We start from the raw sequence: 72,089 nt of genomic DNA on the forward strand, positions 1-72,089 counted from the left end.
GCTTTCAAATACCTCAAAGACATGTTATGGTCCAAGGTGAAGGGATGGATTGAGAAAACAATCTCTACTGCAGGCAAAAACATTCTAATTAAATCAATAGCACATGTCGTTCTGTTTTTCTCGATGTCATGTTTTAAGTTGCCAAGAGGTCTATGTGAAAAATGAACAAGCTTATCCGGTAGTTCTTCCAGGGCGGCGAAAACCACACTAGATTTCTTGGAGATATATGACTCAACTAAAGAAGTGTGGCGGCTTGGGGTTTAGGGACCTCGAGCTCTTCAACCTAGCTCTATTGGCTCGACAATCATGGCGCCTTCTCACCATGCCCAAATCATTTTGTGCAAGGTTGCTCAAGGTTGCCCAGTATCCAAACAATGGCATTCTCAATGCCAAACTAGGATCTCACCCGTCTCAAGTAGATAGGTCTGTCCTAGGCGTATTGGCGATGGCGCAACCATGTGGGTTTGGACTGAAAAATGGATCCCCATAGACGCATCGATGAGGCCAGTTGCTTGTGTGGCCAGTGATCCTCCTACCTTTGTCAGTGACCTAATCAAGAGCACTCCGGTTGTGTGGAGAGATGATAAGTTGCAGCAATATTGTCTTCCCTCTGACACTCAGGCAATAAAGAACATTCCCCTTTGTACAACTCCAATGGCAGATTTCTAGGCTTGGCAATTTGTAAAGAATGAGAGTTTTCTTTTAGATCCACATACCGCATGTTGCTCAGCATAAGAAATATCAGGGAGGACCTATTAGATCAGAGGGGAGATGCTTCTAATGGCGTGGTAGAGGAGAAGTGTTGGACATCTTTATGCAACACCGAAGTTCCTAGTAAGATCAAAACCTTGCTTTGGAGGTTGGCAAAACACTCACTACCGCCGGAGGATGTGTGCCGGTGTCAAAACCGGCGGATCTCGGGTAGGGGGTCCCGAACTGTGCGTCTAAGGCGGATGGTAACAGGAGGCAGGGGACACGATGTTTACCCAGGTTCGGGCCCTCTTGATGAAGGTAATACCCTACGTTATGCTTGATTGTTCTTGATGATATGAGTATTACAAGAGTTCATCTACCACGAGATCGTAGAGGCTAAACCCTAGAAGCTAGCCTATGGTATGACTATCTGTTGTCCTACGGACTAAACCCTCCGGTTTATATAGACACCGGAGGGGGCTAGGGTTACACAAAGTCGGTTACAAGGGAGGAGATCTACATATCTGTATTGCCAAGCTTGCCTTCCACGCCAAGGAGAGTCCCATCCGGACACGGGACGAAGTCTTCAGTCTTGTATCTTCATAGTCCAACAGTCCGGCCAAAGGATATAGTCCGGCCATCCGGAGACCCCCTAATCCAGGACTCCCTCAGTAGCCCCTGAACCAGGCTTCAATGACGATGAGTCCGGCGCGCAGATTTGTCTTCGGCATTGCAAGGCGGGTTCCTCCTCTGAGTACTCCATAGAAGATTTTGAACACAAGGATAATGTCCGGCTCTACAAAAAAAGTTCCACATACCACCGCAGAGAGAATAATATTTCCACAAATCTAATCTGCTGACACATTTTGACGGCATGACATCATGTCATGGCCCGATCACTATTCGAACCGTTTTTCTCAACCAGCACTGCACATATCGCGAGGCGGTTTTCTTGTCACGTCTAGTCAAAGCAGAGATCGTGTCCCCCTTATTACGGGATTCTCATCAATACGGACGTGGGTAACCCAACCGCACCATCAATTACGGCGTTTGGGGAATAAGCGATTTCACCAGGCAAGTGGGGAGGCGCATCGCCTCTTCCGCCCTTATAAAGGGACTAGGATTCATTCTCTTCACCCACGCCTTCTTCCTCCTTGCTTACCCATTCTCGCACACTCGAGCTCCAGCGCCCAAGTTCGCATCTTTCTTCTCAAACCACTCCAAGCATGTCCGGAGCGGGAGGCAAGTGGATGGTCTCCTCCGTCACGGAGGAGAACATCACAAAGTTACGGGAAGCCGGATATCTGGCGGCGGATATCACGCACCGGCTGCCAGATGCAGGGCAGCTCATCCCTACGCCCGAACCCCATGAGAGGGTAGTTTTTCTTACCCACTTCGTGCGTGGACTGGGATTTCCCCTCCACCCGTTTGTCTGCGGGCTCATGTTCTACTACGGGCTGGATTTTCATGATCTAGCCCCCAATTTCATCCTCAACATCTCGGTGTTTATCTTCGTGTGCGAGGCCTTCCTCCGCATCAAGCCCCACTTCGGCCTGTGGCTGAACACCTTCAATGTTAAACCGAAGGTGGTGGTCGGCCAGCAAGCAGAGTGCGGAGGCGCCATGGTGGGCAAAATGCCTAACGTCACCTGGCTCGAAGGCTCCTATGTGGAGACCATAAAGGGGTGGCAATTGGGGTGGTTCTACATCACCGAGCCACGCGACACCAACTGGGTGGCGGCCCCCAAATTTCGATCCGGAATCCCCACGCGGCTCACTTCCTGGAAAGAGAAGGGCCTGTCCTGGGGTTCCTTGGTAGAGCTGACCGGACTCCAGACCTGCATCAGGAACATGATGAGCAAGAAAATCAAGCTCATCAATGTGGTCCAGGTCATGCTCTTCCGCCGGATTCTCTCATGTCAACGACAGGCATTCAATTTGTGGGAGTTCGACCCGGCCAAGCACCAGACGCTGCGAGAGCTCTACGACACGAAGCACAAGGACGTCTGGAGGGTGCTGTTCAAGGGTGCCGAGGTACCTCCTTCCCTCACCGAGGACCGCGGACTCAGCGCAAAGCGCCATGCCAATCCGGTAAGTTTTTGTATCACACAGGGTATTTATTTGCCCAGTTAAATGATGTGCGGGATCTAAGCTCCCATGCCATTAACAGGACTGGATAAAGACAGCAGAGCAGCTCGATTGCCCAGCCCCCCTGCCTGAAGATCCCACAGATGCTCTCCTAACGGAGATGCTGGCTCCGGCACCCTACGAGGTGTCGGCGAAGAGGACCAAGAAGAAGGCCACGGGGACCTGAAAGGGTCTCCGACGCAAGGTTGTATCGGACTCATCGTCCGATGACTCCGACGCGCACTCCTCCCACGAAAATGAGGAGGAGGAGGAGGAAAGTTCTCCCCCCCCCTAGCCGGGGGAGACAAGAAAAGGAAGGCCGACCCAACCGGGGAGGCCGAAGGGTCCAAGAAGGGAAGGACCCTCCCTCCGGACTACTCCACGACGACCGCCTACAGCGGCGACGAATGGCTACCCAGGGTCAAGCCCCTGGCGAAGTCGTAAGTATCTGGACACCATAGTAATTCATGGTATGTTTTATTGCACTGCTTCTCCTCATGCCGAACATGATTATGCAGTCCGTCCCGAGCCCATCTCGGCGTATCTTCGTCGAGCGGTTCATTGGACTCGTCGGATATGAACAGCGGTTCTCTTCCAACCGCCTCCACCCCTCGCCCTACGAACAACGTCGAGGTGTTGTCTCGAAAGGCACCGAGCCGAGGGGAGGTGGTCCTGGGGGCGCCTTGAGGCGACCTCTCGGACCCTGGGCGCAAAGGGAGCAAAACTCCCATGGGCTCCGAGTTCGGCCCCCAGCTGAACACTGCACCGGAACCTTCGATGGTTCCGGACTCCGGCAGGCGATCCCCCGTTAAGGGGGCAAGCCACCCGTGCCGGTGTCCTCTGTCCATCCAGAGGCACAGGACAACTTGCTGGAAGCGCTTCGCGGCGCTTCCATCGACGAAGAGCACCGCACTATCATGAGTGCGGTGATTGAGAAAGTTCAGTCCGCCAAAAACGGACTGACCGAAGCTTGCGCCAGCCTCCTAACAGGCTTTGAGGTAAGCAATCAAAATATAAGAAAATATTACCGCATAGATAGTAGCCCTTGATGCTCTGTTCGGCGTTCGAGAAGAAAGGTCGAATATAGGATCAAATGATGACTCAGGAGTCTAATCAGAATATGTCTATGTGTATGTGCAGGCTTCACTGCTGGCCGCTGCCGCATGTACTGCGGAGGTCTCTGCACTGAAGCAGGACCTGGAGCGGTCCGAGAACGATCTCGGCCTTACCAAGAGGCAGCTCAAGCAGAGCAAAGGTAAGCAATACCTTGTCTACGCTTTAAAAAGAAGTTCGGTTGTAAAGTAATAGGATCATCATGAATTTGCCAGGGGCCACGACCAAGGTGGCGACCCTGAAGAAGGCGCTGTCCGAGGCCGAAAACAAAGCGGCCAAGGAGCGTCTTGAGAGGGAAAAGCAAGAAGCCCGAGTAGGCAAGGTGCAGCAAGAGCTCGAGGCTCTCGCCAAGAAACACGAGTCCTTGGAGCTTGACTCTAAGACGCGAGAGTCCGAGCTTGCGAAGGCGCTCGAAAGCACCTGGAGCGCCAAGGCTGAAGCCCACAAGGCCCTCCAGGAGAATGATGCGGTGAAGAAGATAGCAGCGGGTAAGGCATTCATTATGCAAAGCAAGCATGTGAGGGAAACTTTCCTTTTACTTACCCGAGTTCGGAGCTCTCCAGGAGCGTTTGCAGATCTTCCCCGTAGTGTACTGGATGCCACAGAGTTTTACCGAGCTGAGGAGGGGAGCTCGACAGAAAAGTTGTTCTGGTCTCAGTATACTGGGACCGAACACCCAATGCCCTTGAGCGACTAGCTGAAGCAATTGGTCGAGCTTCACAAGGCGGCTAAACAGGCCATGAAGGGTCTTATAGTCCGGATGTGGCCTGGCGAGCCCCTGCCTGGCAGCTACTTCGATCTGGTGAGGCGGCTTGTGGATGCCTGCCCACGGCTTGAAGTCATAAAGCGGTCCGTCTGCATCGAGGGTGCGCGCAGGGCATTTGCCCGGGCAAAGGTACACTGGGCGAAGCTGGACGCCGTGAAGCTGGTGAAGGAGGGGCCGCCGGAGGGCAAGGAGCATCGCAACCCCAAAATGTATTATGAAAGTGTCCTGAAGGGTTCCCGCCTTGTGGCGGATGAATGTGCTAGGGATGTAATTTTTGAGTGAACATGCTTATGTGATCATCTTTATTTGAAACGAGTTCATTTGCGCTATGCAACGCTTTTTGAATTTAAAATATTACCTTCTGTGCGGCCGTTCATAAAATCTGAGAGTTGGCCAGTCGTCGGCTTCTGCCCCCATGTAACTAGTACTAGGGTGTTCGGGATAAACCTGAACACTCTTTATCCCAATTTTGGGTCCTTCGAGGGAGGTGTTCAGCACAATGAACCAGGCAATCGGACTATAAGGCTTTATCACTCTCACTTAGCCATAGAAGTCTACAATTTTAAATTTTGGCGAAGCTCCTAGTATTCGGAAGGCCAAATTTGGGGCGCTATATACGCCTAAGTCAGGCAAGGCCGACTCCTCGCCCGAAGCGGAAAAAGTCTTTAAGGACTTGAGACCTCTCGAACAGCGACCAGCTCTCGCCTTATCATGACAGTCAGTTTCCGGCTTTCTCTATTGAGGTGCTCGTCCGGAAGAACCGGGACACAATCGCAGTAGTTCTCCCAACGCTACCTTAGCCGATATAGCGGAACGTAAGGTACCAAAGCATGGGAGCCGGACAAACCCAACTATTAACCCAAGACATGATTCGGAGCTGATGCATATAATGCTATAAGTCCGGGGTGCCGCACTGTCGAAAGTGTTCGGACTTCTCAAGCCGTATTATGGGGTAACGAAAGCCCCTGGCGTATTGACCGTACCCAAATGTACGGGTGCAAGTTGTCGTAGATGAACATATAAGAAAAAAAGGATGAATAATGCTATAATAGACTAATGTTATGCATTGTTATTTAAATAATAAGTCGAAGCATACTGATACAGGTAGTGCAATAAGCAGAAAATAGGACTATTTGACATGTCCTATCCAGGGGCAAGCTGTGTATGGACAGTAGAAAGCGGGTATATTGATTATTATTAGAGACCACCTGGGGGTTTCCGTGTACGTCTTAGTTTCTTGCCTCCTTGGTTGTTGCTTCCCGTAGTGCGACCGGCGATCGTACTACCGGAAAGGGCTTCCAGAGAGTTAGGTCCTGAAAGAGAAAAAATGATAAAGGTATACAGCCCCTAGGGCGGTTAAGCCGCATTGCAGGACGTGCCTTGGTCGTGCCTCCGCCTATGCCCATGGAATTTTCAGTGCGTAATTATGTACGCGCGGCACGAATTTCGTCGCTTGAATGGGACTAGGACGGGGGCCGAGTTGCTAGGTGAGCTCTGAACGTGCCAGGCGATCCTGTTGCAGGTTACTCCGGACTCGCTTGACGGTGTCCGGGGCTGTACCGTCGAATTGACGGTTTGCCTTAAAAGGCTGCTTTGTGCTTCTACTGCAAGGGCCGCAGTGTGCTCTTCTGTGCGGAGCGAGCATTCTGTATTTCCATTAACTGTTATGACCCCCTAGGTCCTCGCATCTTGAGCTTGAGGTATGCATAATGCGGTACCGCATTGAATTTGGCAAATGCGGTTCGCCCGAGCAGTGCGTGATAGCCACTGCGAAACGGGACGATATCGAAGATTAACTCCTTGCTTCGAAAGTTGTCCGGAGATCCGAAGACCACTTCCAGTATGATTGAGCCCGTGCAACGGGCCTCTACACCTGGGATGACGCCCTTAAAGGTGGTTTTGGTGGGTTTGATCCTCGAGGGATCTATACCCATTTTGCGCAATGTATCCTGATAGAGCAGGTTCAGGCTGCTGCCGCCGTCCATAAGGACTCGAGTGAGGCGAAATTCGTCGATGATGGGGTCTAGGACCAATGCGGAGGATCCGCCATGGCGGATACTAGTGGGGTGGTCCCTGCGATCGAAAGTGATCGGACAAGAGGACCATGGGTTGAACTTTGGGGCGACGGGCTCTATCGCATAGACGTCCCTTAGTGCACGCTTCCGTTCCCTCTTAGGAATGTGGGTTGCGTATATCATGTTCACCGTCTTCGCTTGTGGGGGGAACCTCTTCTATCCTCCAGTATTCGGCAGCTGGGGCTCCTCCTCGTCATCACTATGCAGCCCCTTGTCCTTGTTTTCGGCATTCAACTTGCCGGTCTGCTTGAACACCCAGCATTCTCTGTTGGTGTGATTGGCTGGCTTATCGGGGGTGCCGTGGATTGACACGAGCGATCGAGTATGCGGTCCAAACTGGACGGGCCCGGAGTACTTCTTTTGAATGGTTTTTTTCATTGACCGGATTTAGAGCCTCTGAATCCAGCATTGACTGCCGTATCATCGGTGTTATCGCCGTTGTTGCGGCGCTTTTGTCTGTTACGACATGGTCTGTCATTGGCATCTTTGGTATCCGAAGTGCCCAGATTCCTTGATGTGTTGTTGCTACGAGCCAGCCAGCTATCTTCCCCCGCACAAAAGCGGGTCATGAGTGTCGTGAGGGCTACCATAGATTTCGGCTTCTCCTGGCCGAGGTGCCGGGCGAGCCACTCGTCACGGATGTTATGCTTGAATGTCGCTAAGGCCTCTGCATCCGGACAGTCGACAATTTGGTTTTTCTTAGTTAGGAACCGTGTCCAGAATTGCCTGGCCGATTCCCCTGGCTGCTGAGTTATATGAATCAAGTCATCAGCATCCGGTGGTTCCACATAAGTGCCCTGGAAGTTGTCAAGGAATGCGTCTTCCAAATCCTCCCAACTGCCGACGGATTCTGCTGGCAAGCTATTCAGCCAATGCCGAGCTGGTCCTTTGAGTTTTAGTGAGAGGTACTTGATGGCATGTAGATCATCGCCGCGAGCCATGTGGATGTGAAGGAGGAAATCCTCAATCCATACAGCGGGATCTGTTGTACCATCATACGATTTGATATTTACGGGTTTGAAACCCTCCGGGAATTCGTGATCCATAACTTCACCAGTGAAGCATAGGGGGTGTGCGGCGCCTCTGTGCCGGGCTATGTCACGACGCAGTTCATATGAGTCTTGTCTGATGTATTCGGCCCGGCCGGATTTAGCTTTAGTGTATCCGGCGCGACGGTCATCGTCCCGTGTTGGCGCGCGCCCCCATGACCCGTATATCGACCTTGCATGTTTTGCCCTGCTGTCCAATACGTCTCGCAGGTCCCGTGTGTTGCCCCGGGCCTTGGTATTTTTGTTTGAGTGGCGGCGGGGTGCAGGCTGAACTTCAGGCTGAAACGCCTCTCTAGCAAGGCCACGAGGTGGCCGGTCAGCTGCATCGTACACTGGTGATGTGGGTTTCAATGCTTCCTCCTCGAGGTGAGGTAGCAACCTGCGCTTTGGGTAACTCTTGGAGGGGCGCTCGAGTTCGTATTCCTCGGCCGCAAGGACTTCGGTCCATCTGTCTACTAGTAAGTCTTGATCAGCTTGAAGCTGTTGTTGATTTTTCTTTAGGCTATTTGCTGTGGCCATAAGGCGGCGCGTGAAGCACTCCTGCTCGACGGGATCCTCAGGCACAATGAATTCTTCGTCGCCGAGGCTCACCTCGTCTTCGGAGAGAGTCATGTAATTGTCCTCCTCCGATTCTCCATCTGCTGCCTGCTCTTGAGGGCCAGCTTGTTCACCCTCCCGCTCTACATCGTGCTGGAGGGGATTGTGGTTGTCTTCGGCACTATCCGGAGTGTTATTGTCTCTTGTGCCGGTATCACTACTTTTGTTGTGGCGGGACTTAGAGCGGCGCCGCTGACGTCGGCGCTTGGGTTGCTTCTTGGAGGGGTCATCCTCCGCTGTCTCATCACCATTGCCTTCTTTGGGGGTGTCCACCATGTATATATCATATGATGAGGTGGCGGCCCAGCGCCCTGTGGGTGGTGGGTCTTGTTCATCTCCTACATCATCGTCCATACCGTCGATGTCTTCGGAGTCAAAGTCGAGCATGTCGGTTAAATCGTCGACAGTGGCTACTAAGTGGGTGGTGGGTGGGCAGCGAATTTCTTCATCGTCCGCATCCCATTCTAGCCGGACATAGTTTGGCCAAGGTTCTCCTGACAAGGAGAGAGACCTTAATGAATTTAGCACATCGCCGAAAGGCGAGTGCTGAAAGATATCCGCGAAGATGAACTCCATGATCGGCGCCCAATCGGATTCGATAGGCACGGATATAGGCGGCTTGGAGTTCGTGCTGGAGACGAATCCAGTGGTTTGGCAACACGGCTCTCGTAAGGGGTGAAATCATTATCCGGCTCCATCGCCACTGAGAGTGCGGCCTCCATGGCGGGGTCCATCCCTCCGTCCTCGGATGGCTCAATTTGCTCCGGATTGAAGGCCAGAGTAGTTGCAGATGCGATCTCCCGAACACTGTCCGACGGCAGAGTTACGTCATGCTCGTCGTGATTGTGCGGCGCACCTGACATGGGCTCGAATCCATCAAATATCAAGTCTTCGCGGATGTCGGCAGTGTAGTTTAGGTTTCCGAACCTGACTTGATGGCCAGGGGCGTAGCTCTCGATCTGCTCCAGATGGCCAAGCGAATTGGCCCGCGGTGCGAAGCCACCGAATATGAAGATCTGTTCGGGGAGGAAAACCTCACCCTGGACCGCATCGTTACCGATGATCGAAGGGGCCATCGAGCCTTACGGTGACGGCACAGTGGAACTCTCAATGAAAGCACCAATGTCGGTGTCAAAACCGGCGGATCTCAGGTAGGGGGTCCCGAACTGTGCGTCTAAGGCGGATGGTAACAGGAGGCAGGGGACACGATATTTACCCAGGTTCGGGCCCTCTTGATGGAGGTAATACCCTACGTCATGCTTGATTGTTCTTGATGATATGAGTATTACAAGAGTTCATCTACCACGAGATCGTAGAGGCTAAACCCTAGAAGTTAGCCTATGGTATGATTGTCTGTTGTCCTACAGACTAAACCCTCCGGTTTATATAGACACCGGATGGGGCTAGGGTTACACAAAGTCGGTTACAAGGGAGGAGATCTACATATCCGTATTGCCAAGCTTGCCTTCCATGCCAAGAAGTGTCTCATCCGGACACGGGACGAAGTCTTCAATCTTGTATCTTCATAGTCCAACAGTCCGGCCAAAGGATATAGTCCAGCTATCCGGAGACCCCCTAATCCAGGACTCCCTCAATGTGCGTCGCCATAGGAAGATGAGTGCACGGATTGTTGCCAAACCTGTTGGGGTGTTGATTCATGGAGGCATTCATTGATCGATTGCACTGCTACGAGATGTGTTTGGGCTTTAGGCTATGAAGAATTAACTGATCATATTTTTGAGTCACACGAATCCGGTGCGAAACATTGGCTCTTTAAAATGACAAAATCGTTATCGCATGTGGACTTCGTGAAGATGGTTGTCACTCTTTGGGCGGTTTGGACAACACGAAGAAAAGCAATAGATGAGTCCATATTCCAAAGCCCGATGTCGACACACCTCTTCATAGAAAGATTCGTTGCCGAGTTGGATGGCCTGAAGAGGACACACCAAGGAGACGTGTACATGCAATCATCACACCAAATACTACGAAGCCTCCTCTGAGCATCCACATAAAGATCTATGTAGATGGTGGATTGTCTCAACAGTGGTTGTGTTGGTGTAGTTGCGGCAATGTGCACAGATGAACGTAATTACCTCGGATCTTCAGCGGTCATTCTAGCTAGTCAATAATCCAACAACTCTTGAAACCATAGCATGACGTGAGGCCTTGGCACTAGCTGCTGATTTGTCTTTGGATCATCTGGTGATTGCTTGCGATTGCAAACCGGTTGTGGATGACTAAAAAAAGCGTTAGGAGGCCCTCATATCACAATCGTGAAGGAGATAGATAGAAGGAGAGCAAGTTTTGCTAGCTGTCAGTTTATGTTCGAAGGCCGAGTTCCGAATTAGAAGGCACACAAACTTGTGATATTTTTTGTTTTGCTTTTCAAGGTCACCACTTGTGGCTTCTATCTTCACATGACCCCTTTGTATCGCTTTGAATATTGCTTCGAATTAATAAATTGTGGGTATCCCTGAAAAAACATAGCCCCCCCCCCCCCCCCCCCCCCCCCCCTCTTAAATCATGCACACGTTGCTGCCTCCAAGCTGTAGAACAAAGACGCAACACAAACTCAAACTCAAGACGAATGAACGAATGGTGCATTTTGAGGCATGTAATTTCTTCCACGAACAACATGATTGTAACAGGCAGGCACACGTGATTGCTAGGATGTCTACGTCGCTAGGTAATCCTTAAGACATGAAATAAAGTTGCGCCGTTCGACTAAAGAAAACACAAGACGAAGTACGTAAAGGCTTTCGCAAACAGCAGGTGTTGTTCCGTGGGCACAACCGAAAAATGCATAGATAAATCCGGGTACATATAAATTTATTTTGAAAAACACATTTTGAAATGTCAAAAAATTCTGAAAAAGTATGTGCACGGACATCTCTATATTCTACGTGTGTGCAGAAATTTTCAGAAAAAATAACTTCTTTTGTAGCCCGTGCAAAAAAGAAAAAAAATATTATGCCGTGAAACGCTATTTAAAAGCACTAAACTTTGTCTTTTTTACAAAGACAAAATAAAAATACCTATTTTCATAAAACTTTGTTCCGCGCACATACTTGTGCAAACATGCATGCATAAAATTTTGTATATAATTTTTGGACATTACAAAACGCGTTAAAAGTATATTTTTGAAAAGCGGGTTCATATGTACCCGTGGGCAGAGCGTGCTGCACAACCATCCCTGCGTCTATTAAAACTTGGGGGAGCAGATTGCGCAGCTCTCGCGGGCATCCTTTGCTGTTCTGCACTTGGATATTTACGGCGAACAGCCAGCGGCAAGCTTTTCCTACCCGGCTGGCTACCCCTCCCCCCTCTATCAATACCGCCAACCGTGAAATGTCGCTACGCGTTTTTTCTTGGCGAAACAACGACCGTCGCCGGTCACCACCACGCCACACACTAGTCCTGCTGTCCTGCAGTCGCGTAACTGCGAGCCAGTCCATAACTGTTGCTGCCGCTACGACTTTTGTGGTACTGTCCCCAGCAATGCTCGATTCGAATGGTTCGTGCGGACGGTACACAACCGCTCGGGCTTGTCGTTTCTGCTCCAGCCTTCGTCATGGCTAGATTGTGCGTTCCAGTAGTACATGCATTCTCATTGGACGCCATGTTTGGTTTGATCACAGAGGTAGCAGCAGTACACACGGAAGGGCTTACCAGATTTGATTATAGCAAGGATTCAGAGAGAACCACGGTTGGCGATGGCTGAGCATGCCGGTGCTACATCTACATGCTAGTCTCAAGCCATCAACGGAACCTGCTATATTTCGGCGCGTAGATCGACCGCGGAGAGGCGGACATGATTTGCCAAATTTCCCCGTCGCCGGTCTCAATCATCTCATTCCTGTGCCGAAATGACAGCCTCGGGCGGAGCAATGATATAATTAACACATTTTTTCGTTCTCTTTCTTTCCTTTTCCCCCTTGCCGACTTCGCAGCCGCTCTGTTTCAGAGCAGGCCGAAGAATAAACAGACTCCAAAGCAGGAACGCAAACAGAACGAAGCAGAAAAGAAAGCGACTACAGCTCAGCGCTACACTTCACAAGATCTAGCGGCGGTGCGACTTCTTTGCACTTGCATCGGCGGACGGCCGATGGTTTTACTACTGGCGTTTTTATTTTTATTACTGGCGGGTCATGACGCCGACCCGCTCCGCGGCGGCGCGCATCACGCCCTCGACGAGCTGCGGGATGCACGCCTCGCCCACGGCGCCGGCGCCGCACCCGGCGGGGAGCCCCACACCGGACATGTACTTGCACACCTCCGCGCGGATCATCTCCTGCATGGCCGCCACCAGATCGCCGCTGAACGGGTACGAGGACGACGGCTGGGGCGCCGGCGCCGGTGGAGGAGAAGGCGAGCGTGGCGATGGCGAGAGCTCCTGGAAGTGGCTCCGGGCGCTGTCGTGGTGGAACCCGTGCTCTAGTCCGGGGAGCGAGAGCGAGAGAGAGGTGATCGGATCCTCGTCCTGGCGCGGTGGAGGCGGCCTCACGTCCGCGCTGATGGCGTCGAACCCGCCGGGGCGCGGGACGGGCCGGAACACCTGCCCGCTCCCGTGGCTGAGCTCGCTGCGGTCCGATCCGGTGGGGCTCTCTGGCCCCGGGCTCGCGCGCTTGCACGGCCGCGGGGAGTCGCCGGAGTCGCTGGCGTCCTCCCACGCCGCGCCGCCGCCGGTGGCGGTGGCGAGCTTGCGCTTGAGCGAGGAGTTCCAGTGGTTCTTCACAGCGTTGTCGGTGCGGCCGGGCAGGAGCCGCGCGATGGCAGCCCAGCGGTTGCCGAGCCGCGCGTGCGCACGCAGGATGGCGGCGTCCTCCTCCGCCGTGAAGGGGCGGCGCTCCACCTGCGGCGAGAGCTGGTTGCACCACCGCAGGCGGCACGACTTGCCCGACCGCCCGGGGATCCCCCTCCCGATCGCGGTCCAGTTCCGCGCCCCGTGCCGCTCCACCAGCCGCCGCAGCGCCTCGTCCTCCTCGGGGCTCCACGGACCCTTTATCCTGTCGCACTCCGCCTCCGCCCCCATCGCCGGCGAAACACACACACTACAACCAAAAACCTTCTCCTCTCCTCCCCTCCCCTTGGCCTCACGAGCAGACACTCCGGTGGTAGTGGCGGTGCGCGTGCTTCCCCGATTGATTAGTGATTAGGACGTCTGGAGTCCGATGGTGATTGGAAGGGGAAGAGGAGGCGGGGGCTTATATAGGCCGGGGCAGGAGCGGCCGGTAGCTGGTCGCCGGGGTACAGCTGGCGAGGGGCCACCTCACGCTCGGAGGCGGTGTCGTTTGCGATAACAGAATGGCAGGTGGGGCCGCGGTTGCACGGCCCCACCTGGCGGGGAGAGCGGGCGGGTGGACGGGCGCGTGATGGAGGCCGTTGTTTGGTTCTTAATCCGCTCGCGGTCCCCCGGAGCCGCATGGTTTGAATTTTGAATTGGAGGGCTGGCTTCCGTACCGTCAAACCCCATGCCACGAAGGCCGTTAAAAACTGGCGAATATAGCTGGACTGCTCGCGGAACGGGGCTCACATATCCGAACCGGCCGTTCCATGCCGCGTTCATGTTCATGTACGACCACGCCGAACCAGCTCCGACCCAGTACAAGCCCTCACTGGGCAAGTGGGCAACCATGCCTCAGGTCAGGTCGTATACTCCACATGAACCTCTGTGTTTTTTTTCCTCTGTATATAAAGGAATAAGAAGTTTTTTTGCATCCGGCAGCTACAATGCGCATCGTGCAACACGTTAGTACTCTCGCGGGGTAAAGGTTGGCGAAAAAGCGAAATGCTGAGGCTTTGGCGCTTATGAGCAGGAGATAGAAAGATGATAGATTCATGAATCGGTGATCCATCCAGCTGTGCGTCCATCCCCCTTTGGAGTCGGGAGTTGGAGCGGGGATGGCGATGGCGACGCGGGCGCGAACGCGAACGCACGCAGCGGTGCGGCACGGCCCAGCCAGCACAGTGGCGTGTACCCTGGCCGGAGCCCATCCCGAGCTGAATCGCAACCGTCCAGCCCGTCGCGGGGCCCGCCCGTACATGCGTACAAGCCGGACTGTACGACCGCTGCGCGCGACGGTTCGTGCCTCCTCCCGATCCACCCATCCTCCACCGCGCCGACGCGGTGGCCTCCGTCGCTGACGCGCGGGCCAGCGCTCGGGGTGGGACCACGTGGAAGCGCTGGGTTGTGGTTACGAGGGGAAAACGACAGGGGGGTCGGAGGAGGCGATAGGGTGGGGCGTAGGGGGTGGGATGGCGCGGCGGTTTGCGGGGGGTGGCCAGGCCAGGCTGGAGCGCAATCTCTCGGGGCGGGGCAATGAAAACCGGCGCGATTTCGTGGGGGGAGGCACGGCAGTTATGGGCACAGCTCAGCGCCGCGGCCCAGGTGTCTCCGTGTACGTGCGCTGAGTCATCACTCCCTCGCCTCACGCACGCCGCTGCTCCACTGCCGCTGCCTAGCAGCTATCCCTGACGCCTGCCTTCATGGGTCGTACCCCGTACGGCCTCCGCTGGCCTCGCTGGCAGCCACCGATGAATATCAGGAATATCTGCACTCTTGTTAAGGCCTCCTTTGTTTGTTTCATAGGAATTTTAAAAGATAGGATTTTTATAGGATTTTTTCTTTAAAGCCCTTTGGTTCATAGGAATTGATTCCTATTCTTACATAGAATTGGTTCCTATCCTTCACATTTCATAGGAAAATAAAAAAGAGCCTAGACTCGATGGAAAAATTCCTTTAATGTCAATCAAATGACATCTTGTTTCCTATTCCTACTTATAGGATTGGAGATACATGTCATCTCATTTCCTATAAGATTCTTATTTTTATGATAATCCTATCTATGAACCTAAAAAGGCCTAAATCACGAGGGAGCTGTGATTTATTATTGCAGTTACATCGCCTATTTGCTCTCCTCGTGATGTAATCATAGCTGCACGGAGTTAAGGCGTATAGTAATCTGGAAAATGGTTTACTGCTGCTCTCCAGGTTTGGCAACCATTTTGAGTCGGGGACAAGAGCTGGTGTGAAAAACTACAAAATTGGCTTTGGCCAAAATTCAGCACAAAATAAACCATTTTCCAAAAAAAATCATAAAATGACCCTACCCGCATGATGCCCGCGTCCGGTGCGCCATGCTAGATTACGTAACGCCCGGTCAGAGGCGTCATATTCGTTAGCGCTGCCTGCCACGTTGGCCTGGTCTTGGGTGCATGACGTCGCGGCCCCGGGAGCCATGGTTTGTACCACGACGCCCCGGCCTGGGGCGCCATACCCCTTCACTTATCGTCGCCTGTACCTTCTCCTATCTGCTTCGTTCTTTCCTCCTCTCTGTTTCTTTCCCCCACCATGGCGCCCCTTAATTCACCCCTCCCTCTTCCCCTCGAGTGCCGCGGATCTTAGCCGAAGATTGGTGGATCTGGTTATCCTTCGAATCCCGAAGCATTTAACAATTATCTCGTGCGGTTTCCTTCCGTTGAACGTACTCAACTTAACACACTTGCTTTTCAACCAGGGGACATATTACATTAACCCAATCCAGATTTTAAACGGATGGCCAATATGCAGTACAACAGTCTGATTAGAGATGGTAGACGGTATGAATCGGCGCCACCTATCCGCTTTGTGGTAAGTTATTGTTATATCTACGTGCTTGCCTATATTGTGCCAAAATGATTTGTCCTATTGTGTGCAACGGCAAAACGAGCTCTCGAAGCATGTCAACGACACCGGCGACGCACTCAAGTACCCTCCAGGTGAAGAGTCGTACAACAAGCTTAAAGCTTTTGTTGAGGTATGACGTTTGATAATTTGCTTTCCATACACATTTATGAGGTATATCTCCTAACTTCATGATATGTCAATTTCATAGAGGAGGATGTCTTGGGCACGTGCCTGGATGCTCTACTAGGCTGCCGCTCCACCGATGTCGCCGTCCCTACTACGTTGAGGACGAGATCATCATCAAGCAGCACACAACACCCAGACGACGACTCGGTTGATGGCGATGGGGGGGATGAACAAGCATGTGATGAGATTAACACCTCGTAGATGCCCGATGCTGAAGAAAATATGCCCTAGAGGCAATAATAAAGTTATTGTTTATTTCCTTATTTCATGATAAATGTTTATTATTCATGCTAGAATTGTATTAACCGGAAACATAATACATGTGTGAATACATAGACAAACATAGTGTCACTGGTATGCTCTACTTGACTAGCTCATTGATCAAAGATGGTTAAGTTTCCTAACCATAGACATGAGTTGTTATTTGATCAATGGGACCACATCATTAGGAGAATGATGTGATTGACTTGACCCATTCCGTTAGCTTATCACTTGATCGTTTGTTTACTACTATTGCTTTATTCATGACTTATACATGTTCTTATGACTATGAGATTATGCAACTCTCGAATACCAGAGGAACACTTTGTGTGCTACCAATTGTCACAACATAACTGGGTGATTATAAAGGTGCTCTACAGGTGTCTCCAATGGTACTTGTTGAGTTGACATAGCTCAAGATTAGGATTTGTCACTCTGATTGTCGGAGAGGTATCTCTGGGCCGTCTCGGTAATACACATCACTATAAGCTTTGCAAGCATGATAACTAATGAGTTAGTTATGAGGTGATGTATTATGGAACGAGTAAAGAGACTTGCCGGTAACGAGATTGAACTAGGTATTGAGATACCGACGATCGAATCTCGGACAAGTAACATACCGATGACAAAGAGAACAACGTATAATGTTGTGCGGGTTGACCGATAAAGATCTTCGTAGAATATGTAGGAACCAATATGAGCATCCAGGTTCCGCTATTGGTTATTGACCGGAGACGTGTCTCGGTCATGTCTACATAGTTCTTGAACCCATAGGGTCCGCACGCTTAAAGTTCTATGACGATCGGTTTTATGAGTTTATATGTTTTGATGTACCGAAGGTAGTTCTGAGTCCCGGATGTGATCACGGACATGACAAGGAGTCTCGAAATGGTCGAGACATAAAGATTGATATATTGAAAGCCTACATTTGGACAACGAAATAGTTCCGGGTAAAATCGGGATTTTACCGGAGTACCGGAGGGGTTACCGGAACCCCTCAGGGACTAATGGGCCTTGTTAGGCCATAAGGGAAAGAGAGAGGGGCCGGCCTAGGGCAGGCAGCGCGCCCCTTCCCCCTGTCCAAATTGGACTAGGAGAAGTGGGGGCGGCGCCCCCCTTTCCTTCTCTTTCTCTCCCTGCCTTTCCCCCTCCTAGTAGTAGGAAAGGACTAGGAGGAGGATTCCTCCTCCTAGGCGCGCCAACAAGGGCCGGCCATCCTCCCCCTTGCTCCTTTATATACAGGGGCAGGGGACACCTCTAGACACACAAGTTGATCACAAAGATCTCTCTCAGCCGTGTGTGGTGCCCCCTCCACCATAATCCACCTCGGTCATACTGTAGCGGTGTTTAGGCGAAGCCCTGCTGCAGAACTTCATCAACATTTGTTACCACGCCGTCGTGCTGACGAAACTCTTCCCCGAGCTCTACTGGATCGTTAGTTCGTGGGACGTCACCGTCTCACCGAGCTGAACGTGTGCTGAACGCGGAGGTGCCGTACGTTCGGTACTGAGGATCGGTCGATCGTGAAGACGCACGACTACATCAACCGCGTTGTCATAACGCTTCCACTTAACGGTCTATGAGGATACGTGGACAACACTCTCCCCTCTCGTTGCTATGCATCACCATGATCCTGTGTGTGCGTAGGAATTTTTTTGAAATTGCTACGTTACCTAACAGTGGCATCCGAGCCTGGTTTTATGCGTAGATTTTATATGCACGAGTAGAACACAAGTGAGTTGTGGACGATACAAGTCATACTGCTTACCAGCATGTCATACTTTGGTTCGGCGATATTGTTGGATGAAGCGGCCCAGACCAACATTACGCGTACGCTTACGCGAGACTGGTTCTACCGAGGTGCTTTGCACACAGGTGGCTGGCGGGTGTCAGTTTCTCCAACTTTAGTTGAACCGAGTGTGGCTACGCCCGGTCCTTGAGAAGGTTAAAGCAACACCAACTTGATGAGCTATCGTTGTGGTTTTGATGTGTAGGTAAGAACGGTTCTTCCTAAGCCCGTAGCAGCCACGTAAAACTTGCAGCAACAAAGTAGAGAACGTCTAACTTGTTTTTGCAGGGCATGTTGTGATGTGATATGGTCAAGACATGATGTTATATTTATTGTATGAGATGATCATGTTTTGTAACGGAGTTATCGGCAACTGGCAGGAGCCATATGGTTGTCGCTTTATTATATGCAATGCAATCGCCCTGTAATTACTTTACTTTATCACTAAGCGGTAGCGATAGTCGTAGAAGCAATAGTTGGCGAGACGACAACGATGTTATGATGGAGATCAAGGTGTCGCGCCGGTGACGATGGTGATCATGACGGTGCTTCGGATATGGAGATCACAAGCACAAGATGATGATGGCCATATCATATCACTTATATTGATTGCATGTGATGTTTATGTTTTATGCATCTTATTCTGCTTTGTTTGACGGTAGCATTATAAGACGATCTCTCACTAAATTTCAAGATAAAAAGTGTTCTTCTTGAGTATACACCGTTGCCAAAGTTCGTCGTGCCGAGACACCACGTGATGATCGGGTGTGATAAGCTCTACGTCCGTCTACAACGGGTGCAAGCCAGATTTGCACACGCAGAATACTCAGGTTAAACTTGACGAGCCTAGCATATGCAGATATGGCCTCGGAACACTGAGACCGAAAGGTCGAGCGTGAATCATATAGTAGATATGATCAACATAGTGATGTTCACCATTAAAAACTACTCCATTTCACGTGATGGTCGGTTATGGTTTAGTTGATATGGATCAAGTGATCACTTAGATGATTATAGGGATGTCTATCTAAGTGGGAGTTCTTAAGTAATATGATTAATTGAACTTAAATTTATCATGTACTTAGTACCTGATAGTATTTTGCTTATCTATGTTGTTGTAGATAGATGGCCCGTGCTGTTGTTCCGTTGAATTTTAATGCGTTCCTTGAGAAAGCAAAGTTGAAAGATGATGATAGCAATTACACGGACTGGGTCCGTAACTTGAGGATTATCCTCATTGCTGCACAGAAAAATTAATTTCTGGAAGCACCGCTAGGTGCCAGGCCTGCTACAGATGCTGCTGACAACGTTAAGAACGTTTGGCAGAGTAAAGCTGATGACTACTCGATAGTTCAGTGTGCCATACTTTACGGCTTAGAACTGGGACTTCAACGACATTTTGAACGTATGGAGCATATGCGATGTTCCAGGAGTTGAAGTTAATATTTCAAGCAAATGCCCGGATTGAGAGATATGAAGTCTCCAATAAATTCTATAGCTGCAAGATGGAGGAGAATAGTTCTGTCAGTGAGCATATACTCAAAATGTCTGGGTATCATAAACACTTGACTCAACTGGGAGTTAATCTTCCTGTTGACAGTGTCATTGACAGAGTTCTTCAATCACTGCCATCAAGCTACAAAAGCTTCGTGATGAACTATAATATGCAAGGGATGAATAAGACAATTTCCGAGCTCTTCGCGATACTAAAAGCTGCGGAGGTAGAAATCAAGAAGGAGCATCAAGTGTTGATGGTCAATAAAATCACCAGTTTCAAGAAATGGGGCAAAGGGAAGAAGAAGGGGAACTTTAAAAAAAACGACAAACAAGTTGCTGCTCAGGAGAAGAAACCCAAGTCTGGACCTAAGCCTGAGACTGAGTGCTTCTACTATAAACACACTGGTCACTAGAAGCGGAACTGCCCCAAGTATTTGGCGGATAAAAAGGATGGCAAGGTGAACAAAGGTATATGTGATATACATGTTATTGATGTGTACCTTACTAGAGCTCGCAGTAGCACCTGGGTATTTGATACTGGTTCTGTTGCTAATATTTGCAACTCGAAACAGGGACTACGGATTAAGTGAAGACTGGCTAAGGACGAGGTGACGATGCGCGTGGGAAATGGTTCCAAAGTCGATGTGATCTCCATCGGCATGCTACCTCTACATCTACCTTCGGGATTAGTTTTAGACCTAAATAATTGTTATTTGGTGCCAGCGTTAAGCATGAACATTATATCTAGATCTTGTTTGATGCGGGACGGTTATTCACTTAAATCTGAGAATAATGGTTGTTCTATTTATATGAGTAATATCTTTTATGGTCATGCAGCCTTAAAGAGTGGTCTATCCTTGTTGAATCTCGATAGTAGTGATACACATATTCATAATGTTGAAGCCAAAAGATGCAGAGCTGATAATTATAGTGTAACTTATTTGTGGCACTGCCGTTTGGGTCATATTGGTATAAAGTGCATGAAGAAACTCCATACTGATGGACTTTTGGAATCACCTTATTATGAATCACTTGGTACTTGCGAACCATGCCTTATGGGCAAGATGACTAAAACGTCATTCTCCGGAACTATGGAGCGAGCAACAGATTTGTTGGAAATCATACGTACTGATGTATGTGGTCCGATGAATATTGAGGCTCGTGGCGGGTATCATTATTTTCTCACCTTCACAGATGATTTAAGCAGATACGGGTATATCTACTTAATGAAACATAAGTCTGAAACATTTGAAAAGTTCAAAGAATTTCAGAGTGAAGTGGAAAATCATCGTAACAAGAAAATAAAGTTTCTACGATCTGATCGTGGAGGAGAATATTTGAGTTACGAGTTTGGCGTACATTTGAAACAATGTGGAATAGTTTCACAACTCACGTCACCCGGAACACCACAGCGTAATGGTGTGTCCGAACGTCGTAATCGTACTTTACTAGATATGGTGCGATCTATGATGTCTCTTACTGATTTACCGCTATCGTTTTGGGGTTATAATTTAGAGACGACCGCATTCACGTTAAATAGGGCACCATCAAAATCCGTTGAGACAATTCCTTATGAACTATGATTTGGCAAGAAACCAAAGTTGTCGTTTCTTAAAGTTTGGGGTTGCGATGCTTATGTGAAAAAGCTTCAACCTGATAAGCTCGAATCCAAATCAGAGAAATGTGTCTTCATAGGATACCCAAAGGAAACTATTGGGTACACCTTCTATGACAGATTCGAAGGCAAGATATTCGTTGCTAAGAATGGATCCTTTCTAGAGAAGGAGTTTCTCTCAAAAGAAGTGAGTGGGAGGAAAGTAGAACTTGATGAGGTAATTGTACCTGCTCCCTTATTGGAAAGTAGTTCATCACAGAAACCGGTTCCTGTGACATCTACACCAATTAGTGAGGAAGCTAATGATTATGATCATGAAACTTCAGATCAAGTTACTACCGAACCTCGTAGGTCAACCAGAACAAGATCCGCACCAGAGTGGTACGGTAATCCAGTTCTGGAGGTCATGTTACTTGACTATGACGAACCTACGAACTATGAGGAAGCGATGATGAGCCCAGATTCCGCAAAATGGCTTGAGGCCATGAAATCTGAGATGGGATCCATGTATGAGAACAAAGTGTGGACTTTGGTTGACTTGCCCGATGATCGACAAGCCATCGAGAACAAATGGATCTTCAAGAAGAAGACAAACGCTGACGGTAATGTTACCGTCTACAAAGCTCGACTTGTTGCAAAAGGTTTTCGACAAGTTCAAGGAGTTGACTACGATGAGACCTACTCACCCGTAGCGATGCTTAAGTCCGTCCGAATCATGTTAGCAATTGCCACATTTTATGATTATGAAATTTGGCAAATGGATGTAAAGACTGCATTCCTGAATGGATTCTGGAAGAAGAGTTGTATATGATGCAACTTGAAGGTTTTATCGATCCAAAGGGAGCTAACAAAGTGTGCAAGCTCCAGCGATCCATTTATGGACTGGTGCAAGCCTCTCGGAGTTGGAATAAACGTTTTGATAGTGTAATCAAAGCATATGGTTTTATACAGACTTTTGGAGAAGTCTGTATTTACAAGAAAGTGAGTGGGAGCTCTGTAGCATTTCTAATATTATATGTGGATGACATACCGTTGATTGGAAATGATATAGAATTTCTGGATAGCATAAAAGCATACTTGAATAAGAGTTTTTCAATGAAAGACCTCGGTGAAGCTGCTTATATATTGGGCATCAAGTTCTATAGAGATAGATCAAGGCGCTTAATTGGACTTCCACAAAGCACATACCTTGATAAAGTTTTGAAGAAGTTCAAAATGGATCAAGCTAAGAAAGGGTTCTTACCTGTGTTACAGGGTATGAAGTTGAGTAAGACTCAATGCCCGACCACTGCAGAAGATAGAGAGAAAATAAAAAGTGTTTCATATGCTTCAGCCATAGGCTCTATCATGTATGCAATGTTGTGTACCAGACCTGATGTGTGCCTTGCTATTAGCCTAGCAGGGAGGTACCAAAATAATCCAGGAGTGGATCACTGGACAACGGTCAAGAACATTCTGAAGTACTTGAAAAGGACCAAGGATATGTTTCTCGTTTATGGAGGTGACAAAGAGCTCATCGTAAATGGTTACGTTGATGCAAGCTTTGACACTGATCTGGACGATTCTAAATCACAAGCCGGATACGTGTTTATATTAAACGGTGGAGCTGCCAGTTGGAGCAGTTCTAAATAGAGCGTCGTGACGGGACCTACATGTGAAGCAGAGTACATTGCTGCTTTGGAAGCAACGAATGTAGGAGTTCATATCCGATCTAGGTGTCATACCTAGTGCATCGGGTCCAATGAATTTTTGTGACAATACTGGTGGCATTGCATTGGCAAAGGAATCCGCATTTCACAAGAGAAGCAAGCACATCAAGAGATGCTTCAACTCCATCCGGGATCAAGTCCAGGTGGCAGACATAGAGATTTGCAAGATACATACGGATATGAATGTTGCCGACCCGTTGACTAAGCCTTTTCCACGAACAAAACATGATCAGCACCAAGGCTCCTTGGGTGTTAAAATCTTTACTGTGTAATCTAGATTATTGACTCTAGTGCAAGTGGGAGACCGAAGGAAATATGCCTTAAAGGCAATAATAAAGTTATTATTTATTTCCTTATTTCATGATAAATGTTTATTATTTATGCTAGAATTGTATTAACCGGAAACATAATACATGTGTGAATACATAGACAAACATAGTGTCACTAGTATGTCTCTACTTGACTAGCTCATTGATCAAAGATGGTTAAGTTTCCTAACCATAGACATGAATTGTTATTTGATCAATGGAATCACATCATTAGGAGAATGATGTGATTGACTTGACCCATTCCGTTAGCTTAGCACTTGATCATTTGTTTACTACTATTGCTTTCTTCATGACTTATACACGTTCTTATCACTATGAGATTATGCAACTCCCGAATACCGGAGGAACACTTTATGTGCTACCAAACGTCACAACGTAACTGGGTGATTATAAAGGTGCTCTACAGGTGTCTCAAATGTTACTTTTTGAGTTGACATAGATCAAGATTAGGATTTGTCACTCCGATTGTCGGAGAGGTATCTCTGGGCCCTCTCGGTAATACACATCACTATAAGCCTTGCAAGCATGATAACTAATGAGTTAGTTATGGGATGATGTATTACGGAACAAGTAAAGAGACTTGCCGGTAACGAGATTGAACTAGGTATTGAGATACCGACGATCGAATCTCGGACAAATAACATATTGATGACAAAGAGAACAACATATAATGTTGTGCGGTTTGACCGATAAAGATTTTCGTAGAATATGTAGGAACCAATATGAGCATCCAGGTTCCGCTATTGGTTATTGACCGGAGACGTGTCTCGGTCATGTCTACATAGTTCTCGAACCCGTGGGGTCCGCACGTTTAAAGTTCCGTGATGATCGGTTTTATGAGTTTATATATTTTGATATACCGAAGGTAGTTCGGAGTCCCGAATGTGATCACGGACATGACGAGGAGTCTCGAAATGGTTGAGACATAAATATTGATATATTGGAAGCCTGCATTTGGACATCGAAATAGTTCCGGATGAAATCAGGATTTTACCGGAGTACCGGAGGGGTTACCGGAACCCCCCGGGGGCTAATGGGCCTTGTTGGGCCATAAGGGAAAGAGAGAGGGGCCGGCCTAGGGCAGGAAGTGCGCCCCCTTCCCCCTGTCCAAATTGTACTAGGAGAAGGGGGGGCGCCCCCCTTTCCTTCTCTTTCTCTCCATGCCTTTCCCCCTCCTAGTAGGAGTAGGAAAGGGAGGAATCCTACTCCTACTAGGAGGAGGATTCCTCCTCCTAGGCGCGCCAACAAGGGCCGGCGGGCCTCCCCCTTGCTCCTTTATATACAGGGGTAGGGGGCACCTCTAGACACACAAGTTGATCGCAAAGATCTCTCTCAGCCGTGCGCAGTGCCCTCCTCCACCATAATCCACCTCGGTCATACTGTAGCGGTGTTTAGGCGAAGCCCTGCTGCAGAACTTCATCAACATTGTCACCACGCCGTCGTGCTGACGAAACTCTTCCCCGAGCTCTACTGGATCGTGAATTCGTGGGATGTCACCGAGCTGAACGTGTGCTGAACGCGGAGGTGCCGTACGTTCGGTACTGAGGATCTGTCGATCGTGAAGACGTACGACTACATCAACCGCACTGTCATAACGCTTCCGCTTGACGGTCTACGAGGGTGCGTGGACAACACTCTCCCCTCTCGTTGCTATGCATCACCATGATCTTGTGTGTGTAGGATTTTTTTAAAATTACTATGTTACCTAACAGATGCACCTCGACCTAGTCAAAGGCGTGGAAAGTATACTCCGCACAAATACACAAGGAAGGCATGTAAGGACCCGATGATCGAGGCCGCTTCAGAGGAGGAGGAAGAGGAGGTGCCGCGGCTGCAGAGGAAAAGGCGCTTAGTGAAGGGGAAGGATGCTGCACCAGCTAAGAGGGGGAAAGGATGGAAATGATGCATTTGTAGTATTTTTCAAGGACTTGTAGTATTTTTCGAAGTCTTGATGTCGTGAACTTATGTTTGTCAAGGACTTGTAGTATTTGCCGAAGGCTTGATGTCATGAACTTATGTTTGTTAAGTCAGACACAAAATGCCTCATGCACCACCTATGGTGCACGTGAGGATGTCCTGGAATGTCAATCTTCCCTGCATTGAGTATCCTTGGGTGGTGGTCTGAGATGACGCAAACCTCTCTTTCAGGTCCAATTACTTTGGTCCTCACTAGATTAAGAAACCACTTTTAGTTGTCATTGTTCTCCGTCGACGCCAAAGCGAAAGCCAATGGAACCAATTTTTCACCACCATCATTAGCAACGGCGATCAACAATGTGCCCTTGAACTGGCCGGTCAGAAATGTCCCATCCACAGACATAACCAGCCTACAATGCTTGAAGGCCCTAATGCATGGCTCAAAAGTCCAGAATGCACGTCCAAATATTCGAACGGTTGCATCGTTGTATATCATTGTTCTCACGCCATCTGGCTCCACCACATACATGCCAGGATTTTCTGTCGCCATCGCTTTCAACACCATCGCGAGGCAGTTGTATGATTCTTCCCAACCACCATACAATATCTGAAAGGCAACTTTCTTGGCCTTCCATGCCTTCCCATACTTCACCGTGTACTCAAAAACCTCCTACACTATTGAGTATATTTATGGAGGGTGAAAATCGATATGCAATGAATTTTGAGGTCAATTGACGGTGATCATCCTTTACGTTAGCATCATCAATATCCTTGCCACTAATCGACGGTGAAACACGGAACTTGTAATCTTCCATTGTGGCCCGCCTTTGACACATGTTGCACGGATAACCCAAGGGTAATGATTCTTGTGTTCCTTACATTGGACCACATAACGCAATTTGGAATTTGACTTCTTCACAAAGAATGGTCGGTGAAACTTAACAGCGTAGTCCTTGACCCATATTTGAAGTTCTACCAAGCTTTCAAAGATTGTTCCTTCACTAACACTAGACATACTTGCTTTGGTATTTCGCTTTGAAGTTAACCTTGGTGCAATCATTTTACTTGTGCCACCATCAACAATCGCCTTATCGCCTAGGCTTAGATCACGGAACAATGATGTCTTGTGACTACGCCTATTACCTTCTTGAAAGTATTGGTTTCTTTAGCCGTCAAGCCATCCTCATCTCTTTCTTCATCCAGGCCTTCGTCCTCCGAGTCCCACGCATAGGACCTATTGTATGAAATGTCATGGTCCATGTCCGCTTTCATGCAATTTGCCTCAACATGGCCAACATAATGGTCATGAAGATAAGCCTCCGAGTCATCACCCTCAAACTCATCACCATCCATGTGCAAGTCTTGATTATCAAGTTGGTCATTCCCTACGGGGCTCAAAGGTTGGGTCATTGGAGGTTGGCTCATTGTTGTGTCATGCACATCCGGAGTGACATGTGTTGAATTTTGAACCGGGCTTCTAACATCATATGAACATGCACGCCTATTCAAATCAATGTGCAACCGAGCACGAACAACCTTTGTGGCAAATAACTCAAATGATTTATCTGGTGAGGCCAACACACTCTCCTTATACGCTTCCCAATGAAACTCGGAGTCAAGAGGCACTATCTTCCAACGAATATGTTGCCCGTACCCAACATTATACCTTCCGATTAAGTCTACTCCATCACTTTCTTCCATCCAATTCAACCTTCTTTGAAGCTCAACCACAACCTCCTCAAAGCTAGGACTTATGAGAAACACCATCACTAACGGCTTCTTCTTCGGGTGACCATACTCCGCGTCTCCCTTCCTAAAGGAGACAAAGTCCACATGATGCACATTCATAATCCTCGCCATCTACAATCATAAACACCAAAATACATTGCGAAAATGGATAACCTAGGGTTTCCCCAAATCGCCACAATGCAGAGATTTCAACCAACAAAAAGAGAAGAAATGAGGTAGAATACCTTTAGGGGTCGAAGGGATAAATCACCGATTTGGAGCTCCGATCCGACAAATTTTATGGACATTAGGAAGGGGCATGAGTGGGGCGGCCGGGGTGGAGAAAGATGGAAAAGAAAGGGTTTGGGGAAAAAAACAGGGCCAACCACTTTTGTTTACTCAAGGGGCATGGCGCCCTGGTCCGGGGCATTATGCGGCCAACCATGGTGCTCTCACCCAGGACGTCATGCGAACAGGCCCTGCCAACGTGGCAACTGGCTGGTGACCTGTATGGCGCCCTTGACCAGGGCGTCATGCAGTCTGGCATGGCGCCCGGCGATGCGGATGCTATGCAAGAATGTCCATTTTATGATTTTTTTTTTAAAAAGTTTATTTTGTTCTGAACTTCGGTCAAAGGGCCAGTTTGTAGTTTTTCACAGAGCTGGTAAGAGCAAGTAGTAACCGCATTTAACCACTTGATTGAACTCGCCCGTAACAACCACCGGAAGCGAGCCAGCGAGCGTGGGAGCTAGTGGCAATGCGAAACCGTAGACACACCGGCTGAAGTTGACGGAACTGCAGAAGCTAGATGCAGAGCACTGCCGCGCGCGATGAGTCACTGGAGGTCATGCCCAGACAATAAAGTTGGGTTCAGAAATAAAAGCAGGCGAGGCGAGGAGGATGAGGTCGGACGGAGGGCTGGCTGGCTGGAGATGGCCAAAACGGCGAGCGAACCGGACGGCTCCACGTCGCGAGGCCCGGCATCGGGCGGCGCGTCCACGTAGCCGCACCACCGTAGGAGGGGTAGTAGGGAGGGGAGGGGCAGAAAACGACGAGGCGGGGAAGGTAAGGTTGGGGCCGTGGAAGTCAGAGGCGGGTGGATCATCGATCGGCGAAAGGGGGACGTGGACGGATCTGGGACAGCCTGGCGAGGCTTTAACGGCCTCCCACCGCACCGACACTGGCCGGTACTGTACTCGACACCACTCTACAGCCGAGATCGGCAGAGATCCACGCCCATGGCGAGAGCGAGAGCGAGATCGGGTCCGGGGGAGATCCATTTCACGGGTGCCAGCCCAACTAACAACCCCACCACCCCACCCGTTTCAGTTACGACCCTAGGCAGCTTCGCCGCAGCTTCCTGGGACCGTTTGTTTATCGCCCAAGCCGGTGCCCTGCACGCCGTTGCTTTGCCACTCCCCCAGCCTGTATCCTACACTATTTTTTATTTTTATTTTTATTATTATGCCCTCGCGGCGACCTCCGTACCGCCCCGGAACACGCACGGTGTCCTATCCGTCCAATGTCCATCCATCAATCTATCTTCCTTTCCCCCTGCCGACGTGCGGGATTCGGGAGCATTTCTTTATTTATCCACCGGGGGACGAGGCAGGCAGGCAGGCGGCAACGGCTGCTCGTGTGGAGGATGGATCTCTGAGCTCTCTCTCCTTTCGGTGCCTGCCACGGCTGCGAGCGAAACCAGTGAATGTGCCGGGCACGGTGGTCGGGGGTGGCGAGATGCCTTGTCTGGCTCCGGCGGGTGGGTGGGTGGGCGGGTGAGCGGTGAAGTGAAGGTGAGAGAGAGAGAGAGACAGAGGGGCAGTCAGGCTCGAATCAATGTGCGTGTCGCGGGCGAGCTGTGAGTCACTGTGCCCGGATTCCAGCGCCCCGCTAGCGGACAGGCGGCCGCGCGCGAAACTTCCAGCGAGCGAGCCTGCCGTGCGAGTGAAACCGGACAGGCCTTACTAGCTGTCATGCACGAGCGGCGGTACTCCGGAATTCAACTGTTGGCTCGGTCACCACGTGAGCGTAAACGGCCGTGCGACTGCCACTGGTGTTGCACGGACGGGAGTAGTGGCGACCGTGGTGCATCGCCTCTGGCCCCCACAGCGTGGTGCTCTCGTTGCGTACCAACAGTCCCACCACCAACGAGATGAATTCACCTCCCCAAAAAAAAACGAGACGAAGAGCTGCTGCTCACACGCTCCGATAAGAAGACAGGATTAAGGAGGCCACACGGAACCTGCTCATTTAAGCCGAAATGTCAAGACATAATACCGGCGCACACGAGATGCTATTCCTAGGCAGTCAGGGAGAAAGGAAAACAAGTGCAAAGTAAAGGAATCCAGCAGCTCTTGGGCTCCTGGCTCATGTCGCAGCAGGCTCGGTCGGGGCGATTGACACGGAACGGAGCAGCTCCAGGGAAGTCGCCACACCTAGGAAATGCGACAGTATGGTGTTTGCTGAGGCCTGCGCACAGTGAGGATTAAAAGGCTGTTAGATTACTTCTCGTGAATGGTCACTGGCACTGACGAGTTATGAGTCATGAAGCCTTCAAGAAATTAAACTTCCAGCTTAAGCAATTGAACTTCAGTAACTCTGGTTTCAACTCACAGTTTCTTACTTCGCAATTAGAAATTTCGAAACCAACACGTAAGCATTTTTCCTAAATATTCGGACAGAAACAAAAAAATATTGGCTAGTACTGTACTAGTTAAGGCTCATTTTGCAGTTGATGAACTGTGTTGTGTTGTGCTTATTTTAAAAACTGCTGTGAACAGTTTGACACAAAAGCGCGCAACAGCAGGTCAAACAAACACTAAAACAGGGAAAATTGGGTGGGGTGAACGGGACTATGTGAATCCACCGCAACGCCAAACACAGCCTAAGTTTGGAATCCACAAAACTTGTTACTGAATGTTCACTGTGTTGGTTATTTACACGATTTTAAAGGCAAAGTTTGGAGGATCTGAAGGTATGTATTCAGGTTGTGTGCTATGAAAGTATAACTATAACTATATAAGTAGCACAATCTGAAAAACTATATAAGTACCACAGACAGGCCAGAACTATTACAGTACAGATTTGGTCCTAGACAAATGACCCAAAGCAGATGATAATGTACAAAGTCATGTCCCTCGCTATACATTGGCTTATCAAAACTTGCAATTACAATCAGGCTTATGGGTCTTGCTGTTTTTACATGAAGCACAACAGTTTATGATCTTGATTGTAGAGTAATGTGTGGCATCAAAATTCATACTCCCCCCGTCCCACAATATAGGACATTTTTACAAGCTACGTTAGCTTGCAAAAACGTCTTACATTATGGGACTGAGGGAGTATTACATATAGAAGAACACACTTTCAGAATTCAGAAATACGAACGTAATAAATAAGCAATCAAATACCTGAACCAGGAATACATCTAGAGCCAAAACAGGACTTTGGCCGGTGGAAGTTGCCTGATAATAGGGGACTGCGGAGGTAGTAAGGGCTTTTGCTACCAAAGCACCAACAAGTGCCTGCATACCGAGAACAGCTGCGCCCATCCCAAGAATATTGAGCACAATGCCATTTTTCAGACTTTTAATCACATCAGCCCGTGGAGGAGCCTGGAAATCAGTCCACAGTTTAATATTCGAATCTGAAAGAAAATCATATCTGAAGTATATCTTCTCATGCATAAAACAAAAATAAGCAGATATGAGTTATCTTTGCACTACCATTCAAATGCGTAAAAAATTAGTCCAACTCTCAGATGGTACACAAGATAGATAAGTACACAAGATGAGCCACAAGCAGTGGAGAAGGTTATGGTTCTCTGATATGAAAAAAAAACTCGTTCCTTTTGCTGGTAACAATGTGAAATGGGTGGTCAAGAAAGAGAGTACCTTTGCGGGTGCGCTTGCTGTTTTCCGAAGTCTTTCAGAAAGACGGATGTAGCCAAATGACCAGAAGACTGAAATAAAAGCTGCAGCAACGCCAGCAGCAGTTGTGTAGAATGTAAAGGGTGATGTAACCTTCCCGGTAACAACTGTGGAGAATGACAAAATTCCAGCAGAAACAAACGTGCACACCAACTGGGACCAGAACCCTAGGGTACCCAAATTCTTGAAATACCTAGCTGTTTTCTCTAGCCTCTTGATAACCTGTCCATTCAGTCATTGAAAAGGAATGAAGATATATGCTTCAGTCATGGCACATGGCTTAGAGTAGTACTTAAAGATAATCAATATACATGCAATATAACTTTAGCTATGTGAATAAACAGCCTAATTCAAAGCTACCAGCATCACGCAGGTTAACCAGCCTAATACAACACATACAGCTGGGAAAAGAAGAACATTGTCACAATGTGGCTTCAGGTATCAGGATGGCAGATTGTTCACTAAACGTAGGAGCTAGGAAAGTTGGAAGAAATGACATCGCAATTAAAACATGCCGTGTCACTTTTTCTAGGTAAGAGAGTTTAACCAGAAGATATGAAATCCTAAGGATCAATAGGTCATGACTGGGGAGCGCTGTATTTATTAACCCAATATTTCACTATCATTTTTCAATCTACATGCAACAGATGTGACATATGGGCACTAGCAAAATCACGAACATACAATTTTGAACCATCAACTATCACAGCAAAACAAAGCCAAAATACCATGAAATGCCTAATGAGGACAGTGGTTTTATTGGTAAGATCCAAACCTGATAAGGTAACTATACCTGTCATTAAACAGTTATAAGCGCACTAGCAAAATCACCAACACACAATCCTCTCAACTATCACATCAAAACGAAACCAGCAGGCACACCATGAAATGCTCAGTGAGGAGAGGTTCTATCAACAAGATTCAGACCTGAAATATCTATCTATGATATCTTTAGCGTCCAATTATGCTGACATTTCAGCAATTTCCCTGTACTTGAGATATATCAGATACAAATCACTTAATTCCCTAAACCCTAAACATCATCATGCCCGAGTGCATTATCCTAAGACAAGCAACCATCACATAGCCCAACAGTAAATACTTCATGTGTCACTCTAAAATACATAAACCTAAAATTCCCATACAGATTTCCAAACATAACCTTTCTCAAGAAAGCAGGATAAGAACCCTACTTCACGCGTGGGTCAAGGGACCGGACGTCGATGGATCAATCAAAGGGGATAAAATTAGGGAAGCACCTGCTCGAGCTTGGCGCGCTCAATTGTCTGCTCGGTGGGGGGAGGCGGCGGGTAGAGAGGGCCCGACGAAGACGAGGACGCCGCCGCCGCCACAGTGAGGCGCCGTGGAGCGGCTTCGCCGCCCCCGAAGCAGAGGCACCCAGTAGGGAGGGTAGCTCCATTGAGGGGATGGCTGGCGAGCGACGCAACAGCGGGAAGCCCTCGCTGCCGGAGCAGCGGCGGCGGCAGCCGCGATGGGAGTAGGAGCGCCTGCATTTTGGTGATTGCGATGCTACTCGCCCGTTGTGCAGCGGTCGTGCTCGCCGTTGTCTTTTCCAGCGGAAGTTTAGCGTGAACCACCCTCTGGTTTTGTTATTTTCCGTTGGGCACTGCCGCTCCCACGTTTGAGTACCATTGCATCGATCGAACATAACAAATTCTAACCAAATTTAGGATAACTTTCTTGAAAGCACCTAATAAACGACTCATGCAAATAATTTGAAATACTCCCTCTTTTCACTTTTATAATACCTTGAAAACATTGCAAACAATGTACAAAACAACCCATTTTGAGCTGTCTGAAATGACTTGAGGAAGTATCATTCTTCGTGAATCAACAAGCCTCTTGAATAAGATCACATATTTTATACAGTTGAATCAATTGTATGATCACTCATATAAATGCACATTTTCATGTCGCGATCAAACTGCACACACTCCTACCGCCTCGCCTAGAATCGTGGGCAGTTTGATGCCTTTGCTACAGGCCTAATGACCAAGTATAGGGAGCTCCAGACGACATCACGTCAAATCATCACGAGCTTGGGTGGCGATTGATTCGTGTTATCACTAAGCCACTTGTATATGATCTCGTGTGGGCGGAGCCATTAAAGTATGCATCCCCACTAAGGTTACTGCATGCACTCGTGCCACCACCATGCTTCCCCACTCCAGTTATCAAAAGATGATTAAGAGGAGTGAACTCTGACGATGACACGTACCTAGGGTAGAGTCTTAGGCCTGACCTAGACACCCTACCCAAGGACACTACCCTGAAGTCAAAGACATGCAAAGTGCAACACAAGATACCGACTGAAATCACCCCTGAAGTGTAAACCACTCGACGGAAGATTTCACTCGGATATCCCAATTCCACTCGACCAGATAAACAACACTCGACCGTACGAACAACCAACCACTCGGAGCATAGAAGGCCTACAGTCACCCCAGGATGGCAACAACCAGGAGTTCGCTCCATAGCAGGCGTTACTAGTAACGCCACTATATTAACTCACATTGAACCTTGTGTAACCGAGGGCTCGAGGGACTTGGCACACTCTATATAAGCCACCCCCTCCTTTGGCACAAGGGTTCGCACCCCCTGTAACTTTCACACATATCCAGTTGACCAGCCTCCGCGGCACCGAGACGTAGGGCTATTACCTCCTCCGAGAGGGGCCTGAACTCGTAAACTCGTGTGTACAATCTCGTCGTAGCTAGGATCCCGCCTCCTCCTACGTACCCCTACTCTTACTGTCAGACTCATTCCCACGACAAACTCCCCATGGTCATGGCCTTAAGTTCTAGGATTCTCCACTAATCCCTATCGCAATGATCAGGGACGAAGCGAGAATAGGTCCTCTCACTACCTACCCTCCACAACTACCCTTCTCACCAGTATAAACCACCTCAAGTCCATAAGTGGCTAATGCTGTGTGGGCGCCCTTCACAACACCATGAGGCAATCAACGCAATACATATAAAGAGAATATTGGATCTCTTATTCAACAAAGTAATAATCATGCAAGGGTTCATCCAAATCCTTGAGAACTAACACAACTACTCAAACATCATAGAGGGAGAAGGCAGGTTACAAGCCAACATGAATCAGGTGGAGGAGAGGAGCATGGCGGTGCCGATGGTGATGATAGGACGCCGACGGTGAAGAGCGGAATGGCTCGAAGGCAGGTGTGCATGGTGGAGGCACCCCTTCTTCCTCTTGGCTTGGCCCTTCTCTTCTCTATGGAGGTGGTCTTGGAGTAACAATGGAGATGGATGACAACTGCGTGGGTGAATGAATGATGAGAAGGTGGTGGCTAGGGTTGATGGTGATTATATGAAGGCCCCCGGGTATCTCCTTCGTTGATGTGGTCATCCAAGGGCTCAAGAGGAGATTTATCTTTCTCAATCCCTTCATTACGAGCCAAGGATCCCGTGGGAATTATTGGGGACAAAATCGATGAAGAATCCCATCTGGAAGGGCAATTTTTGGAGCTATCTGCATGTTAAACGACCGCTGAAATGACCGCACGCGGTCATTTGGAACATCTTCTTTTGATCTGACCTCCTCCGGTAAAACGGTCGTCATTTCTTCATACGAACTCGGAATTTGACGTTCTTGGGCTCATTGATTCGTATGAACGACACCAATCTATTTATGGTCCTAGATCTTAATTTGGATAATTTTCGAGAAATGACTTTTTCTAACCTTCGAAATGGCTAAGTCTGACCCCTAGCTAACTCCGTATTGAACCCATCCTTGGTCCTTTCATCGTGCTTGGTCCTAGGTTGCTCCAATACACCTATAGTGAAGGAAATATGCCCTAGAGGCAATAATAAAGTTGTTATTTACATTTACTTATATCATAATAAATGTTTATTATTCATGCTAGAATTGTATTAACCAGAAACTTGATACATGTGTGGATACATAGACAAAACACAGTGTACCTAGTAAGCCTCTACTAGACTAGCTCGTTAATCAAAGATGGTTAAGTTTCCTAACCATAGACATGTGTTGTCATTTGATGAACATGATCACATCATTAGGAGAATGATGTGATGGACAAGACCCATCCGTTAGCTTAGCATGTTGATCGTTTAGTTTTATTGCTATTGCTTTCTTCATGTCAAATACATATTCCTTCGACTATGAGATTATGCAACTCCCGGATACCGGAGGAATACCTTGTGTGCTATCAAACATCAGAACATAACTGGGTGATTATAAAGATGCTCTACAGGTATCTCCAAAGGTGTTTGTTGGGTTGGCATAGATCGAGATTAGGATTTGTCACTCCGAGTATCAGAGAAGTATCTCTAGGCCCTCTCGGTAATGCACATCATGATAAGCCTTGCAAGCAATGTGACTAATGAGTTAATTGCGGGATGATGCATTACAGAACGAGTAAAGAGACTTCCCGGTAACGAGATTGAACTAGGTATGAAGATACCGACGATCGAATCTCGGTCAAGTAACATACCGATGGCAAAGGGAATAACGTATGTTGTCATTACGGTACGACCGATAAAGATCTTCATAGAATATGTGGGAACCAATATGAGCATCCAGGTTCCGCTGTTGGTTATTGACCGGAGAGGTGTCTCGATCATGTCTACATAGTTCTCGAACCCGTAGGGTCCGCACGCTTAACGTTCGATAACAATTTTGTATTATATGAGTTATGTGATTTGGTGACCGAATGTTGTTCGGAGTCCCGGATGAGATCACAGACATGACGAGGAGTCTTGAAATGGTCGATAGGTAAAGATTCATATATAGGACGATAGTATTCGAGCACCGGAAGTGTTACAGGGGTACCGGGTAAGTATCGGGTCACCGGAAGGGGTTCCGGGCAACCCGCGGCAAACTATATGGGCCTAATGGGCCAAGAGAGGGACAGACAAGCCCCTAAGGGGCTGGTGCGCCCCCTATAGGCCGAATAGGAGGAGAAGGAAAGGAAGGGAAGGGAGAAGGAAAGGGGAGGATTCGGCCTCCCCCTTTCCTTCTCCCCCCTCTCTTTCCTTCCCCCTCCGACACTTATGGAAGGAGGAGGGGAGGCCGACCTGTGGGAGGAGCCCAAGTAGGATTACTCCTACTTGGGGCGCCCCTTGCTGCCCCTCTCCCTCTCCCACCTATATATATGTGGGGGCACCGCTAGAACACACAACATTGATTCCTAGCCGTTTGCGGCGCCCCCCTCCAGTTTACGCCTCCAGTCAAATTCACGTAGTGCTTAGGCGAAGCCCTCCGCGGATAACTTCACCATCACCGTCCCCATGCCGTCGTGCTGACTGAACTCTCCCTCGACACTTTGTTGGACCAAGAGTTCGAGGGACGTCATCGATTTGAACGTGTGCAGAACTCGGAGGTGCCGTACGTTCGGTGCTTGATCGGCCGGAATGCTTCCGCTTTCGGTCTACAAGGGTACGTGGACACACTCTTACCCTCTCATTGCTATGCATCTCCTAGATAGATCTTGCGTGAGCATAGGAAAGTTTTTGAAATTGCATGCTACGTTCCCCAACAGTGGCATCCGAGCCAGGTCTATGCATATATGATATGCACGAGTAGAACACAAGGAGTTTCGGAATGGTCCAGAGGTGAAGGTTTATATATGGGAAGTAATCATACGGTCACCGGAAGTGTTCGGGGGTTTATCAGTATTGTACCGGGACCACCAAAGGGGTTCCGGGGGTCCACCGGGAGGGTCCACCTGCCCCGGAGGGCCCTATGGGCTGTATGTGGAAGGGAACCAGCCCCTAAGTGGGCTGGGAACCATCCCCCCTAGGGCTCATGCGCCTAGGGTTGGGGGGAACCCTAAAGGGGGCGCCCCCCTTGGCTTGGGGGGCAAGCCCCCTCCCCTTGGCCGCCGCCCCCTCTAGATCTCATCTAGAGGGGCCGGCCCCCTTCCCCCTCCACCCTATAAATAGAGGGGTGGAGGGAGGGCAACAACACCACATCCAAGGCGCAGCCCTCCCCCTCTGCAACACCCCCTCCTCCTCCGTTGAGCTTGGCAAAGCCCTACCGGAGAACTGCGAGCTCCACCACCACGTCGTCGTGCTGCCGGAGCTCTTCCCCAACTTCTCCTCCCCCCTTGCTGGATCAAGAAGGAGGAGACGTCCCTGGGTTGTACGTGTGTTGAACGCGGAGGCGCCGTTGTTCGGCACTTAGATCAGAATCAACCGCGATCTGAATCGCTGCGAGTACGACTCCTTCATCCGCGTTCTTGTAACGCTTCCGCGTCACGATCTTCAAGGGTATGAAGATGCACTCCCCTCTCTCTCATTGCTAGTCTCTCCATAGATTGATCTTGGTGATGCGTAGAATTTTTTAATTTCTGCAACGATCCCCAACAGTGGCATCATGAGCTAGGTCTATGGTAGTTTCTATGCACGAGTAGAACACAAGTTGTTGTGGGCGTCTATTTTGTCAATTTACTTGCCGTTACTAGTATTATCTTGATTCCGCGGCATCGTGGGATGAAGCGGCCCGGACCGACCTTACACGTATGCTTACGTGAGACTGGTTCCACCGACTGACATGCACTAGTTGCATAAGGTGGCTAGCGGGTGTCTGTCTCTCCCACTTTAGTTGGATCAGATTCGATGAAAAGGGTCCTTATGAAGGGTAAATAGAAATTGGCATATCATGTTGTGGTTTTGGCGTAGGTAAGAAACGTTCTTGCTAGAAACCTATAGCAGCCACGTAAAAAACTTGCAACAACAATTAGGGACGTCTAACTTGTTCTTGTAGCATATGCCGTGTGATGTGATATGGCCAAAAAGGATGTGATGAATGATATATGTGATGTATGAGATTGATCATGTTCTTGTAATAGGAATCACGACTTGCATGTCGATGAGTATGACAACCGACAGGAGCCATAGGAGTTGTCTTAATTTATTACATGACCTGCGTGTCAATGATAACACCATGTAATTACTTTACTTTATTGCTAACCGTTAGCCATAGTAGTAGAAGTAACAGTTGGTGAGACAACTTCATGAAGACACGATGATGGAGATGATCATGGTATCATGCCGGTGACGATGATGATCATGGCGCCCCGAAGATGGAGATCAAAAGGAGCAAAATGATATTGGCCATATCATGTCACTATTTGATTGCATGTGATGTTTATCATGTTTATACATCTTATTTGCTTAGAACGACGGTAGCTTAAATAAGATGATCCCTCGCTAAAATTTCAAGAAAGTGTTCCCCCTAACTGTGCACCGTTGCGAAGGTTCGTTGTTTCGAAGCACCACGTGATGATCGGGTGTGATAGATTCTAGCATTCGAATACAACGGGTGTAAGCCAGATTTACACATGCAAAACACTTAGGTTGACTTGACGAGCCTAGCATGTACAGACATGGCCTCGGAACACGAGAGACCGAAAGGTCGAACATGAGTCGTATAGTAGATACGATCAACATAGAGATGTTCACCATTGATGACTAGTCTGTCTCACGTGATGACCGGACACGACATAGTCGATTCGGATCATGTATCACTTGGATGACTAGAGGGATGTCTGTCTGAGTGGTTGTTCATTAAATAATTTGATTAGATGAACTTAGTTATCATGAACATAGTCTAAAAATCTTTGCAATATGTCTTGTAGATCAAATGGCCCACGCTAATGTTGCCCTCAACTTCAACGCGTTCCTAGAGAAAACCAAGCTGAAAGACGATGGTAGCAACTACACGGACTGGGTCCGTAACTTGAGGATCATCCTCATAGCTGCCAAGAAAGCATATGTCCTTGAAGCACCGCTAGGTGAAGCACCTATTTTCCCAGCAACTCAAGACGTTATGAACGCCTGGCAGTTGCATAGTGATGATTACTCCCTGGTTCAGTGTGGCATGCTTTACAGCTTAGAACCGGGGCTCCAAAAGCGTTTTGAGCAGCACAGAGCATATGAGATGTTCCAAGAGCTGAAAATGGTTTTCCAAGCTCATGCCCGGGTCGAGAGATATGAAGTCTCCGAGAAGTTCTACAGTTGTAAAATGGAGGAGAATAGTTCTGTCAGCGAGCACATACTCAAAATGTCTGGGTTGCACAACCGCTTGTCTCAGCTGGGAGTTAATCTCCTGGATGATGCGGTCATTGACAGAATCCTTCAGTCGCTCCCACCTAGCTACAAGAGCTTTGTGATGAATTTCAATATGTAGGGGATGGAGAAAACCATTCCTGAGGTATATTCAATGCTGAAATCAGTGGAGGTGGAGATCAAAAAGGAACATCAAGTGTTGATGGTCAATAAAACCACTAGTTTCAAGAAAGGCAAGGGTAAGAAGAACTTCAAGAAGGACGGCAAGGGAGTTGCCGTGCCCGGTAAGCCAGTTGCCGGGAAGAAGCCAAAGCATGGACCCAAGCCTGAGACTGAGTGCTTTTATTGCAAGGGAAACAGTCACTAGAAGCGGAACTGCCCCAAGTACTTAGCGGATAAGAAGGCCGGCACTACCAAAGGTATATATGATATACATGTTATTGATGTGTACCTTACCAGCACTCATAGTAGCTCCTGGGTATTTGATACCGGTGTCGTTGCTCATATTTGTAACTCAAAACAGGAGCTGCGAAATAAGTGGAGACTGGTGAAGGATGAGGTGACGATGCGCGTGGGAATGGTTCCAAGGTCGATGTGATCGATGTCGGCACGCTACCTCTACATTTACCTACGGGATTAGTTTTAAACCTCAATAATTTTTATTTAGTGCCAACTTTGAGCATGAACATTGTATCTAGATCTCGCTTAATGCGAGATGGCTACTCATTTAAATCTGAGAATAATGGTTGTTCTATTTATATGAGAGACATGTTTTATGGTCATGCCCCGCTGGTCAATGGTTTATTCTTATTTAATCTCGAACGTGATGTTACACATATTCACAGTGTGAATGCCAAAAGATGTAAGGTTGATAATGATAGTCCCACATACTTGTGGCACTGCCGCCTTGGTCACATTAGTGTCAAACGCATGAAGAAACTCCATGCAGATGGACTTTTGAAGTCTCTTGATTATGAATCATTTGACACGTGCGAACCATGCCTCATGGGCAAAATGACCAAGACTCCGTTCTTCGGAACAATGGAGCGAGCAACCAACTTACTGGAAATCATACATACTGATGTGTGCAGTCCAATAAGCATTGAGACTCGCGGTGGTTATCATTATGTTCTCACCCTCACTGATGACTTGATTAGATATGAGTATGTCTACTTAATGAAACACAAGTCTGAGACCTTTGAAAAGTTCAAGGAATTTCAGAGTGAGGTTGAGAATCAACGTGACAGGAAAATAAAGTTCTTACGATCAGATCATGGAGGGGAATATTTGAGTCACGAATTTGGCACGCACTTAAGGAAATGTGGAATTGTTTCACAACTCACGCCGCCTGGAACACCTCATCGTAATGGTGTGTCCGAACATAGTAATCGCACTCTATTAGATATGGTGCGATCTATGATGTCTCTTACTGATCTATCACTACCATTTTGGGGTTATGCTTTAGAGACTGCCGCATTCACTTTAAATAGGGCTCCGTCGAAATCCGTTGAGACGACACCACATGAATTATGGTTTGGGAAGAAACCTAAGTTGCTGTTTCTGAAAGTTTGGGGATGCGATGCTTATGTCAAGAAACTTCAACCTGAAAAGCTCGAACCCAAGTCGGAAAGATCCATCTTCATAGGATACCCTAAGGAAACTATTGGGTATACCTTCTACCTCAGATCCGAAGGCAAGATCTTTGTTGCCAAGAATGGATCCTTTCTAGAGAAAGAGTTTCTCTCGAAAGAAGTAAGTGGGAGAAAAGTAGAACTTGATGAAGTACTGCCTCTTGAACCGGTAAGTAGCGTAGCTCAAGAAAATGTTTCTGTGGTGCCTGCACCGACTAGAGAGGAATTTAATGATGATGATCAAGGAACTTCGTATCAAGTTACTACTGAACTTCGTAGGTCCACAAGGACACATTCCACACCAGAATGGTATGGCAACCCTGTCCTAGAAATAATGTTGTTAGACAACGGTGAACCTTCGAACTATGAAGAAGCGATGGCGGGCCCAAATTCCAACAAATGGCTTGAAGCCATGAAATCCGAGATAGGATCCATGTATGAAAACGAAGTATGGACTTTGACAGACTTGCCCGATGATCGGCGAGCCATAGAAAATAAATGGATCTTTAAGAAGAAGACGGACGCGGATGGCAATGTGACCATCTATAAAGCTCGACTTGTCGCTAAGGGTTATCGACAAGTTCAAGGGGTTGACTACGATGATACCTTCTCACCCGTAGTGAAGCTGAAGTCCGTCTGAATCATGTTAGCAATTGCCGCATTCTATGATTATGAGATATGGCAAATGGACGTCAAAACAACATTCCTTAATGGTTTCCTTAAGGAAGAATTGTATATGATGCAGCCAGAAGGTTTTATCGAACCTAAGAATGCTGATAAGGTATGCAAGCTCCAACGCTCAATCTATGGGCTGGTGCAAGCATCTCAGAGTTGGAACATTCGCTTTGATGAGATGATCAAAGTGTTTGGGTTTACGCAGATTTATGGAGAAGCATGTGTTTACAAGAAAGTGAGTGGGAGCTCTGTAGCATTTCTCATATTGTATGTGGATGACATACTATTGATGGGAAATGATATAGAACTCTTGGAAAGCATAAAGTCCTACTTGAATAAGTGTTTTTCAATGAAGGACCTTGGAGAAGCTGCTTATATATTAGGCATCAAGATCTATAGAGATAGATCGAGATGCCTCATTGGTCTTTCACAAAGCACGTACCTTGACAAGATATTGAAGAAGTTCAATATGGATCAGTCCAAGAAGGGGTTCTTGCCTGTATTGCAAGGTGTGAGATTGAGCACGGCTCAATGCCCGACCACGGCAGAAGATAGAGAAAAGATGAGTGTCATCCCCTATGCCTCGGCCATAGGGTCTATTATGTATGCCATGTTGTGTACCAAACCTGATGTAAACCTTGCCGTAAGTTTGGTAGGAAGGTACCAAAGTAATCCCGACATGGAACATTGGACAATGGTCATGAATATCCTGAAGTACCTGAAAAGGACTAAGGATATGTTTCTTATTTATGGAGGTGACGAAGAGCTCGTCGTAAAGGGTGACGTCGATGCTAGCTTCGACACAGATCTGGATGACTCCATGTCACAAACCGGATACGTGTACATTTTGAATGGTGGGGCAGTCAGCTGGTGCAGTTGCAAGCAAAGCGTCATGGTGGGATCTACATGTGAAGCAGAGTACATGGCAGCCTCGAAGGTAGCACATGAAGCAATCTGGATGAAGGAGTTCATTACCGCATAGGAGTTATTCCCAATGCGTCGGGCCCGATGGCTATCTTATGTGACAACACTGGAGCTATTGCCCTGGCCAAGGAGCCCAGGTTTCACAAGAAGACCAGGCATATCAAGCGTCGCTTCAACTCCATTCGTGAAAATGTTCAAGATGGAGACATAGATATTTGTAAAGTGCATACAGACCTGAATGTCGCAGATCCGTTGACTAAACCTCTTCCACGAGCAAAACATGATCAACACCAGAACTCTATGGGTGTTTGATTCATCACAATGTAACTAGATTATTGACTCTAGTGCAAGTGGGAGACTATTGGAAATATGCCCTAGAGGCAATAATAAAATGGTTATTATTATATTTCCATGTTCATGGTAATTGTCTATTGTTCATGCTATAATTGTGTTATCCGGAAATCGTAATACATGTGTGAACACATAGAACACAACATGTCCCTAGTGAGCCTCTAGTTGACTAGCTCATTGATCAATAGATGGTTATGGTTTCCAGACCATGGACATTGGATGTCGTTGATAACGGGATCACATCATTAGGAGAATGATGTGATGGACAAGACCCAATCCTAAGCATAGCACAAGATCGTGTAGTTCGTCTGCTAAAGCTTTTCTAATGTCAAGTATCATTTCCTTAGACCATGAGATTGTGCAACTCCCGGATACCGTAGGAATGCTTTGGGTGTGCCAAACATCACAATGTAACTGGGTGGCTATAAAGGCACACTACGGGTATCTCCGAAAGTGTCTGTTGAGTTGGCACGAATCGAGACTGGGATTTGTCACCCCGTGTGACGGAGAGGTATCTCTGGGCCCACTCGGTAAGACATCATCATAATGAGCTCAATGTGACCAAGGAGTTGATCACGGGATGATGTGTTACGGAATGAGTAAAGAGACTTGCCGGTAACGAGATTGAACAAGGTATAGGGATACCGATGATCGAATCTCGGGCAAGTATCATACCGGTAGACAAAGGGAATTGTGTATGGGATTGATTGAATCCCCGACATCATGGTTCATCCGATGAGATCGTCGTGGAACATGTGGGAGCCAACATGGGTATCCAGATCCTGCTGTTGGTTATTGGCCGGAGAGATGTTTCGGTCATGTCTGCATGATTCCCGAACCCGTAGGGTCTACACACTTAAGGGTCGGTGATGCTAGAGTTGTTATGGGAAATAGTATGCAGTTACCGAATGTTGTTCGGAGTCCCGGATGAGATTTCGGACGTCATGGGGAGTTTCGGAATGGTCCGGAGGTGAAGATTTATATATGGGAAGTCATCATACGGTCACCGGAAGTGTTCGGGGGTTTATCAGTATTGTACCGGGACCACCGAAGGGGTTCCGGGGGTCCACCGGGAGGGTCCACCTGCCCAGGAGGGCCATATGGGCTGTATGTGGAAGGGAACCAGCCCCTAAGTGGGCTGGGCGCCAACCCCCCAGGGCCCATGCGCCTAGGGTTGGGGGGCCCTAAAGGGGGCGCCCCCTTGGCTTGGGGGGCAAGCCCCCTCCCCTTGGCCGCCGCCCCCCTCTAGATCTCATCTAGAGGGGCCGCCCCCTTCCCCCTATAAATAGAGGGGTGGAGGTGTTGGGGAACGTAGTAATTTCAAAAAAAATTCTACGCACACGCAAGATCATGGTGATGCATAGCAACGAGAGGGGAGAGTGTTGTCTACGTACCCACGCAGACCAACTGCGGAAGCGTTGACGCAACATAGAGGAAGTAGTCGTACGTCTTCCCGATCCGACCGATCCAAGCACCGTTACTCCGGCACCTCCGAGTTCTTAGCACACGTACAGCTCGATGACGATCCCCGGGCTCCGATCCAGCAAAGCGTCGGGGAGGAGTTCCGTCAGCACGACGGCGTGGTGACGATCTTGATGTTCTACCGTCGTAGGGCTTCGCCTAAGCACTACAACAATATGATCGAGGTGGAATATGGTGGAGGGGGGCACCGCACACGGCTAAGGAACGATCACGAGGATCAACTTGTGTGTCTATGGGGTGCCCCCTGCCCCCGTATATAAAGGAGTGGAGGAGGGGAGGGCCGGCCCTCTCTATGGCGCGCCCTAGGGGAGTCCTACTCCCACCGGGAGTAGGATTCCCCCTTTCCTAGTCCAATTAGGAGTCCTTCCATGTATTAGGAGTAGGAGTCAAGGCAAGGGAAAAGAGGAGAGAAGGAAGGAGGGGGCGCAGCCCTTCCCCCTAGTCCAATTCGGACTAGGCCTTGGGGGGGCGCCCAACCTCTCCTATCTCTTTCCCCTAAAGCCCAATAAGGCCCATATACTCCCCGGTGAATTCCCATAACTCTCCGGTACTCCGAAAAATACTCGGATCACTCGGAACCTTTCCGATGTCCGAATATAGTCGTCCAATATATCGATTTTTACGTCTCGACCATTTCGAGACTCCTCGTCATGTCCCCGATCTCATCTGGGACTCCGAACTCCTTCGGTACATCAAAACTCATAAACTCATAATATAACTGTCATCGAAACCTTAAGCGTGCGGACCCTACGGTTCGAGAACAATGTAGACATGACCGAGACACGTCTCCGGTCAATAACCAATAGCGGGACCTGGATGCCCATATTGGCTCCTACATATTCTACGAAGATCTTTATCGGTCAGACCGCATAACAACATACGTTGTTCCCTTTGTCATCGGTATGTTACTTGCCCGAGATTCGATCGTCGGTATCCAATACCTAGTTCAATCTCGTTACCGGCAAGTCTCTTTACTCGTTCCGTAATACATCATCTCGCAACTAACTCATTAGTTGCAATGCTTGCAAGGCTTATGTGATGTGCATTACCGAGAGGGCCCAGAGATACCTCTCCGACAATCGGAGTGACAAATCCTAATCTCGAAATACGCCAACCCAACATCTACCTTTGGAGACACCTGTAATGCTCCTTTATAATCACCCAGTTACGTTGTGACGTTTGGTAGCACCCAAAGTGTTCCTCCGGCAAACGGGAGTTGCATAATCTCATAGTCATAGGAACATGTATAAGTCATGAAGGAAGCAATAGCAACATACTAAACGATCGGGTGCTAAGCTAATGGAATGGGTCATGTCAATCAGATCATTCAACTAATGATGTGACCTCGTTAATCAAATAACAACATTTTGTTCATGGTTAGGAAACATAACCATCTTTGATTAACGAGCTAGTCAAGTAGAGGCATACTAGTGACACTCTGTTTGTCTATGTATTCACACATGTATTATGTTTCTGATTAATACAATTCTAGCATGAATAATAAACATTTATCATGAAATAAGGAAATAAATAATAACTTTATTATTGCCTCTAGGGCATATTTCCTTCAGTCTCCCACTTGCACTAGAGTCAATAATCTAGATCACATCACCATGTGATTAACATCGATAGTTCACATCATCATGTGATTAACACCCATAGTTGACATCGCCATGTGACCAACACCCAAAGGGTTTACTAGATTCAGTAATCTAGTTCACATCGCTATGTGATTAACACCCAAGGAGTACTAAGGTGTGATCATGTTTTGCTTGTGAGAGAATCTTAGTCAACGGGTCTGCGACATTCAGATCCGCATGTATTTTGCAAATTTCTATCTCAACAATGCTCTGCATGGAGCTACTCTAGCTAATTGCTCCCACTTTCAATATGTATCTAGACCGAGACTTAGAGTCATCTAGATTAGTGTCAAAACTTGCATCGGCATAACCCTTTACGACGAACCTTTTTTTTACTTCCATAATCGAGAAACATATCCTTATTCCACTAAGGATAATTTTGACCGCTGTCCAGTGATCTACTCCTAGATCACTATCGTACTCCCTTGCCAAACTCAGTGGTAGGGCATACAATAGATCTGGTATACAGTATGGCATACTTTATAGAACCTATGACTGAGGCATAGGGAATGACTTTCATTCTCTTTCTATCTTCTGCCGTGGTCGGGCTTTGAGTCTTACTCAACTTCACACCTTGTAACACATGCAAGAAACCTTTTCTTTGACTGTTCCATTTTGAACTACTTCAAAATATTGTCAAGGTATGTACTCATTGAAAAAACTTATCAAGTGTCTTGATCTATCTCTATAGATCTTGATACTCAGTATGTAAGCAGCTTCACCGAGGTCTTTCTTTGAAAAACTCCTTTCAAACACTCCTTTATGCTTTGCAGAATAATTCTACATTATTTCCGATCAACAATATGTCATTCACATATACTTATCAGAAATGTTGTAGTGCTCCCACTCACTTTCTTGTAAATACAGGCTTCACCGCAAGTTTGTATAAAACTATATGCTTTGATCAACTTATCAAAGCGTATATTCCAACTCTGAGTTTCTTGCACCAGTCCATAGATGGATCGCTGGAGCTTGCATATTTAGTTAACACCTTTAGGATCGACAAAACCTTCTAGTTGCATCGCATACAACTCTTCTTTAGTAAATCCATTAAGGAATGCAGTTTTGTTTATCCATTTGCCAGATTTCATAAAACGCGGCAATTGCTAACATGATTCGGACAGACTTAAGCATAGATACGAGTGAGAAACTCTCATCGTAGCCAACACCTTGAACTTGTCAAAAACCTTTTTGCGACAATTCTAGCTTTGTAGATAGTAACACTACTATCAGCGTCCGTCTTCCTCTTGAAGATCCATTTATTTTCTATGGCTTGCCGATCATCGGGCAAATCCATCAAAGTCCATACTTTGTTCTCATACATGGATCATATCTCAGATTTCATGGCCTCAAACCATTTCGCGGAATCTGGGCTCATCATCGCTTCCTCATAGTTCGCAAGTTCGTCATGGTCTAGTAACATGACTTCCAGAACAGGATTACCGTACCATTCTGGTGCGGATCTCACTCTGGTTTACCTACGAGATTTGGTAGTAACTTGATCTGAAGTTACATGATCATCATCATTAGCTTCCTCACTAATTGGTGTAGTAGCCACAGGAACAGATTTCTGTGTTGAACTACTTTCCAATAAGGGAGAAGGTACAATTACCTTATCAAGTTCTACTTTCCTCCCACTCACTTCTTTCGAGAGAAACTCCTTCTCTAGAAAAACTCCAAATTTAGCAACAAAAGTCTTGCCTTCGGATTTGTGATAGAAGGTGTACCCAACAGTCTCCTTTGGGTATCCTATGAAGACATATTTCTCCGATTTGGGTTCGAGCTTATCATGTTGAAACTTTTTCACATAAGCATCGCAGTCCCAAACTTTAAGAAATGACAGCTTAGGTTTCTTGCCAAACCATAGTTCATATGGTGTCGTCTCAACGGATTTAGATGGTGCCCTATTTAACGTGAATGCAGCTGTCTCTAATGCATAACTCCAAAACGATAGTGGTAGATCGGTAAGAGACATCATAGATCGCACTATATCCAACAAAGTACGGTTATGACGTTCGGACACACCATTATGCTGTGGTGTTCCATGTGGCATGAGTTTGTGAAACTATTCCACATTGTTTTAATTGAAGACCAAACTCGTAACTCAAATATTTTACCTCTGCGATCATATCGTAGAAACTTTTATTTTCTTGTCACGATGATTTTCCACTTCACTCTGAAATTCTTTGAACTGTTCAAATGTTTCAGACTTATGTTTCATCAAGTAGATATCCCCATACCTGCTCAAATCATCTGTGAAGGTCAGAAAATAATGATACCTGCTGCAAGCCTTAATATTCATCGGACCACATACATCAGTATGTATGATCTCCAACAAATCTGTTGCTTGCTTCATTGTTCCGGAGAACGACGTTTTAGTCATCTTGCCCAAAAGGCATGGTTCGCAAGCATCAAGTGATTCATAATCAAGTGATTCCAAAATCCCATCAGTATGGAGTTTCTTCATGCGCTTTACACCAATATGACCTAAACGGCAGTGCTACAAATAAGTTGCACTTATCATTATTAACTTTGCATCTTTTGGTTTCAATATTATGATTATGTGTATCACTACGATCGAGATCCAACGAACTATTTTCATTGGGTGTGTAACCATATAAGGTTTTATTCATGTAAACAGAACAACAATTTATTCTCTTACTTAAATGAATAACCGTATTACAATAAACATGATCAAATCATATTCATGCTCAACGCAAACACCAAATAACACTTATTCAGGTTCAACACTAATCCCGAAAGTATAGGGAGTGTGCGATGATGATCATATCAATCTTGGAACCACTTCCAACACACATCGTCACTTCACCCTTAACTAGTCTCTGTTTATTCTGCAACTCCCGTTTCGAGTTACTAATCTTAGCAACTGAACTAGTATCAAATACTGAGGGGTTGCTATAAACACTAGTAAAATACACATCAATAACATGTATATCAAATATACTTATGTTCACTTTGCCATCCTTCTTATCTGCCAATCATTTGGGGTAGTTCCGCTTCCAGTGACCAGTCCCTTTGCAGTAGAAACACTTAGTCTCAGGCTTAGGACCAGACTTGGGCTTCTTCACTTGAGCAGCAACTTGCTTGCTGTTCTTCTTGAAGTTCCCCTTCTTCCCTCTGCCCTTTTCTTGAAACTAGTGGTCTTGTCTACCATCAACACTTGATGTTTTTCTTGATTTCTACCTTCGTCAATTTCCGCATTACGAAGAGCTTGGGAATCGTTTCCGTTATCCCTTGCATATCATAGTTCATCACGAAGTTCTACTAACTTGGTGATGGTGACTAGAGAATTCTGTCAATCACTATCTTATCTGGAAGATTAACTCCCACTTGATTCAAGCAATTGTAGTACTCAGACAATCTGGGCACATGCTCACTAGTTGAGCAATTCTCCTCCATCTTTTAGCTATAGAACTTGTTGGAGACTTCATATCTCTCAACTCGGGTATTTGCTTGAAATATTAACTTCAACTCCTGGAACATCTCATATACTCCATGACGTTCAAAATGTCTTTGAAGTCCCGATTCTATGCCATTAAGCATGGTGCACTAAACTATCAAGTAGTCATCATATTGAGCTAGCCAAGCGTTCATAACGTCTGCATCTGCTCCTGCAATAGGTCTGTCACCTAGCGGTGCATCAAGGACATAATTCTTCTGTGCAACAATGAGGATAAACCTCAGATCACGGATCCAATCCGCATCATTGCTACTAACATCTTTCAACACAATTTTCTCTAGGAACATATCAAAATAAACACAGGGAAGCAACAACACGAGCTATTGATCTACAACATAATTTGCAAAATACTACCAGGACTAAGTTCATGATAAATTTAAGTTCAATTAATCATATTACTTAAGAACTCCCACTTAGATAGACATCCCTCTAATCCTCTAAGTGATCACGTGATCCAAATCAACTAAACCATAACCGATCATCACGTGAAATGGAGTAGTTTTCAATGGTGAACATCGTTATGTTGATCATATCTACTATATGATTCACGCTCGACCTTTTGGTCTCCGTGTTCCGAGGCCATATCTGCATATGCTAGGCTCGTCAAGTTTAACCCGAGTATTCTGCGTGTGCAAAACTGGCTTGCACCCATTGTAGATGGACGTAGAGCTTATCACACCCGATCATCACGTGGTGTCTGGGCACGACGAACTTTGGCAACGGTGCATACTCAGGGAGAACACTTCTTGATAATTTAGTGAGAGATCATCTTATAATGCTACCGTCAATCAAAGCAAGATAAGATGCATAAAAAGATAAACATCACATGCAATCAATATAAGTGATATGATATGGCCATCATCATCTTGTGCTTGTGATCTGCATCTCCGAAGTACTGTCATGATCTCTATCGTCACCGGCATGACACCATGATCTCCATCATCTTGATCTATATCAATGTGTCGTCACGTGGTCGTCTCGCCAACTATTGCTCTTGCAACTATTGCTATCGCATAGCGATAAAGTAAAGCAATTATTTGGCGCTTGCATCTTATGCAATAAAGAGACAACCATAAGGCTTTTGCCAGTTGCCGATAACTTCAACAAAACATGATCATCTCATACAACAACTTATATCTCATCACGTTTTGACCATATCACATCACAACATGCCCTGCAAAAACAAGTTAGACGTCCTCTACTTTGTTGTTGCACTTTTTACGTGGCTGCTACGGGCTTTAAGCAAGAACCAATCTTACCTACGCATCAAAACCACAACAATAGTTTGTCAAATAGACTCCGTTTTAACCTTCGCAAGGACCGGGCGTAGCCACACTCGGTTCAACTAAAGTTGGAGAAACTGTCACCCGCTAGCCACCTTTGTGCAAAGCACGTCGGGAGAACCGGTCTCGCGTAAGCGTACGCGTAATGTCGGTCCGGGCCGCTTCATCCAACAATACCGCCGAACCAAAGTATGACATGCTGGTAGGCAGTATGACTTATATCGCCCACAACTCACTTGTGTTCTTCTCATGCATATAACATCAAACCATAAAACCTAGGCTCGGATGCCACTGTTGGGGAACGTAGTAATTTCAAAAAATTTCCTACGCACACGCAAGATCATGGTGATGCATAGCAACGAGAGGGGAGAGTGTTGTCTACGTACCCACGCAGACCAACTGCGGAAGCGTTGACGCAACATAGAGGAAGTAGTCGTACGTCTTCCCGATCCGACCGATCCAAGCACCGTTACTCCGGCACCTCCGAGTTCTTAGCACACATACAACTCGATGACGATCCCCGGGCTCCGATCTAGCAAAGCGTCGGGGAGGAGTTCCGTCAGCACGACGGCGTGGTGACGATCTTGATGTTCCACCGTCGCAGGGCTTCGCCTAAGCACTACAACAATATGACCGAGGTGGAATATGGTGGAGGGGGGCACCGCACACGGCTAAGGAACGATCACGAGGATCAACTTGTGTGTCTATGGGGTGCCCCCTGCCCCCGTATATAAAGGAGTGGAGGAGGGGAGGGCCGGCCCTCTCTATGGCGCGCCCTAGGGGAGTCCTACTCCCACCGGGAGTAGGATTCCCCCTTTCCTAGTCCAATTAGGAGTCCTTCCATGTATTAGGAGTAGGAGTCAAGGCAAGGGAAAAGAGGAGAGAAGGAAGGAGGGGGCGCAGCCCTTCCCCCTAGTCCAATTCGGACTAGGCCTTGGGGGGGCGCCCAACCTCTCCTATCTCTTTCCCCTAAAGCCCAATAAGGCCCATATACTCCCCGGTGAATTCCCGTAACTCTCCGGTACTCCGAAAAATACTCGGATCACTCGGAACCTTTCCGATGTCCGAATATAGTCGTCCAATATATCGATTTTTACGTCTCGACCATTTCGAGACTCCTCGTCATGTCCCCGATCTCATCTGGGACTCCGAACTCATTCGGTACATCAAAACTCATAAACTCATAATATAACTGTCATCGAAACCTTAAGCGTGCGGACCCTACGGTTCGAGAACAATGTAGACATGACCGAGACACGTCTCCGGTCAATAACCAATAGCGGGACCTGGATGCCCATATTGGCTCCTACATATTCTACGAAGATCTTTATCGGTCAGACCGCATAACAACATACGTTGTTCCCTTTGTCATCGGTATGTTACTTGCCCGAGATTCGATCGTCGGTATCAAATACCTAGTTCAATCTCGTTACCGGCAAGTCTCTTTACTCGTTCCGTAATACATCATCTCGCAACTAACTCATTAGTTGCAATGCTTGCAAGGCTTATGTGATGTGCATTACCGAGAGGGCCCAGAGATACCTCTCCGACAATCGGAGTGACAAATCCTAATCTCGAAATACGCCAACCCAACATCTACCTTTGGAGACACCTGTAATGCTCCTTTATAATCACCCAGTTACGTTGTGACGTTTGGTAGCACCCAAAGTGTTCCTCCGGTAAACGGGAGTTGCATAATCTCATAGTCATAGGAACATGTATAAGTCATGAAGGAAGCAATAGCAACATACTAAATGATCGGGTGCTAAGCTAATGGAATGGGTCATGTCAATCAGATCATTCAACTAATGATGTGACCTTGTTAATCAAATAACAACATTTTGTTCATGGTTAGGAAACATAACCATCTTTGATTAACGAGATAGTCAAGTAGAGGCATACTAGTGACACTCTGTTTGTCTATGTATTCACACATGTATTATGTTTCCGATTAATACAATTCTAGCATGAATAATAAACATTTATCATGAAATAAGGAAATAAATAATAACTTTATTATTGCCTCTAGGGCATATTTCCTTCAGGAGGGAGGGCAGCAGCACCACATCCAAGGCGCAGCCCTCCCCTCTGCAACACCCCCTCCTCCTTCGTTGAGCTTGGCGAAGCCCTGCCGGAGAACTGCGAGCTCCACCACCACGCCGTCGTGCTGCCGGAGCTCTTCCCCAACTTCTCCTTCCCCCTTGCTAGATCAAGAAGGAGGAGACGCCCCTGGGCTGTACGTGTGTTGAACGCGGAGGCGCCGTTGTTCGACGCTTAGATCGGAACCAACCGCGATCTGAATCGCTGTGAGTACAACTCCTTCATCCGCGTTCTTGTAACGCTTCCGTGTCGCGATCTTCAAGGGTATGAATATGCACTCCCCTCTCTCTCGTTGCTAGTCTCTCCATAGATTGATCTTGGTGATGCGTAGAATTTTTTTAATTTCTGCAACGATCCCCAACAACTCCAATGTCACCTCAAGTATCCATGGGTATGATTATATGATATGCATCACACAATCTCAGATTCATCTATTCAACCAACACAAAGAACTTCAAAGAGTGCCCCAAAGATTCTACCGGAGAGTCAAGACGAAAATGTGTGCCAAACCCTATGCATAAGTTCACGAGGTCACGGAACTCGCAAGTTGATCACCAAAAGATACATCAAGTAGATCACGTGATATCCCATCGTCACCACAGATAAGCACATGCAAGACATACATCAAGTGTTCTCAAATCCTTAAAGACTCAATCCGATAAGATAACTTCAAAGGGAAAACTCAATTCATCACAAGAGAGTAGAGGGGGAGAAACATCATAAGATCCAACTATGATAGCAAAGCTCGCGATACATCAAGATCGTTCCGAATCAAGAAGACGAGAGAGAGAGAGATCAAACACATATCTACTAGTACATACCCTCAGCCCCGAGGGTGAACTACTCCCTCCTCGTCATGGAGAGCGCCTGGATGATGAAGATAGCCATCGGAGAGGGATCCCCCCTCCGGCAGGGTGCCGGAACGGGTCTAGATTGGTTTTCGGTGGCTACGGAGGCTTCTGGCGACGGAACTCCCGATCTAGGTTATTTTCTAGAGGTTTCTGTATTTATAGGAATTTTTGGCGTAGGTCTCATGTCAAATAGGTGTCCGAGTCGTCCACAAGGTGGGCCCACGCACCCGAGGGGGGTGGGGAGCGCCCCCACCCTCGTGGACGGCCCGAGACTCTTCTGGCCCAACTCTTTTACTCCGGGGTCTTCTTTTGGTCCATAGAAAATCATCAAAAATTGGCACATCAATTGGACTCCGTTTGGTATTCCTTTTCTGTAAAACTCAAAAACAAGGAAAAAACAGAAACTGGCACTAGGCTCTAGGTTAATAGGTTAGTCCCAAAAATCATATAAAATAGCATATAAATGCATATAAAACATCCGAGATGGATAATATAATAGCAGGGAACAATCAAAAATTATAGATACGTTGGAGACGTATCAAGCATCCCCAAGCTTAATTCATGCTCATCCTCGAGTAGGTAAATGATAAAACAGATTTTTTGATGTGGAATGCTACCTAACATAATTATCAATGTAATTTTATTTATTGTGGCAAGAATATTCAAATCCATAAGATTCAAGACAAAAGTTTAATATTGACATAAAAATAATAATACTTCAAGCATACTAACCAAGCAATTATGTCTTATCAAAATAACATAGCCAAAGAAAGCTTATCCCTACAAAATCATATAGTCTGGCTATGCTCTATCTTCATCACACAAAATATTTAAATCATGCACAACCCCGATGACAAGCCAAGCAATTGTTTCATACTTTTGATGTTCTCAAACTTTTTCAATTTTCACGCAATACATGAGCGTGAGCCATGGACATAACACTATAGGTGGAATAGAATGGTGGTTGTGGAGAAGACAAAAAGGAGAAGACAGTCTCACATCAACTAGGCATATCAACGTGCTATGGAGATGCCCATCAATAGATATCAATGTGAGTGAGTAGGGATTGCCATGCAACAGATGCACTAGAGCTGTAAGTGTATGAAAGCTCAAAAGGAAACTAAGTGGGTGTACATCCAACTCGCTTGCTCACGAAGACCTAGGGAATTTTGGGGAAGCCCATCATTGGAATATACAAGCCAAGTTCTATAATTAAAGATTCCCACTAGTATATGAAAGTGACAACATAGGAGACTCTCTATCATGAAGATCATTGCCCCTTCTCTCTTTTTCTCTCAGTTTTTTTTTATTTGGGCCTTTTTTATGGCCTCTTTTTTTCGTCCGGAGTCTCATCCCAACTTGTGGGGGAATCATAGTCTCCATCATACTTTCCTCACTGAGACAATGCTAATAATGATGACCATCACACTTTTATTTACTTACAACTCAAGAATTACAACTCGATGCTTAGAACAAAATATTACTCTATATGAATGCCTCTGACGGTGTACCGGGATGTGCAATGAATCAAGAGTGACATGTATGAAAAATTATGAATGGTGGCTTTGCCACAAATACGATGTCAACTACATGATCATGCGAAGCAATATGACAATGATGGAGCGTGTCATAATAAACGGAATGGTGGAAAGTTGCATGTCAATATATCTCGGAATGGCTATGGAAATGCCATAATAGGTAGATATGGTGGCTGTTTTGAGGAAGGTAATGGTGGGTTTAAGGTACCGGCGAAAGTTGCTCGGTACTAGAGAGGGTGGCAATGGTGGAAGGGTGAGAGTGCGTATAATCCATGGACTCAACATTAGTCATAAAGAACTCACATACTTATTGCAAAAATTTATTAGTTATCAAAACAAAGTACTACGCGCATGCTCCTTGGGGGATAGATTGGTAGGAAAAAACCATCGCTCGTCCCCGAACGCCACTCATAAGGAAGACAATCAATAAATAAATCATGCTCCGACTTCATCACATAATGGTTCACCATATGTGCATGCTATGGGAATCAAAAATTTCAACACAAGTATTCCTCAAATTCACAACTACTCAACTAGCATGACTCTACTATCACCATCTTTATATCTCAAAACAATCATCAAGTATCAAACTTCTCATAGTATTCAATGCACTTTTTATGATAGTTTTTATTATATCCCTCTTGGATGCCCATCATATTAGGACTAAATTCACAACCAAAGAAAACTACCATGCTGTTTAGGACTCTCAAATAATATAAGTGAAGCATGAGAGTGCATCTATTTCTTCAAAATAAAACTATAATCATGCTCTAAAAATATATAAGTGAAGCACTAGAGCAAATGACAAACTACTCCAAAAGATATAAGTGAAGATCAATGAGTAATCGAATAATTATGCAACTATGTGAAGACTCTCTAACATTTAAGAATTTCATTTCTTGGTATTTTATTCAAACATCAAGCAAAACAAAATAAAATAAAATGACGCTCCAAGCAAAACACATATCATGCGGTGAATAAAAATATAACTCCAAGTAAAGTTACCGATGAACGAAGATGAAAGAAGGGATGCCATACGGGGAATCCCCAAGATTAGGCTCTTGTTTGTCCTTGAATATTACCTCCGGGTGCCTTGGGCATCCCCAAGGTTAGGCTCTTTCCACTCCTTATTCCATAGTCCATCGAATCTTTACCCAAAACTTGAAAACTTCACAACACAAAACTCAACAGAAAACTCGTAAGCTCCGTTAGTATAAGAAAATAAATCACCTCTTAGGTACTGTTGTGAACTCATTCTAAATTCATATTGGTGTAATATCTACTGTATTCCAACTTCTCTATGGTTCATACCCTCCGATACTACTCATAGATTCATCAAAATAAGCGAACAACACAATGAAAACAGAATCTGTCAAAAATAGAACAGTCTGTAGTAATCTGTATCAAACTTATACTTCTGTAACACCAAAAATTCTAAAATAAATTGGTTGACGTGAGGAATTTGTCTATTAATCATCTGCAAAAAGAATCAACCTAATCGCACTCTCCAGTAAAAAATGGCAGCAAAACTCGTGGTTGCTAAAGTTTCTGGTTTTTCCAGCAAGATCATAAAGACTTCACCCAAGTCTTCCCAAAGGTTCTACTTGGAAAAAACACTAGTTTAAACATAAAACCACATATAAAAATAGGCTAGATGAATTATTTATTGCTAAACAGGAGCAAAAAGCAAAGAACAAAAATAAAATTGGGTTGCCTCCCAACAAGCGCTATCGTTTAACGCCCCTAACTAGGCATGATGATTTCAATGATGCTCACATAAAAGATAAGAATTGAAACATAAAGAGAGCATCATGAAGAATATGACTAGCAAATTTAAGTATAACCCACTTCCTATGCATAGGGATTTTATGAGCAAACAACTTATGGGAACAAGAATCAACTTGCATAGGAAGTTAAAAGAAGCATAACTTCAAAACTTTAAACACATAGAGAGAAAACTTGATATTATTGCAATTCCTACAAGCATATATTCATCCCTCATAATAAATTTCAGTAGCATCATGAATGAATTCAACAATATAACCATCACATAAAGCACTCTTTTCATGATGCACAAGCATAGAATTTTTATTACTCTCCACATAAGCAAATTTCTTCTCATCAATAGTAGTGGGAGCAAACTCAACGAAATAACTATCATGTGAGGCATAATCCAATTGAAAATTAAAATCATGATGACAAGTTTCATGGTTATCATTATTCTTTATAGCATACATGTCATCACAATAATCATCATAGATAGCAACTTTGTTCTCATAGTCAATTGGAACCTCTCCCAAAATAGTGGAATCATTACTAAATAAAGTCATGACCTCTCCAAATCCACTTTTATAATTATCACAATAAGATTCAACATCCTCCAAAATAATGGGATCATCACTTCCTAAAGTTGACACTCTTCCTGTAACATCCCAAATTTTCAATTTGGAATGTTATACATTAGGTCATCATTGCATATCATATTTTGCTGCATTTTGGCTTGATCCTAGAAATTCTACGCAACTCAAGGACTCACGGAGAGAGTTGGGGATTTCCTTAATTTCATATTTGAGTTTTCTCAAATTTTGAAAAGAGGATCATTTGGTTTTGATTATTTTCCTTCCTAATATTTCTAAAATAAAAATATATGAGAGAAGATAAAATGACTTCTCCAAGATAGATGAAATATTAGAGGAAAAAAATATTAAAATCAAATAAATGTTTTATTTGGATTTTATTGCAATTTTTTTGCATTAGAAAAATGGCATGTCTTCAAAATTGCATTTTAGGGCCAAGAAAATGTTCATCTTATTCTAAATATTTTATTTAGACGGCGAAAATTTATTTTGGTATTTTTAGATTTTTATTTATTTTTTTAGGATTTATTTTCGTCGGAACGTTATTAAAAAAAAGAAGCCCGCCGGACCGAACTGGGCCGAGGCCCAGTTGGCCCAGCCTCCCCGCGCCGCCGTCTCCCTCGCGGAGACCGCGACCGCCACGCCGCCGCTCGCCGTGGCCGAGTCGGCCACGCCTCCCCGCCCCTCCCGCAAGCCACCTCTCCCCCCTTTAAAAGCCGACCCAGGGCCCCCTAGAGCTCCAAGCCGCCGCCGCCCGCAAGCCGCCCCGCAGCCCTGCGCTGCCGCCGCACGCCGCCGCTCGCCGTTGCTGCTGCGCCGCCCCACGCCGCCCTCCCCCGCCCCGCGCCGCATCTCGCCATCGCCTGCGTCGCCGCCCCGCTCGCCAGAAGCCGCCGGAGCCGCGCCGGAGTTCGCAAATCCCGCCAGCCGGTTTTTTTCTTTTCGGTTTAGGTAAAAACCGTTGGTTTTTTAAAACCCTAGTTTCGTTTTTTTAGATCTGTTCGCTGGTTTTCTCGGTTTAGTTACTTAGCGGACGTTCGTCCGTACGTTCGTTTTAAGGAATGGTGTTCACTCGTTAGCCACAGACAGCGAACGTTCGTTCGTTAGTCTGTTAGTCAGTTTTTCTTTTTCGAGGGTTTTTCTGCGATTATTTTTCCATCGCGATTTCTGATCTGATTTCTGTTTTAGTTTATCTTTTCGCTCATTTATCGGAATCAGGTGATTCAAGCGCCTAGATCTTCGTCTCGAAGTCCTCTTTCCGTTTAACCAACTTGAACAATATTTTGGTACTGTAAAATTTGAATTTAGTCCAGTTTAGTAATCGGATCTTGTTTCTTTCGCAGTTTGGTTTCGCTGCTCCGTTTGATTTGATTCTTTTTGCAAACCGGAGTTCTTAAGTTGAACATTCTGGTTAGATATTCTTATTCGTGTTTTACCCGTGCTTCTTTGCTTGTTTGATTATGTACGCTATTGTTTGTTTACGATAGAACACCCGGAGTGCGAAGCGTGCTACTACGAGTCTCTAGGTTTTGCTGATCATCAGCAAGGCAAGTAAAACTTTGATCATACCCCTTCATCACCCAGTTTTTATGCATTAGTTCCAATCCTCAAACATTGCATCATTAGGTTGTGATATAACATGTGGGTTTGGGAAGTAGTTGATGAGGTAGAACCTATCGCCCTGTTATTATCAAACCCTTGGGAGTTACTTCTACGTATTGCTTATATTGCTATGCTATGCTCGTAGACGTGGTTTGGGTGAGTGAATCCATGACAGACGTGAGATTGTTAATTAATGGTTCAACATAAGGTGGCAACTTTAATACACATCTGGGTGGATTGCTGTCGGGCACCTGGAGAATCCAGTGTTGTCCTAGGATATCCCGGAGTACCCGTGTGAAAATCCTAAGGTCCGCCACCTAGGCTCAAAGGGAACTGAGATATTTCATGCTAGAAACTTCTGTGTGCAGCCATAAGCTATTATGGGCTCTAGCATAGTTGAGTAAGTTGCATGACCTCTTCCAGTGGTAGGCTAGCAGATGTAGAGGGTTGTAGGTTGGTACTGTCTACCCAGGGTTAGAGCTAATGCTTCTGAAAGACTGTGTCTCGGTCATCCGTTTCTCAAACACCATGTAGTGCGAGAAATCCAATGGAGGAGATCGAGTCTTGTGGGGAAAAGTGCGCAAACCTCTGCAGAGTGTACAATCTAATCATGGTTAGCCATGTCCCTGGTTATGGACATATTGAGTATCTAGTACTTGGATTATCATATGTATCTCATCACTCAAATTTAATATTGTTGGGTTGATAATTACTTTTAATTGGGATTGAGTTGGAGGAACCTTCTCAATGATGTTTCAACTACCATGATAGTTAAATAAAATCTATTCCTTTGTTGTAGGAAAAAATTGGCTTTTCGCAAAACTTTAACCATAGAGCTTTTCCACCAGCCAAATATGCATGTAGTAATAGCATTATTCAGTTCTTGCTCTACTGTGTTATATTGCCAGCATATTCCATGTGCTGACCCGTTTTCGGGCTGCAACGTATTATGTTGCAGACTTTTCAGACGAGGAGTAAGGTTCGTTAGGTCGTTGCCGAGCACCTCAGCTATGCCGTTGGAGTTGATGGACTCACTTTATCTTCCAAGCCTTCCACTGTTATCGTATTAGATGGCCTTATGCCATGTTTATTGTAATAAGTTCTCTTTTGAGCCATTCGATGTAATAAGTGTGTGATGCTACTCTATTATAAATCCTTCGAGTACTGTCTGTGTCAGCATTACCGATCCAGGGATGACACTGAAGCACAGAGACTTGACGGTTTGAGGTCGGGTCGCTACACTTCCAAACCCACTTTCATCAATATAATCATCATAAATAGGAGGCATGCTATCATCATAATAAATTTGCTCATCAAAACATGGGAGACCAAAAATATCATCTTCATAAAACATAGCTTCCCCACGCTTGTGGCTTTGCATATCATTAGCATCATGGGTATTAAAGGAATTCATATTAATAATGTTGCAATCATGCTCATCATTCAAAGATTTAGTGCCAAACATTCTAATTCATTCTTCTTCTAACACTTTGGCACAATTATCGGAATCCTTATTTTCACGAAATATATTAAAAAGACGAAGCATATGAGGTACCCTCAATTCCATTTTTTTGTAGTTTTCTTTTATAAACTAAACTAGTGATAAAACAAGAAACAAAAAGATTCGATTGCAAGATCTAAAGATATACCTTCAAGTGCTAACCTCCCCGGCAACGGCGCCAGCTTGATGTCTACTACACAACCTTCTTCTTGTAGACGTTGTTGGGCCTCCAAGTGCAGAGGTTTGTAGGACAGTAGCAAATTTCCCTCAAGTGGATTACCTAAGGTTTATCAATCCGTGGGAGGCATAGGATGAAGATGGTCTCTCTCAAACAACCCTGCAACCAAATAACAAAGAGTCTCTTGTGTCCCCAACACACCCAATACAATGGTAAATTGTATAGGTGCACTAGTTCGGCGAAGAGATGGTGATACAAGTGCAATATGGATGGTAGATATGGGTATTTGTAATCTGAAAATATAAAAACAGAAAGGTAGCAAGCGATAAAAGTGAGCGTAAACAATATTGCAATACGTCGAAACAAGGCCTAGGGTTCATACTTTCACTAGTGCAAGTTCTCTCAACAATAATAACATAACTGGATCCTATAACTATCCCTCAACATGCAGCAAAGAGTCACTCCAAAGTCACTAATAGCGGAGAACAAACAAAGAGATTATGGTAGGGTACGAAACCACCTCAAACTTATCCTTTCTGATCGATCTATTCAAGAGTCCGTAGTAAAATAACATGAAGCTATTCTTTCCGTTCGATCTATCCTAGAGTTCGTACTAGAATAACACCTTAAGACACAAATCAACCAAAACCCTAACGTCACCTAGATACTCCAATGTCACCTCAAGTATCCGTGGTATGATTATACGATATGCATCACACAATCTCAGATTCATCTATTCAACCAACACAAAGAACTTCAAAGAGTGCCCGAAGATTCTACCGGAGAGTCAAAACGAAAACGTGTGCCAACCCCTATGCATAAGTTCACGAGGTCACGGAACTCGCAAGTTGATCACCAAAACATACATCAAGTGGATCACGTGATATCCCATTGTCACCACAGATAAGCACATGCAAGACATACATCAAGTGTTCTCAAATCCTTAAAGACTCAATCCGATAAGATAACTTCAAAGGGAAAACTCAATTCATCACAAGAGAGTAGAGGGGAATAAACATCATAAGATCCAACTATAATAGCAAAGCTCCCGATACATCAAGATCGTTCTGAATCAAGAACACGAGAGAGAGAGAGAGAGAGATCAAACACATAGCTATTGGTACATACCCTCAGCCCCGAGGGTGAAGTACTCTCTCCTCGTCATGGAGAGCGTCGGGATGATGAAGATAGACACCGGAGAGGGATTCCCCCCTCCGGCAGGGTGCCAGAACGGGTCTAGATTGGTTTTCGATGGCTACGGAGGCTTCTGGCGGCAGAACTCCCGATCTAGGTTATTGTCTGGAGGTTTCTGTATTTATAGGAATTTCTGGCGTAGGTCTCAGATCAAGAAGGTGCCCGAGTCGTCCACGAGGTGGGCCCACGCGCCCGAGGGGGGTGGGGACCGCCCCCACCCTCGTGGACGGCCCGAGACTCTTCTAGCCCAACTCTTTTACTCCGAGGTCTTCTTTTGGTCCATAAAAAATCGTCAAAAATTGGCTCGTCAATTGGACTCCGTTTGGTATTCCTTTTGTGTAAAACTCAAAAACAAGGAAAAAACAGAAACTGGCACTGGGCTCTAGGTTAATAGGTTAGTCCCAAAAATCATATAAAATAGCATATAAAACATCCTACATGGACAATATAATAGCATGGAACAATCAAAAATTATAGATACGTTGGAGATGTATCACGTACACGTCAGTTTAGTAGGCCCACAAGTCAGCCACCAAATCTTTTGGGTCCCAACTGTCATAAGGAGGAATAGTTTTTTTTTTGCATAACAAGGAGGCACTTCCTTCTGTGCAAAGATACAGCCGGTGGGTCCCAGCTGTCAGGGGGAGGAAACATTTTTTCCAGCTTAATAAGGAGGAACTTTCCTTGCTGCGACCATGGACCTCGTGGGTCCCAGCCGTCAGGCTCTGCACATACAGTCCTCTTCCGATGACTCTCGTTTGTTGACCATGCCGCGCTGAGCACATCAAGGCGGTGGACGACGGTGAGGCCCCGGACGGGAAGGACTCGGAGATGGGAAGAAGCGGCAGTGGAGTCGCAGATTGAGAGGAGTACAAGGGTTATAACTGGTTCTGGTGCAGCTTGGGGCTGTAGTCGGTGGAGAATAATAGGAGGTGTGGAGGTGTGGAGGGATAGCCTGGCCGGCGGTGGGGTAGCGCTTCACAGCGATGCATGCTAAGCAGAGCCGCTAGCCACCGGAGGCCGGAGCAGGCGGTCTTGGCGACGCTGGAGGAAGAAGACGAGTGATTGAAGGTGCATGCCGGCCGTTGGATATAAATCAAATGGATGTGGATGTCATAATAATTTGTTGGCGAAGTTGACAACGCCTTGCGTAGACTTTGACCTATTGGCCCACATGTCAGCCTGCAAAAATGTGGCATATATTTAATCCATGTTTTCTACAGTCCATTTGCTGGGCTGGGTGAACAAATAATTTCGCGTCAATGCGTCCCCTTTAATATTTTCTAAGAAATCCTAGCCCATTTGCATTTTCTTGAAATACACGAATTAGTTGGGCTCATTCTATATATAATGTTAGGTTAGAAGGAGAAATTAATATACAAAATAAACTGCAGCGGCACATTTTTTATATATAAAATTAACAAATTAGCGAGTTATTGCTCAAAACAAAAATGAGCGCGTTATTATTACATTGATCCTTAAAATCTTCGCAAGCTTTTGTATGCAATCACCAGGATTTTCCTTGCCTGTGAGTCAAAAACAACCAGGATTTTCCTTGCCAACTTCTGTTAAACATTTACTTTTATAAGTTAATAACATTTGGGATGTTTTTATAATGTACATATAAGTCTCTATTAAATATACAATAATAGTAATAATATAAATATATATAATGTGGTTAGAAGGGGAAATATAAATTGGACACAACATTATTATTCTTATATATAGATAAATAGAACAGAGATCTATGTTTTATTAAAAATATACATTGGGTTGCCGATCTTTAAGAAAAAGTAAAACCTACGCTGGGAGGCCCATAGGCCGGTACGTACATGATGGACCTCAAAAAATAAGTTGAAACCACTATCTCCGTATGTCATGGGCTACACATGTCAAAAAACAAAACCTAGGCCTAGCTGATACTTGTTCGCCCTCTGGAAAAAAATGATACCAGCTAGATCCTCGATACCCCTTTCCCGCAACAAAAAGAAAAAAAAGATCCCCGGTACCTAATGGAGTCCTGGACTAAGGGGTCCTCGGGCGTCCGACCTATTGGACATGGGTCGGACTGATGGGCTGTGAAGATACAAAGACCGAGGACTCTACCCGTGTCCGGATGGGACTCTCCCTGGCGTGGAAGGCAAGCTTGGCATCCGAATATGAAGATTCCTTTCTCTGTAACCGACCTTGTGTAACCCTAGATCCCTCCGGAGTCTATATAAACCGGAGGGCTAGGTCTGTAGATAGATATCCTCATAATCATAGTCAGACATGCTAGAATTTTAGGGTTTAGCCATTACGATCTCGTGGTAGATCAACTCTTGTAATACTCATATTCATCAAGATCAATCAAGCAGGAAGTAGGGTATTGCCTCCATAGAGAGGGCCTGAACCTGGGTAAACATTGTGTCCCTCGTCTCTTGTTACCATCGACCTTAGACGCATAGTTCGGGATCCCCTACCCGAGATCCGCCGGTTTTGACACTAACATTGGTGCTTTCATTGAGAGTTCCACTATGCTGTCGTCAAAAGGCTTGATGGCTCCTCCAATCATCTACAACAATGCTTCCCAAGGGGAAGCCTTTCTCCCCGGACAGATCTTTGTATTCGGCGGCTTCACACTACGGGCCAACTCGCTTGGCCGTCTGGAGCAGATCTAAAGCTACGCCCCTGGCTATCAGGTCAGATTTGGAAGCTTGAACTACATCGTGGATATCCACGGAGACTTGATCTTCGTCGGATTCAAGACCACGACAGCCGCTCCCTGCCACCACGATGAACATGACGTAAATCTGTCATTGGACCATACCCAGGAGATAGTATGTGTAGCTGCTCTGGCCCTAGATCCGAAGCAGATCGCGCCATCCGAAGACGGGAAGCTCAATCCTGCCGCGGAAGCCGCAGACTCAGCGGCGTTGGAGCCGCACACAAACCTAACTTCAAGGGACATCTGTGTCACTGGAACAATGGACTTGTCTCTGGCTACAGGTTCCGAACCTTGTGTGTCCGCGTGCGTCGAGGTTGATCGGCCATCGATCGTCGAATTCAGCTCGGCGGACATCTTCCGACACTCGCCTTTGGGCGACGTGCTAAACTCACTAAAAAATCTATCCCTGGCGGGGGACTCTCAGCCGAATTATATCTGGTTCGAACTGGAGGCTGACGACGGAGAATTTCGTTTCCCACCCATCGCCCACTTCATAGCCACTGTCGAGGACCTAATTGACATGCTCGATTACGGCTCCGAAGACGTCGACAGTATGAACGACGATGCAGGAGAAGAGGAGGCCCAAAACCCGCTGTTCACCGGATGATGGACGGCCACCTCCTCATATGACATATACATGGGGGATGCACCAAAAGAAAATAGAGGCGATGACAAAGAGAATCCAGTTGAGGATGAACCTCTTAAGCTAGTACCAAAGCGCCGGCGTCAGCAGCGCCACTCTAAATCGCGCCGCAGAAAAGGCAACAACACCAGAATGGGAGACGATAACACTCCGGACTGTGCCGAAGACAGAGAAGATCCCGAAGAATGAAGTGCCGAACAGGACGATTGGGAAAACGGGCAGGTTAGCCCTGACGAACAGGCCATAGACGACGACTCGGAGGATAGTAATTATCTTCCACTCTTCGAGGATGAGGTGAGCCTTGGCAGCGAGGATTTTATCATGCCTGAGGAACCTCGGGAACAGGAGCGCTTTAAGCGCCGGCTAATAGCCACCACAAGGAGCCAGAAATAGAAGCAGCAACAACTTCAAGCTGACCAAGATCTGCTAAACGATAGATGGACTAATGCCCTAGCAGCCGAAGAATACGGCCTCAAGTGCCTAGCCAAAATTTACCCGAAGCACAAATTGCTACCTCAGTTCGATGACGAGGCGCCGGAGCCCACACCATCATCACATAATGCGGCTAACCGACCACCACGCGGTCGGGATAAAGCGGCAACTCAAGCCGAACATCAGCCCGCCCCACCTCACCGTAAAGGCAGATATAACACAGCTCGTGGTCACACATACGACCTTTGGCAGGACCTGGACAATAGAGCAGGACATACCAGGTCGATCTACGGATCATGAGGACGTGCCCCGACACGTGATGATGGCTATATATTCGGACGTGACAAGCCTAGTCACACCCGGGCCAAATACCGCAGACGGACTCCGTCGGAGCTACGTCGCAATGTGGCCCAATATAGAGGCGCCGCACACCCTCTGTGCTTCACAGAAGAAGTAACGGAGCATGAATTCCCAGAAGGGTTTAAACCCATGAATATTGAATCATATGATGGAACAACTGATCCCGCAGTATGGATCGAGGATTTCCTTCTCCATATCCACATGGCCCGCGGAGATGTCCTTCATTCCATCAAATACCTCCCACTAAAACTCAAAGGGCAGGCTCGGTACTGGCTAAACAGTCTGCCTGAAAACTCTATTGGTAGTTGGGAGGATTTGGAAGACGCCTTTCACGACAACTTCCAAGGTACATATGTCCAGCCACCAGATGCCGATGACTTAAGTCACATTGTCCAGCAGTCTGGAGAGTCAGCCAGGAAGCTCTGGACTAGGTTCTTAGTTAAAAAGAATCAAATCGTCGACTGTCGGGACGCGGAAGCCCTAGCAGCCTTCAAACATAGCGTCCGGGACGAGTGGCTCGCCCGCCACATCGGTCAAGAAAAACCAAAATCCATGTCAGCCCTTACTGCTCTGATGACCCGCTTTTGCACGGGAGAAGACAGCTGGCTCGCTCGTAGAAGCAATAGCGCCAGCGATCCAGGCACTTCCGAAGTCTGAGATGGCAATGGCAAACCACGACGGAGCAAACACAAACGTCGTAATGATAAGGAAAGAACGCATGACACAATGGTCAATGCCGGATTCAGCGGCGCCAAACCCGGTCAACGGAAAAAGCCATTCAAGGAAAACAGAGGCGGTCCATCCAATTTAGAAAAGATATTGGATCGGCCCTGCCAGATTCATGGCAACCCTGATAAACCAGCTAATCACACAACCAGAAGCTGTTGGGTCTTCAAGCAGGCCGACAAGCTCAACGCTGAACACAAGGGGAAGAGGCCGCCCGGTGATAGCGATGACGAAGAGACTCACCAACCAAATACTGGGGGTCAGAAGCAATTTGCCCTTGAGGTAAAAACAGGGAACATGGTATATGTGACACACACCCCTACAGGGGAGCAGGAGAAGCACGCCCCCGGGACTAAGGATCATACTACGTTTCCTTTAGCCGAAGTACAAAGCGGTCTTATTAAACCGCATACCTTGTCGGCCATTAAGCCGCCGGTCTCCATTCAGCAGGACAGACCAATTCTGGAGCTGGACTAGCAGTTCGGCTTCCGCCGTCTGCCTCATAGACCCACGAAATCTGTATCGCGCATACATAACTATGCACTCAAAATACCATGGGCATCAGCGGAAGCACAATACGGACGGGCTTACAAGTACTCCCATAACCTCCTTTTCTTTTCTAACTACTCTTTCATTTTTCATTATCCTTTACCACAGGTGACTCAAAGGCTGGTCATCTCATTGACTCTATTGGAGTTCGGGTTTGTACATTCACCCAAAGGCTACTCCTGTTAAGGAGCCGCTTCACTGAGGAAAGGCGGCGCAGACGTGCGACAAGAGGTCCAAAACAACTTTTTGTAGACCACACTCTCTATTTTGCGAGCCTGTAAAGTGCCTTCTTCCTCAGCCGCCGACCCCTGGCATGTCAAATAGCCGGGGTCGCGGCGTTATTATATACAAAACAACAATTGGCATATCACTCATGTTCCACTGAACATAACCTGTATCCAGTATTCACTTTTCTCTAAAGAACTAAATTTTGCTCCTTGTGTTATTTCACACACCCTGACAAAACTCGCCAGGGGCTCGATATGGGAACAAAATAAATTGCCAACAAGTCCGAACAGCTTTATAGCATATTTCGGCGTCGCGAGTTTGGCCTTATATGCATCAACTCCGAATCATGTCTTGGGTCAATAGTTGGGTTGCCCGGCTCCTGTGCTTGCTACCTTACGTTCCGCTCTATCGGCTAAGGTAGTAAAGGGAGAACTACTGCGATTGTGTTTCTGATTCATCTGGTCAAACACCTCAGTAGAGAAAGCTGAAAACTGACTGTCATGATGTGGCGAGAGCTGGTCAACCACTCAACGACTTATCAGAATCTTTCGTGATTCCCTCCGTATTACACGAAGGACCTTTCTTCAGGTCATACATGTAACGCACCATATTGGGATAACCGCGTACATACCAGGGTCTATATAGTAGACCCACCATAGAACTCCTATGGCTAAGTAGAAGTGTTAACGCCCTATAGTCCGATTGCCTCATTCACTGCATTGACACCTCCTTCATGGACCAAGACGTTGGGTTAAGAGTGATCAAGTGCTTTTCCGAACACCCTCGTATTTTCTACGTGGGGGTTGAAGCCGATGACTGGAAAACTTCCAGATTATACAAAAACGGCCGCACAGGAGGAACCAAAGCTTTTAAGCGAATATCATAATATTGTCTTTTACAATTTCAACACATTTCATTCGAATATCATGTCTTTCGAGCACAGACCCTCTATCAAGTGGGCACCCTCTAAGACGTCCTCGAAATAATGCTCTGGTGCATGATGGTCCTTGCCCTTGGGGGGACTCCTCGCTGCAACATCGATGGCCTTCATCTTTGCCCAGATGTCGGTGGAAACGACACCTATGGGGTCACTGGGATCCCTTCTATGGTTGGCGAGCACGAGGTTGTGCAAAGAGCGGGTCTGACAGGAAGCACACGGATCGTTTACCCCGGTTCGGGCCGCGAAGATGTGTAATACCCTAGTCCTGCTTTGGATGTATTTGAGAGTGTTCTTGTGTTCTTGAGCTAGCTACGGGGTGCAACTTTGCCCAAAAGAACCGAATCCCTCTCCTGGTCGCCTCAGGCCTCCTTTTATAGGAAAATGGGTTGCCACAGTGGCACACAGGAGGTGGAGAGGTCCACAGTCGATAAGCCTATCCTCTGCGACCGTCGGACAAACGCATTTAATGCGTTGCCGACGTGCCCCCTTGCTTTATCGGGGACGCCGGGGAAGCACATCCCAGCCGTCGCAGCCTCGCTGGCCTCGACACATGTTCGAGCTGATGAGGCATCACGACGCCATGTTGGCTGGCTGCTGGACGTTGTTGGGACTCCAAGTGCAGAGGTTTGTGGGACAGTAGCAAATTTCCCTCAAGTGGATGACCTAAGGTTTATCAATCCGTAGGAGGCGTAGGATGAAGATGGTCTCTCTCAAGCAACCCTGCAACCAAATAACAAAGAGTCTCTTGTGTCCCCAACACACCCAATACAATGGTAAATTGTATAGGTACACTAGTTCGACGAAGAGATGGTGATACAAGTGGTATATGGATGGTAGATACAGGTTTTTGTAATCTGAAAATATAAAAACAGCAAGGTAATTAATGATAAAAGTGAGCACAAACGGTATTGCAATGCGTTGAAACAAGGCCTAGGGTTCATACTTTCACTAGTGCAAGTTCTCTCAACAATAATAACATAATTGGATCATATAACTATCCCTCAACATGCAACAAAGAGTCACTCCAAAGTCACTAATAGCGGAGAACAAATGAAGAGATTATGGTAGGGTACGAAACCACCTCAAAGTTATCCTTTCTGATCGATCTATTCAAGAGTCCGAAATAAAATAACATGAAGCTATTCCTTCCGTTCAATCCATCATAGAGTTCGTACTAGAATAACACCTTAAGACACAAATCAACCAAAACCCTAATGTCACCTAGATACTCCAATGTCACCTCAAGTATCCGTGGGTATGATTATACGATATGCATCACACAATCTCAGATTCATCTATTCAAACCAACGCAAAGTACTTCAAAGAGTGCCCCAAATATTCTACCGGAGAGTCAAGACGAAAGCGTGTGCCAACCCCTATGCATAGGTTCATGGGCGGAACCCGCAAATTGATCACAAAAACATACATCAAGTGGATCACATGATATCCCATTGTCACCACAGATAAGCATGTGCAAGACATACATCAAGTGTTCTCAAATCCTTAAAGACTCAATCCTATAAGATAACTTCAAAGGGAAACTCAATCCATTACAAGAGAGTAGAGGGGGAGAAACATCATAAGATCCAACTATAATAGCAAAGCTCGCGATACATCAAGATCGTACCACCTCAAGAACATGAGAGAGAGATCAAACACATAGCTACTGGTACATACCCTCAGCCCCGAGGGAGAACTACTCCCTCCTCGTCATGGAGAGCGCCGGGATGATGAAGATGGCCACCGGTGAGGGGTTCCCCCTCTGGTAGGGTGCCGGAATGGGTCTAGATTGGTTTTCGGTGGCTACGGAGGCTTCTGGCGGCGGAACTCCCGATCTATTGTCCTCCCCAAAGTTTTTAGGGTATATGGATATATTTAGGAGGAAGAAGTACGTAGGTGGATCTCCGAGCTGTCCACGAGGCAGGGGGCGCACCCAGGGGGGGTGGGCGCACCCCCACCCTCGTGGACAGCCCGGGACTCTTCTGGTCCATCTCCAATACTCCGTGGGCTTCTTCTGGTCCAAAAATAAGTTCCGTGAAGTTTCAGGTTAATTGGACTCCATTTGATTTTCCTTTTCTCTGATACTCTAAAACAAGGAAAAAACAGAAACTGGCACTGGGCTCTAGGTTAATAGGTTAGTCCCAAAATCATATAAAATAGCATATAAATGCATATAAAACATACAAGTTTGATAATATAATAGCATGGAACAATCAAAAATTATAGATACGTTGGAGACGTATCAGCATCCCCAAGCTTAATTCCTGCTCGTCCTCGAGTAGGTAAACGATAAAAACAGAATTTTTGATGTGGAATGCTACCTAACATATTTATCCATGTAGTTCTCTTTATTGTGGCAAGAATATTCAAAACCATAAGATTCAAGACGAAAGTATAATATTGACATAAAAATAATAATACTTCAAGCATACTAACCAAGCAATTATGTCTTCTCAAAATAACATGGCCAAAGAAAGCTATCCCTACAAAATCATATGTTCTGGCTATGCTCTATCTTCACCACACAAAATATTTAAATCATGCACAACCCCGATGATAAGCCAAGCAATTGTTTCATACTTTTGATGTTCTCAAACTTTTTCAATCTTCACGCAATATATGAGCGTGAGCCATGGACATAGCACTATTGGTGGAATAGAATGGTGGTTATGGAGAAGACAAAAAGGAGAAGATAGTCTCACATCAACTAGGCGTATCAACGGGCTATGGAGATGCCCATCAATAGATCTCAATGTGAGTGAGTAGGGATTGCCATGCAACGGATGCACTAGAGCTATAAGTGTATGAAAGCTCAAAAGGAAACTAAGTGGGTGTGCATCCAACTCGCTTTCTCACGAAGACCTAGGGCATTTTGAGGAAGCCCATCATTGGAATATACAAGCCAAGTTCTATAATGAAAATTTCCCACTAGTATATGAAAGTAACAACATAACACTCTCTATCATGAAGATCATGGTGCTACTTTGAAGCACAAGTGTGGTAAAAGGATAGTAGCATTGTCCCTTCTCTCTTTTTTTCTCTCATTTGTTTATTTAGGCCATTTCTCTTTTTTATGGCCTCTTTTTTTATTTAGTCCGCAGTCTCATCCCTACTTGTCGGGGAATCATAGTCTCCATCATCCTTTCCTCACTTGGGACAATGCTCTAAAAATGATGATCATCACACTTTTATTTACTTACAACTCAACAATTACAACTCAATACTTAGAAAAAATATGACTCTATGTGAATGCCTCCGGCGGTGTACCGGGATATGCAATGAATCAAGAGTGACATGTATGAAAGAATTATGAACGGTGGCTTTGCCACAAATACACTGTCAACTACATGATCATGCAAAGCAATATGACAAGGATGGATCGTGTCAGAGTAAACGGAACGGTGGAAAGTTGCATGGCAATATATCTTGGAATGGCTATGGAAATGCCATGATAGGTAGGTATGGTGGCTGTTTTGAGGAAGGTATATGGTGGGTGTGGGAGTCCTGGATTAGGGGGTCTCCGGACAGCCGGACTATCTCCATTGGTCGGACTGTTAGACTATGAAGATACAAGATTGAAGACTTCGTCT

General features: G+C 46.4%; 3 protein-coding genes across 3 annotated transcripts; all 3 read right to left on the reverse strand.

Moving 5' to 3' along the window:
* Positions 1-12,310: 12,310 nt before the first annotated feature.
* Positions 12,311-13,611, reverse strand: LOC125517523 (transcription factor MYB44). The gene has a single exon (XM_048682725.2). It carries the CDS (start codon positions 13,452-13,454, stop codon positions 12,558-12,560), a length of 897 nt encoding a protein of 298 aa, XP_048538682.1. The 5' UTR covers positions 13,455-13,611; the 3' UTR covers positions 12,311-12,557.
* Positions 13,612-25,662: 12,051 nt separating this feature from the next.
* LOC147964698 (uncharacterized) lies at positions 25,663-26,206 on the reverse strand. Its single transcript, XM_087530116.1, has 2 exons — positions 26,144-26,206; positions 25,663-26,061 (listed from the first exon to the last, which is right to left on the reverse strand). The coding sequence occupies exons 1-2, from the start codon at positions 26,204-26,206 to the stop codon at positions 25,663-25,665; spliced, it is 462 nt and encodes a 153-aa protein (XP_087386242.1).
* Positions 26,207-29,341: 3,135 nt separating this feature from the next.
* On the reverse strand, positions 29,342-32,621 carry LOC125517525 (protein TIC 21, chloroplastic). Its single transcript, XM_048682726.2, has 4 exons — positions 32,308-32,621; positions 31,013-31,270; positions 30,530-30,733; positions 29,342-29,588 (listed from the first exon to the last, which is right to left on the reverse strand). Exons 1-4 carry the CDS (start codon positions 32,560-32,562, stop codon positions 29,487-29,489), a joined length of 819 nt encoding a protein of 272 aa, XP_048538683.1. The 5' UTR covers positions 32,563-32,621; the 3' UTR covers positions 29,342-29,486.
* Positions 32,622-72,089: the final 39,468 nt, after the last annotated feature.

Source organism: Triticum urartu, chromosome 6A (genome assembly GCF_056163025.1).
Source record: "Triticum urartu cultivar PI428250 chromosome 6A, HENAU_Tu73, whole genome shotgun sequence".
NCBI lineage: Eukaryota > Viridiplantae > Streptophyta > Magnoliopsida > Poales > Poaceae > Triticum > Triticum urartu.

Bases quoted from the DNA above. Each gene is read 5' to 3' on its own strand.
- LOC147964698 (XM_087530116.1), bottom strand. From the start codon at position 26,206: ATGGAAGATTACAAGTTCCGTGTTTCACCGTCGATTAGTGGCAAGGAT. The intron at 26,062-26,143 runs GTAAAGGATGAT...TCAATAGTGTAG, and splicing joins AGGATATTGATGATGCTAAC to GAGGTTTTTGAGTACACGGT.
- LOC125517525 (XM_048682726.2), bottom strand. From the start codon at position 32,562: ATGCAGGCGCTCCTACTCCCATCGCGGCTGCCGCCGCCGCTGCTCCGG. The intron at 31,271-32,307 runs GTGCTTCCCTAA...CTGAATGGACAG, and splicing joins AGCGCGCCAAGCTCGAGCAG to GTTATCAAGAGGCTAGAGAA. The intron at 30,734-31,012 runs GTACTCTCTTTC...ACTGATTTCCAG, and splicing joins CAGCAAGCGCACCCGCAAAG to GCTCCTCCACGGGCTGATGT.
- LOC125517523 (XM_048682725.2), bottom strand. From the start codon at position 13,454: ATGGGGGCGGAGGCGGAGTGCGACAGGATAAAGGGTCCGTGGAGCCCC.